General features: G+C 36.9%; 6 protein-coding genes, 1 long non-coding RNA gene and 2 pseudogenes across 10 annotated transcripts; 2 read left to right on the forward strand and 7 right to left on the reverse strand.

Moving 5' to 3' along the window:
- The first annotated feature begins 8,858 nt into the window (after positions 1-8,858).
- LOC121786534 lies at positions 8,859-13,855 on the forward strand. Of its 2 annotated transcripts, none has more exons than XM_042185177.1 (6): positions 8,859-9,138; positions 9,244-9,830; positions 9,920-10,644; positions 10,735-10,824; positions 12,329-13,120; positions 13,340-13,855. In XM_042185177.1, exons 2-6 carry the CDS (start codon positions 9,743-9,745, stop codon positions 13,472-13,474), a joined length of 1,830 nt encoding a protein of 609 aa, XP_042041111.1. In that variant the 5' UTR covers positions 8,859-9,138; positions 9,244-9,742; the 3' UTR covers positions 13,475-13,855. The 2 variants fall into 2 exon arrangements, with proteins under 2 accessions (XP_042041111.1, XP_042041118.1); XM_042185184.1 differs by having other exon boundaries at positions 8,860-9,830; positions 9,920-10,456; positions 10,586-10,644.
- Positions 13,856-17,369: 3,514 nt separating this feature from the next.
- On the reverse strand, positions 17,370-19,246 carry LOC121780746. The gene is made up of 3 exons (XR_006046086.1): positions 18,912-19,246; positions 18,673-18,729; positions 17,370-17,693 (listed from the first exon to the last, which is right to left on the reverse strand). It is a non-coding gene; the product is annotated as an uncharacterized LOC121780746 (long non-coding RNA).
- A 765-nt stretch (positions 19,247-20,011) lies between these two features.
- Positions 20,012-22,999, reverse strand: LOC121786558 (DNA-directed RNA polymerases II and IV subunit 5A-like). Of its 2 annotated transcripts, none has more exons than XM_042185204.1 (5): positions 22,853-22,999; positions 22,127-22,329; positions 21,123-21,302; positions 20,691-20,804; positions 20,012-20,416 (listed from the first exon to the last, which is right to left on the reverse strand). In XM_042185204.1, the coding sequence occupies exons 2-5, from the start codon at positions 22,322-22,324 to the stop codon at positions 20,291-20,293; spliced, it is 618 nt and encodes a 205-aa protein (XP_042041138.1). In that variant the 5' UTR covers positions 22,325-22,329; positions 22,853-22,999; the 3' UTR covers positions 20,012-20,290. The 2 variants fall into 2 exon arrangements, with proteins under 2 accessions (XP_042041138.1, XP_042041143.1); XM_042185209.1 differs by having other exon boundaries at positions 22,127-22,332; positions 22,853-22,990.
- Positions 23,000-23,604: 605 nt separating this feature from the next.
- On the forward strand, positions 23,605-28,733 carry LOC121786551 (annotated as a pseudogene).
- A 1,069-nt stretch (positions 28,734-29,802) lies between these two features.
- Positions 29,803-30,303, reverse strand: LOC121772461. The gene has a single exon (XM_042169581.1). It carries the CDS (start codon positions 30,301-30,303, stop codon positions 29,803-29,805), a length of 501 nt encoding a protein of 166 aa, XP_042025515.1.
- Positions 30,304-35,701: 5,398 nt separating this feature from the next.
- On the reverse strand, positions 35,702-39,955 carry LOC121760477 (vacuolar protein sorting-associated protein 9A-like). 2 transcript variants are annotated; one of them, XM_042156138.1, is made up of 5 exons: positions 39,775-39,955; positions 38,934-39,081; positions 38,194-38,364; positions 37,188-37,367; positions 35,702-36,778 (listed from the first exon to the last, which is right to left on the reverse strand). In XM_042156138.1, exons 1-5 carry the CDS (start codon positions 39,882-39,884, stop codon positions 35,954-35,956), a joined length of 1,434 nt encoding a protein of 477 aa, XP_042012072.1. In that variant the 5' UTR covers positions 39,885-39,955; the 3' UTR covers positions 35,702-35,953. The 2 variants fall into 2 exon arrangements, with proteins under 2 accessions (XP_042012072.1, XP_042012076.1); XM_042156142.1 differs by lacking the exon at positions 39,775-39,955 and having other exon boundaries at positions 38,939-39,074.
- Positions 39,956-40,994: 1,039 nt separating this feature from the next.
- Positions 40,995-43,869, reverse strand: LOC121786575 (annotated as a pseudogene).
- A 2,178-nt stretch (positions 43,870-46,047) lies between these two features.
- Positions 46,048-47,654, reverse strand: LOC121786585. The gene is made up of 2 exons (XM_042185224.1): positions 47,446-47,654; positions 46,048-46,467 (listed from the first exon to the last, which is right to left on the reverse strand). Exons 1-2 carry the CDS (start codon positions 47,591-47,593, stop codon positions 46,184-46,186), a joined length of 432 nt encoding a protein of 143 aa, XP_042041158.1. The 5' UTR covers positions 47,594-47,654; the 3' UTR covers positions 46,048-46,183.
- A 662-nt stretch (positions 47,655-48,316) lies between these two features.
- LOC121772473 (glucan endo-1,3-beta-glucosidase-like) lies at positions 48,317-58,661 on the reverse strand. Its single transcript, XM_042169592.1, has 3 exons — positions 58,532-58,661; positions 49,559-49,787; positions 48,317-48,884 (listed from the first exon to the last, which is right to left on the reverse strand). The coding sequence occupies exons 1-3, from the start codon at positions 58,659-58,661 to the stop codon at positions 48,317-48,319; spliced, it is 927 nt and encodes a 308-aa protein (XP_042025526.1).
- Positions 58,662-71,662: the final 13,001 nt, after the last annotated feature.

Consider the following 71,662-nt stretch of genomic DNA (forward strand, 5'->3'; position numbering starts at 1 on the left):
ACCTCCTCACATGATGTCGGGTCGGAATGTGGGGCCGCCAAAGTGACGGAATCATTTTTTTTGCTGCAATAAAATTAATATGTAATCAAGTATCAACAATTATTACAAATGACGTTGTTCATCCGTGCAGCTTAGAGCATCCGCAGCAGTGGACGTCCCGGAGGACGTCGAACCGGCGTGCCAGACGTTCGCCATTAGGCGAGCGACCGACAGACGCAGACGTCGCTTGCGGACACCGGAGTTCCGCGGATTTCCGACGGATGTCCCGATTTTTAATTAAAAAAAAACTCTATATATACGGCTCGTTGAACTTCATTTCATTCGCCAATGCGGGTTCCCGACGGACGTCCCGATTTTTAATTTTTTAAAAAAACTCTATATATACGGCTCGTTGAACTTCATTCGTTCGCACCACTTGTTTTAATGAGTTTCTCTCTCTCTACGTTTCTTTTAATATATACAAAATGGTTAGTGGTAGTGGTAGTGGTGCGGGTGGTAGTGGTGGGGGTGCTGATGACGTACGCCGGCGAATTAAAGAAGAGTTGCGGGCCGTTACGTCCAGAGAGATAAATCGCTTGATACAATCGCCTTGCAGCAGCAGCCAGCGGTACATCGACCCATCCATCGTCGAGCTATAGTACCCCGGGATCACATCGCTGCACATCGTTGGTTGTATGAGGACTACTTCGCTCCGGAGCTGTAGTTTGGGGAGAACATGTTCCAACGACGTTTTAGGATGCATCGTCCACTATTTCTGCATATCGTGGGCGCTTTAGAGCGTCGATATTCGTATTTCAGGATGAGGGAGGATGCGGTTGATAAACTCGGCCATACGCCCATACAGAAGTGCACTCTCGGAATCAGGCAACTGGCATATAGAGCTGCGGCCGACATATTCGATGAGTACCTCCACATCGGCGAGACGACTGCCCGCGAATGTCTGCAGTATTTTTGTAAGGGCGTTATGGAGATATTCGGGGATAGGTATCTTCGGAAGCGTACCCCCGAAGATTGCCAGGCTCTGATGGATAATCAGGAGAGTCAGCACGGGTTTCCGGGAATGTTGGGCAGCATAGATTGTGCATTGGGAGTGGAAGAACTCTCCTGCCGCCTGGAAAGGGGTGTACACTACCGGTTTCAAGGGCAAGAATCCTACGATGATCCTTGAAGCGGTAGCTGACTACCGGCTGTGGATTTGACATGCGTATTTTGGAGTAGCCGGGTCGAACAACGACATAAACGTCCTACAATCGTCGCCCCTTTTCAACGAGCAGTGCATGGGCATTGGTCCGGCCGTCAGTTTCGTCGCCAACGGCAACCAGCACAATATGGGCTATTATTTGGCGGATGAGATATACTCTATGTGGCCCGTCTTTGTGAAGACTATGAGATGCGCAACAGACGAAAAGAAGATCTATTTTGCGGGTCATCAGGAGGCAGTGAAGGGTCCATCACGGCTGTGGTATATTGACAGCATCGCTGATATCATGTACGCATGTATTATCATGCACAACATGATTGTCAAAGATGAAGGTCCAGCACTGATTGATTGGGCCAATGATGATGTTGATGCTGACGGTCCAAGCCACGACGTGGCCACCGCCATGTACATATGGGGATACCCCATGAACAGGCCGACCGAGTCCATGCATTTGCATACATGCGCCAACGACAAGCCCATATTCGACTCCAGGACGATATAATTGAAGAGCTGTGGACGCGGAGGGGTCGTCGTTGATATTTACAATGTAATTTGTTGAGTATTTTTTGTTAAAATGTACTTTTTATTTTTTTTATTTAATGAAATTATCATTGCATTTTCTCTGTATTCGTGTCGAAATTTTAATTCTGTAAATTATTTAATTCCGTAAATTGTTTAATTTGGTGATTTTGTGAATTTTTATTATTGTGGATGTTCGTCGGGATGTCCTTGGATATGTCCGCCATTGTGCAGTGGGATGTCCTTATGACCTGGCAGTGCAGTGGGAGGTCTTTATGACGTGACATGAGGTATTTTTGGGAAGTCCGCCGGGACATCCGTCCCACTGTTGATGCTCTTACGTAGATGTGAAATAGAGAAGAAAGTCACCATTTGAAATTTCATAGAGATGAAAAGTTGGTACTCCACGTAAGCATACGTTTTTTAATTAGTAGTACCTACATCCCCTTATTCTCCCTCATTCCCACTCAACATGCAAGTCTACATTTATGGATATAAGGCCATCCGCATCCCTGTCTCTTACCCGTCTCGTAACCATCACATCTCTTCACTATTTATGGGTCCCACTGTACTTTTCACCCCATCTCTTAACTAAGAGACAGCACTTGCATCCCTCCATCTCTTAACCGTCTCTTAACCATCTCATCCTTTAACTATTCATTCTATTTCATTTTTTAAATTTCCAACAAATTCAATTAATAAAAACACACTTCATTAAATAAAATAAAATTACAACTTAAAATTCTAAAAAAATAAAAAAAATTAAAAATACACAAATTAAAATCTTCCTCTCACTCTCTCTAAATTCAAAATCTCAAAACTCAAAGAAGCTGAAGAAAGAGTTGTCTAATGACGATCATGTGCGTCTACTGGGTGCCAAATTTTGCCCAAATGTGCTCCATTAGATCATCCTGGAGTTGGGCGTGGGCGGTAGAATCACGTGTCCTTGCCCGAACAGATAGCCGCTCTTGCAAAGACGGATGCACTCCACTGCGAGGCGGACTACTTGCGGTAGAGCTTCTCGGGGTTTTTAGGGTCGAACCAATTTCCAGCCTTAGGTCCTTCGTCAGCGACAATCATGTTGTGCAAGATTATGCACGTATACACGATGTTGACCATATTCTCCATAAACCACGTACGAGCCGGTGCTTTGATAATGTTGAATCGAGCTTGGAGAACCCCGAACGCTCTCTCCACATCCTTGCGAGTAGCCTCTTGCTTCTGCGCAAAAAGAGCCTGTTTTTCGTTCATCGGCTTGTTGAATGTCTTCACGAAGGTTGGCCACTTTGGATAGATGTCGTCGACAAGATAGTACCCCATTTTATACTGGAGGTTGTTAGCGATGAAGTTGACGGTCGACGCTTTACCATTCAAAATTTCGCTGAAGAAGTCGGATTGGTTGAGCACGTTGACGTCATTGTTCGATCCGGGGACCCCGAAATACGCATGCCAAATCCATAGCCGGTAGTCGGCAACGGACTCGAGTATAACGGTGGGGTGGGTGCCTTTGTGGCCGCTCGTGTATGACCCCCTCCACGCCACATGTCAATTCTTCCATTGCCAATGCATGCAATCAACGCTGCCAAGCATCCCGGGATTCCGTGCACTTGTTCGTGAAGTCGGAGCATAAACTGACAATCTGCGGTGCTTGGCTTCCGGAGAAATTCGTCGGTGAAGGCTGCCCGGACGCCTTTGCAGAAGTTCATCAAACACAGTCTCCCACTGTTTCCCCAATGTACAGGTATTCGTCGAACAAATCTGCCGTTTGTCTAGTAGCAAGCTGACGGATTGCTGCAGTACATTTCTGGAGCGTCGTGTGACTGGGACGGCCAACGGCGTCGAACCCTTCTTGGAAGTACTCTTCCCGGGCTGCCAATGTATTTGCGATATGCATAAATAGCGGTTTTCGCATGCGGAAACGGCGACGGAAGTAGGTCTCTTTCCATACAGGGTTCTCACAGAAGTAATCGCGTACCAACCTTGCGGTGGCTTCCTCCCGGTTACGATAGTTGTAAATCTGGGATTGCCTTTGAGGCGTTGCGGCTTCCTCCTCCCTACCTCGATCTTCTTCTAGTGATTCTTCCATTATTCGACGCATTTGCTCAAATGGATCCATGAATGGATTAAATTTGGGAGAAGAATAATGTTTTGAGATGAAGAATGTAGAGTGTTTGAGTGAGAATAGAGAGTTTTTTTATGGTGGATTAATTTGTGGGAATGATTTGATATTTATAGAAGTGATTGAGGGCTTAAAAAATACAAAAAAAATTAAAAAATTTGTAAAAAACGGCTATAAACGACTAGCATATTTTTAGGATTTTTTTTAAAATTTTTCGAATTTTTCCTAAATTTTAAAAAAACAAAAAAAACATTTTCAACGGTAATTAAAGACGCCCACTCGCGGGCCAGCGAGTGGGCGTCACGGACGAACCAACGCTCGCCGCGAGCTGTCTCGCGCGCTGCCTCTTCGCGGCGAGACAAGGGATGGGCTGGGGATGAGACGGAGCCCGCATCGCTGTCTCGATGCGGTTTCGTCTCTCTGAGACGAGATAGAGCTCGCATCGAGACGCGATGCAGTTGCTCTAACTAATGACAAAAAGTACTACTAGTTGGATTATTTTATTAAAGGTTGAGGAGATAAAGATTTATTTTCAAATATCAATTGTGAATGTCTTGAGTAATAATGATAATAATGATAAGTTAAAAATGATAAGTTAAGAATGAAAAGTGGACGGAGGATGGAGTAATAATTTTAGGATTTGAGAATTTTGTATGAATTTTAGGAGTATAATTCAATTTATATTCCTTTTGAAAATTATTAGTAACTATAAAATCTTGCTCACATATTTCATTGTATTTGACTAGTTTTTAAGGGATAATAGTCATTTAAATCATGAAGTTTGATCAAATTCTGATTTGTCATGTGAATTTTGAAATTATACCCCCTCCATCCCATATAAATATGGAGAATGTGTATGGCATGAGAATTAAGACAAAATTGATAAAGTAAAAAAGATGAGGTGAATGGTATGGTAAAGTAAGCGAGAAGCGAATAGTAGTTAAAGTAGAATTAATGGATAGTGAGATATTCATTATTTAATTAATAGTATAACTTTCTAAAAATGGAATGCACATATTTTTGTGAGACGAGCGAAAATGGAAAGTGCACACATTTTTATGGGACGGAGGGAGTAATATTTAGTCACGAAGTTTCAATTTTTCTTAATTGTCTCATTCATTCACAAAATGTCATCTCTTAACAAATATTCAAATCGACGTGTCTCATTAAAAAATGTTTTTTTATATTCCTTTTTTTTATCTTCGTATTTCATTGAAATAGTGTCATTTTTAACACCACCAAAAGACGTCAATTTTTGCATGAATAAGGCTAAGAAAAATTTAAAATTTCTGATTTAATATTTCAATTATAAAATTTATATGATAGATCAAAATTTGATGTATACCATAATTTAAATAGCTATTATCCTTTTTATCTAGAGGGAACATTTTTTTTGGTCCACGAACTTTACCAAAGTATCATTTTAGGTCCGTGAACTTTGAAAATATCATTTAAGGTCCACCAACTATGAGTTAATATCATTTGAAGTACTTTTTACTATTTCCAAGTTTTTTTAGACGAAAATACCCTCAATACCTTAAATGGTGTATATTTTTAATAAATTTATCATATACTCATTTTTTTTATAAATATCTTTACAATATATTTTTGACAAATTTTTTAAATATAATTTTACCTTCAATATTATCATTTAATTTTATGACATGCAAGAAAAGATCTTTATTCAATTTTTCATTATTAAAGAAAAGTTCTTTATTCAATTTTAAAAACATTAATATAAAAAATTGAAGAAGCAATTTTACTTGCATGTCACAAAATTAAGTGATAATATTTAAGGTCAAATTATATTTAGAAAATTTGTCAAAAATATATTGTAAAGATATTTATAAAAAAAATATGAGTATATGATAAATTTATTAAAAATATATACACTTTAAGGTATTGAGGGTATTTTCGTCCAAAAAAACTTGGAAATAGTAAAAAGTACTTCAAATGATATTAATCTATAGTTAGTGGACCTAAAATGATATTTTCAAAGTTCACGGACCTAAAATGATACTTTGGCAAATTTTGTGGACCAAAAAAGATGTTCCGTCTTTTATCTAATACCGTCGTTTGGAGTGAACCTAAGAGCATTCCCAACTAGGGGTGGGTCGATACGATATATCGTATCGAAAACGTCGTATCGTATATCGTATCGAAAATATCGATATGAAAGAATTTCATATCGTTATCGTATCGAAAGTTTCGATATATCGAACTTTCGATATGGAGGATATCTATATCGTTATCGTATCGATATTTCGATATATCGTACCGAAATTCGATATATCAAAAATATCGATATATATCGTATATTCGATATAAACGATATATCGTACCGAAATTCGATATATCGTACCGAAATTCGATATATCGAAAATATTGATATATATCGTATATTCGATATATATCGTATATTCGATATAAAACGATATATCGAAAATATCGATATATATCGTATATTCGATATAAAATGATATATCGCGATATAAGGAAATTCATATCGTTATCGTATCGAAAACTTACGATACGGTATCGTTTCGTATCGAAAATTACGATATATCGAAAATCCGATAATTTTTCGATATTTTTCAATACGATACGAGCGATATATCATTTTTTCGATATTTTTCCCCAGCCCTATTCCCAACGGTGGTGGGAGTGTGCTCGTCCGTCCGTGCCGCTGGCAAGGACGCGCTCCGCCGCCGCTGTGCTCTTGCCGCTGGCACGGACGTGCTCTTAGCTAAGAGCATGGCCGTGCCAGCGGCAAGAGCACAGGGCGGCGACGTGGCATGCTCTGATTGGCCCGTTGATTTATCATTTTTATTATTTTTTTAAAAAAAATCGAAAAATTCTGAAAAATTCAAAATTAATAAAAAAATATTTTCCCACTTTCTAATAAAACATATCCATTTTTTCCACACTTTTAATTTATTTTTTTCATTATTTTTACCCCAAAATTCATACTTTCATCTATAAATACTCTCATTTTAAACACAAAAAAATGACACTATACCAAACAACTCTCTCAATCTCAAATTTTAGGATTTTAATTATGTAATTTTAAATTTTTAGGAGTCTAATTATGTAATTTTTATTTTTTAGGAGTTTAATTATGTAATTTTTATTATTTTTATAATTTGTAATATTATTCGGCAACGAGTAGTGGTTTTTTTAATTTTTAGGATTTTAATTATGTAATTTTTAATTTTAGGCTTTTAATTATGTCTTTTTAAATTTATTTATAATTTGTAATGTTATTTCGGTTTTTTTAATGAATTTTCATATTATGGAAATGTTTTTGTTTAATTGAATTGTACTCGTCCTTGCGGAAGAGCACAGTTGTGGGTGTTGTGCTCTTGCCAGAGAGCAGGCAGAAAAAGTGGGACTGGGCCCACAACCGTGCCGCTGGCAAGAGCACGGTTGTGGATGCTCTAATGCCCGGCTTTATTGGGCCGTGGCTTTTGTTGTGCTTTCATTTACCATCCAATTTATATTTAGACTAGTAATATGCAGAGGAATAGAATAATTATTGAACGAGTATGATTAGTACTAATAGATTATAAATTAAATTACGCATAATTATAGAGTCAAATTGTAATGTATTATACTCATACGGTCTTACCTATGTCCCATTAAATAATACTACGTTCGGACCAACATAATTCGCTTGTTGATTCAGCATCTCATCCCTTAAGCATAAGATCAGAAGTTTGATCTCTTGAGTAAATTATTTGGTTAGTCCCCTCGATGGGATGAGAGTTAGTCCTTTAATTGTCGGCAGAAGAGAGACATTGGGAAACTAAAAAAAGTTAAATAATACTCCATGTCTCCATCCGTCTTAAATTATTTGCACCATATTCCGTCATTGTGACAAGGGTTATTCTCACTCCAATTTTACTCTCTCTCTTACATTCTTTATTTTTTTTCTTCCTCTATTCTTCTTTTATTTAATATTTAAATATTATCAATTTATTAAATGTCATGCCAAAAATTTACTTCAACTAGCCTGGAAAGAAAGAGTAAATACTAGTATATCATTTTGAAATGTCGTATGAATGAGTTTATGTTTTAACTTAATATTTTGAACACCTTTTTTTAACTAAATAAATGCACTACAACCGTGCCCGAAGATTTACTCCCTATATATTTGTTGAAAACGAGTAAAAAACTTTGGGATATATTTGAAAAAATAAATAAGACTTTTCAAACAAGCTATTGATAATATACATGAAATATAGGCCAGTTGGTGTATAATACTGTAGTAGTTTAATTATTTTGAGATGATAGAGAGAGATAGAATACAACTTTTCGGTGAAAGATAGATAGAATACAAATTTTTGGTACTCTTGCACATAGTAGGAAGATACATACATACATACTTATTTGGATAAACAAAATAATTAAGAATATTAATTACTACTACTCTTTTAAGAAAATTAATCATATACCCTTTTTAAGTAAATTATTTGTGTTTGGTGTATATTTATTATAAGCCACATTAAAATATGTGTTAGGTAGAAAATGGATACGTGTATACTTATTTGGATAAATAAAATTATAGAATAATTATATGGAGCACCTTTTTAAAGTAAATTATTTATGTTTGGGTATGTGTTAGGTCGAGAAAATGTTCTAATAATTGAATATTTATTATGTTTGGTTTATGAGATTGAATCCTATAATTTAATATTATATGATAATTAATTATAGATATTTTTTTTAATTAAAATAATTTATAACTTAATTCTAAATGGATAATTATATGACTTTATGACAATGAGTGAGTTATGATAATCGAAAGGCATATAGAGTACAAATGTAAGCCTAAAAATAAAAAAGTTAGAAGAAAATGAAAAATAAAAAAAATAAATTGAAATAGAACTATCAGATTGTACCATTGTACGGATAAAATCATTTGTATTTTACACCTTAATTTTTTTTCCTAAAAAAAGGAAAAATAAAAATCAAATTGAAGTCACAATTATGCCACAAATTTATGCCTAACCTAAGATTAGGCTCTCTACATTCATATTTAAATCCATCGTCGATGAAATATTATGTTAATTTCGCCACCTGCATTTTTCCTGCTTGCAAACCGTAAACTGCAAACACGCTGAACAACTGTGAATTCACAATCTTTCCGTTTTCTTCGTGCCAAAAATTTGACGCTTTTTCAGAGCAAAAGAAACGACGCTATAAACTGTTTTGTGGTGAAGTTTTACTGCTCGCAGTGTGCCGATTGTTGGAGGGGATAGGGTTTTGTACGATCCCTGTTTGGGGGATTTTTGATGAGGTAGGGTTACTCCTCTGTCTCTTGATATTTCATATTCGGATATTTGTGCGAATGGATTAGTTTTTATGTTCTGGGAAGTCTGATTCTGAGTATAATTATCTATAGGCAGAATACAGTTTTTTTGGGGGAATTTTTAAAATTCAGGTATTGTCTTCTCCGGTCCGGTGCATACCATATTCTGTTGCGCTGTCAGTTAATGGTTTTGTGACATTTGAAGCGAGAGAAGATTGTATATTGGGGATTTAATTGGGTATTTTGGAGTTGAATATTACAGAGAAATGAGGGGTTGTTAAGTGGGCTGAGAGGGAAAATTGTTAGGAATGGAGTAGGAAGAATTTCCCCAAGGCATTGTTGATTGAATATTACATTCTGCTAAGGATTGTGGGACAGTTAAGTAGGACGGTTGTATTCCTGGGGGTTGGGGAAAGTTTGGTTTCCAGGAGTTAATACACCTTGTAAAAGGCACTGTTGTTTCTTTAATGTTCTCGTTTTTCGTGGGTCTAAAGCACCTTACATTCAAAAGGAATTGTTGGGGATAATCAGGACTGTGTTGTGGCATTAGAATTTATTCTTTCTAAGAATAGCTAGATCATGTCTGGTGCTGATGGAGAGAACTGAGCCTGCATTAGTTCCAGAATGGTTGAGATGCACAAGAAATTTTTCCGGAGGTGGAGCCTCAGTCCATCTCTCAGGTAACGATACTTGGGTGCTCTCACATATTTTAATTGATAATTTGTTGCATAATCTGGTTTTGGTTCTTACTTTCCAATTTTCTTGTCAGATGCTTCTTCTTCTGTACACTCCACAAGAAGTAGGCCTTTTAGGAGCAACAGTGAGAAGGAAAGCTCACATTACCTTCAGAGAAGTTCTTCATCCAATTCTAGGCGTAGCTCAGGTATAAATGGCTCTACGAAGCATCCGTATAGTAGTTTCTCAAGGAGCCACTGGGACAGAAACCGTGACAGAGAGAAGGAGAAGTCTATATCTGATGACATCTGGGAGCATGACCCTTTGGAGAGCATTTTAAATAGTAGAGTTGAGAGAAATTCTTTGAGGCGTTCTCAATCATTGGTTTCAAGAAAGACTGGTGAACCTTCACCTCGAAGAGTAGATAAAAAGGACTCGCCTATTAGTGAGAATGGTGCCCTTTCGCGGGGGAGCAATCTAAACGTAATCCAGAAGTCTGTGTTTGAAAAGGATTTTCCATCACTTGGGACTGAAGATAAGCAAGGTGTAGCTGGAATTAGGAGAGCCTCATCTCCTGGTTTGAGTTCAGCTGTTCAAAGTTTACCCGTGGGCAGCTCAGGATTTCTTGGTGGTGAGAAATGGACTTCTGCTTTAGCAGAGGTGCCTGCTGCTGTTGCAAATAATGGCACAGGTCACTCTCATGCTCAACAGAATGTTTCTACATTTCCAAATTCATCTTCTGGGGTTTCTGTTATGGCAGGTCTTAATATGGCTGAGGCACTATCACAGCCTGCAGCTCGCAGTCATGCTAATCCCCAGGTAGTAATTGAATGTTACTTATATTTGGATGATTTATGTTTTTGCTAGTGAACAAATTTTAACTCCTAGTCTCTTCAATAAATATTGCAGCTACCTGATAAAGGTCAGAGACTTGAGGAGTTGGCCATCAAGCAATCGAGGCAATTAATTCCTGTGACACCTTCAATGCCTAAACCATTGGTAAAATGAGTAATTATACTCTGTATTTTCTATAATAAGATAAAAACATGCAAAATTCTCATTTTCCTTGAACTTTCGAAGAGTCTGTTATGGCCTTCTAGTTTTATGCCCTTACCTTTTTTCTTTTGTTTTCAAAATAAAAGCATGTTGTGCTACTTTATATGTAGCCAATAGAAAAGCATGCTTTATCAGATCCTAGTCATAGACAACTTCACAACAGGATATCAGGCTCTTCCCCTCTTTATCAATTTACATGTCTACCATGTGTCTGTTTTCAGCACAACTGTAACTGCTGTTGCGGACTATATCCATGGTAAACTGATGTAGGTACTCCTGTCTTGAGCATACAGCCTTACATTTCCGTCTGTCATATGAGAAAGTAAAGTGGCATGAGAGGTCTAAAAAAAAGTTGTTGAATGGCATTATTAGTATCTGAAAAGTTAATTGGCGTAAGCCTACTGTGGCAATTGAATTTCCTTTTTTTTCTTCTTCTGCGCTAATTCATTAACAACAAAAAGATGCTAAAACTCTTACCAGTTCTCACTGCAGTAGTATCCTCTCGTATCCCGTATGACTCATATTAAGATATATATTTATATGCTACAAACAAATGTTACCACCCTGCTCAGATTGTTTTATGCCATGTCTTTGTTGGTTCATCTCATCCAGTTCTCCATTGGTTTTCTGTGATGATCATCTTTCTCCCGCTTGCCTGATTATTAGAAGTTTGTTGTAGCTAGTACAACACAAGCAGGCCAATTCCTTTCTATTTAACCATTGAATTCTCTGCGTAGTTTATTAACATATATCAGCGTGTGCTGTGGAATCGGTGAACATGGTTTTTACCATATGCTGATGAATTGGTGGAGACTCACTCTTTTAGACTAGTTTGATCAAATTTGGGCAATTTGTTCGTTGAGATGCAATGTACCTATGAGGCTATATCGGCATTGCTATTTGCTATTATACTTTTCCTCTATTTTTCCATTTTCTCCCTGTCAAGGGAGGTTCCCATGGCCATAGCTTTCCTAGACCATCAGAATAAAAGAGTTTACCTCGTACATGCTGTATATAGTTTCTGGGATTTACTTACAATTTACAAACATTAGTTACTGGGCCATCTGAATTAGGTCATGCTTTGTATTTTCCCAATTAATGTTATTGATTTGATGCTGAACATCCCATAATCTTCTAAAGTTTTTGCAAATTTATACTTTTGTATTCATATATGCATCTAGTTCAAACTATTGGTTGATTGAATATGGAACTATATCACATGATGGTCAGAAGTTAATCTGTTCTATGTGACGAATGCACTATCATAATCATTTTTGTGTTTTGCCATATTTTCTCAATTCACAGTAAATGCAACCCATGCCAATGGTCATTATTTCACTTCTTGACTTTGTATGTGTGCTAAAATACAATGTGTTGGATGGCAAGACGTCTTGTCTTTTGACTGGTAGTATGAAGATTATGTGTTAAAATCAGCTATCCTTTTCAGGTTCCTGGTGCTGGAGATAAATTAAAACAGTCAAAAATCGCTCTGAGAACTAATGATATGACTGTGGCTCCCAAGGCTGTTCATTCACTGCCCCATTCTTCTCATTCTGCTAATCAATCTCGTGCTGGACAAAGCAGGTTTGATTCTGCCAACAACCCCCATGTTGGAAAGTTTCTGGTTCTTAAACCAGGTTGTGAAAGTATCCCTGTTGGGCAAAAGGATGTATGTTGTGCAACTGGTAATGCCAATGGAAAAGTAGTTAAAGATGGCCAGGTTGCTACGGGTTCATGTACTGCAGTTGCACCAATTAGTGCGAGCAATTCCATGGTTTCTGTACTTGAAAACAAGTCTGCTGCTCTATCACTAGGTTCAAGATCCTCTATGGAAAAGAAACCGACCCAATCTCTGGCACAAAGCAGAAGTGAATTCTTTAATCTCATGAGGAGGAAATCCTCAGTCCGTGCTCCTGCCGTTCACTCAGATTCAAGTTTGGATACTCTATCTCCCAGTGCAAAGACATCTGTAGAAAATTATAAAGAAGGCTATGCTGCTACTACCACTCCTTGTGTTTTAGAGAATGGCAACCAGATGGTGTGTAATGGTGATAGATATGATATTACGGAGAAGACCAGGGGATGTCTTCCGCATGTCGGAGACAGTAGCTTGTCTTGTCATGGATACATTTATCCAGATGCAGAAGAGGCTGCTTTCCTTCGTTCACTTGGCTGGGAGGAAAATAGCGGGGAAGACGAAGGATTGACTGAGGAAGAGATAAATTCTTTTTATCAGGAGGTGAGTTTGCGTAGCTTTCATTTGTTGTTAGTTGGATGATGTATCAGTATACATGATTTCTTATGGAACAGTTCATCTACCTTGAACTCTCTGACACAACCCAAATTAAAGAATTCAATATAACAAAATTGAAATGATCATCGTACCCTCTCTTCAATCCATGAAACACCTTGCCATTCATACATGTGAACAGCTCACAATGATTAGTTTTCTATGCAGTACATGAAGCAGAAGCCATCCTTGGAGGTGTGTCAAAGCTCGCAGCCCAAGTACCCTACAGCATCTAAACTTCCCAATCCCATTTCAGACGAAGTTGCTGACTCCAGCTCTCCTGAGTCTGAAGCTGAATCTTGATTCACGAGACCATGCTGGAAGTTATCTGGAGGATTCAATTTTGTTGGCAGAGTACTTTTTGGTGATTGCTTTTGTTCTAGAGGAGAGCTAAGGTTTTTGCTTGATAAGGATATTTGGCTGTGGATATTGGCAGAATTGAGGGATGGTATAATAAATAGTTGGCACCTGATATTGGCAGAAAAGGCATCTTGTTGAGCGGTCTACATCCGAAAGAAAGGATGATATAGGGGATGATGCAGTCTTGCATTTTGCATCGACAGTCGTTGGTAGGACTTCTTTTTGATATTTCCTCCTTTCTTTCTAGTGGTTGGGAAAAGAAGTTGCCCATGTTTGATTAATTTTACTCCATGAAAAAGGAAATGAAAATGGGTTACAGATTTATTCGTTTGTTTGTTGTAGTTTTGGGTTGTATTAGTGCTTCGCTTCCATTTTTCTTGCGCATTAATGGTGGGCATGAAATGAAATCTTAGGTTAGGTCGTTGAAAACGTCAAGAATGCATGATTCTTGTTTTGTCTTCGTTGTTAAGAAACACAAGCTCATGTTTTCTATCAATGAAAAATCCAAACATGGGACACATCCAAAATGACAGACAGTCAAGCAATACGAGTACATGCATATGGGACGCTTGGTCTAGTGTGTCTATTATCAGCTCTTTTTTCCAGTGTGCGTTAACAAGAAGGCACATCCTATTAATTTGAAAAGCAGAGGTATGTAGTAGTAACATATAGTAATAGACTTACTTTTTTCTATTTTTCAATCGTTTGCCCAAGTCAATCAAGTGCTTCATCTGATCTTTGGATAATTTCACTGTAACCATCAGTGCAATCTTTGATGGAGGTTGTTGCAGATTCTTAACTAACTTCGGATTCGTAAAATGCCAGATTAAACCAAACACAATCTCTCTACTTTAAGCAATTTTTTAGAAAACAGATAATCAAACACAAGACAAGAATACTAATTGTGATTGCCACCAACAATTTTGTCTTATAAATATTTTAAATTCTAGATTTTAGATCAATTTTACAGCCTCTAATTTCATGATTCAAGCTACTAATTCTGGGGGACTGAAATGCGGCTTCATTTTCTCCCTTTATTTATTTCTTTTAGAGAGACAAATAATTTATTAGTTCAGAACTTCAGATACATCGTCACTTGACAAATGACGTGGCTAATCAATTATAATTACAAAAGGAGACTTCAAAAAATGAAGGAATTTATTAGTTCAGACTTCAGATATATCGTCACCACGATGAGTTATTGAAAAATAGCTTCTTGTTTTTAGATCAATTTTGTAGCCTCTAATTTCAAGATTTAAGCTACTCCACTAACTGATTATTAAGGTTGAAAATACCATTTTCATACGCTTCGTTTTAGTATTACTAAATGCTAATTAGAGCGTATCATAGTAATACTAATTGTGCGGTATAAATGCTTGGACTGATATTATATTATTGAACAGTTAACCAAAAATGGACTTAGTAGTTAGTACGCGCGCATATATATATATATATATATATATATATAGGGTAGTGTTAAACTCATTTTCTCCCCTTAGATTTAAGTTCCTTCTTAATCTGGACCGTTAGATCTCATTCATCAATGGTCCAGATGATCTGCATTATTACACTATAATGGTGCATTATTAGTCGGTGTGCATTATTCAACTGAACATCTGCATTATTACACTATAACGGTGCATTATTAGTCGGTGTGCATTATTTAACTGAAAATCTGCATTATTAAATGACACGTGGCATCAATCTAACCGTCGGATGACAAAATCATGGGGTTGAGATCAAGAAGGAAATAGGAGAAAATATGACAAAAGGATTTGAATACAATCCTCTATATATATATATATATATATATATATATATATAGGATTGTATTCAAATCCTTTTCCTATAATTAATCCAATCTCCTTCTTAATCTCGGCCATTCATTATAAGGATCTAACCGCCCAAATTAATCGCAGATTATATTAAATTAAATCATTAGAAAATTCGAAAAGGGTAAACTAGGGATACACAAATGTGTTTGTTATGGTAACTTCCTTGATTTTCTCTTCCACATATCTCAGCGGTTATTCTCAAAGATTACAAGCTGCAATCTGTCTTCTCTCCCTAAAATTTCAGCGTCTATTCTCCATTGAACACATTAAGGTCCTAAATTCGTTTTTTTTTGCAAAATCGAAGAAAATCGTCTATTTATTCCAGAAAAGTGAGTGATTTTCATTTTTTTGCTCGTTGAAGATGAAATCTGCGTTTTATTATGAAGATTTGTGATTTATGAATTTTATTCCAGTTCTTCACGTTGCTAATCTATTCAATGAAATCGTTTTTTATTTCCTGGCGTTTTCTACAATAATTTTTTGATATACATTGGTGATATTTTTTCCTTTTTATCAGATACGAGTTGTTGGAGAAGTTCTTCAACAGCTTGGGATTCATCAATTAGAGTGCTTCAGTTGAAGAGATCTGCAACAACATTTAGTAATATTAGCCCCCAAATTGGATTGGCACAGTTGTTGGAAGTCTTGGATAAAGGGTTTAATAGAATTGATGTTGAGGAACTCGAATTTGGTGGTTGTCTTTTTTATAGTTTGGTGGTTGTTGTGCTGAACCATGGAATGAAGATCTATACATAATGTACATATTGCATAGTATAATGCGTAGTTTAGGTTTTGTAATGCATTCTTTGTGATATGTAATGAACATTTATCCTGACCCTTTTAATTTAAGTTGTGTCGTGTGTCGTTATTTGGCGAACGTTTCTTGTTTTCCCTAAGGGTTTGACAAGCCTAGGGGCTAGGGTGTAGTATGTTCTAAGGCTAAAAAACGTTGTCCAAATACACGAGCTGGAGTAATTCGTCTGGGTTTCCACATGCATATCGCATAGGTATATTTTAAAACAGATATACATAATGTACATATTGTGTAGTGTAATGCGTAGTTTTAGTTCCTGTAATGCATTATTTGTGATATGTAATGAACATTTATCCTGACCCGTTTAATTTAATTTGTGCCGTGTTTCGATGTTTGGCGTACGTTTCTTGTTTTCCCTAAGGGTTTAACAAGCCTAGGGGCTAGGGTGTAGTATGTACAACAGCAACCAAGTGATGCATAAAACAGGATACATAATGCATTCAAATAGGCAAATAATGTACATAATCACTCAAGTAATGAACATACAAATATTCCATTCTTTGTAATGTAATATTTTGTTTAGTATAATGCGTAGTTTAGGTTTTGTAATGCATTCTTTGTGATATGTAATGAATATTTATCCTGACCCTTTTAATTTAAGTTGTGTCGTGTGTCGTTGTTTGGCGAACGTTTCTTGTTTTCCCTAAGGGTTTGACAAGCCTAGGGGCTAGGGTGTAGTATGTTCTAAGTCTAAAAAACGTTGTCCAAATACACGAGCTGGAGTAATTCGTCTGGGTTTCCACATGCATATCGCATAGGTATATTTTAAAACAGATATACATAATGTACATATTGTGTAGTGTAATGCGTAGTTTTAGTTTCTATAATGCATTATTTGTGATATGTAATGAACATGTATCCTGACCCGTTTAATTAAATTTGTGCCGTGTTTCGATGTTTGGCGTACGTTTATTGTTTTCCCTAAGGGTTTATCAAGCCTAGGGGCTAGGGTGTAGTATGTACAACAACAACCACGTGATGCATAAAACAGGATAAATAATGCATTCAAATAGGCAAATAATGTACAAAATCACTCAAGTAATGAACATATAAATATTGCATCCATTCTTAGACTCATGTACAACATCAGTCTAATGATGCATAAAACATGATAAATAATGCATAAAAATAGCTAAATAATGTACAAATATTGCATTAACTCTTAGACTCATGTACAAGTTCCGTAAGGCTTCCTTCTGCCGCGGAGTTAAACTCTTTATACAATTCAGAAACTCTGTAGGGGTTCGTCGACAATACAGATGGTCGACGTGCCTACCCCTTGGTTTCCTATCCTCTGTCTCTTCCGGAGTTGTACTAGTCACGAAAGAACTCAGCAGGCGTACGTCGACAGTACAAATAATCGTCGTTTCTACCTCTATGTTTTTTGTCCTCAAATTCAGTTTGAGCAGAACTAGCTGTTGCTTCTATCATCGTTCACGGAATTTCTGTGCGATTCCCACAGGCAGGATATCATCTACTGCGTCTTTGATGTCTATCCTGAGCTGCTTCACCCCTGTCCAACAGCAGCAGCATGCACCATGAACCGTGCAATATAATGAATACCAAATAGATATATACTGTACAGATACTTGTAAATGAACATTAAACTTACATTCATAATGTATTCATATAGATAAATACTGCAGTGATATATACATATAATGCAAAGATTATAAAAAGTAATGCACATAAACATATTCCATTTACTCTTTGACACTATAAAACAGAAGTTTACATAATGCATGCACATAGGTAAATAATGCAATCATATATTCAAATAATGCAGATATTATATCAGATAATGTACAAAAAAAATATTCCATGTACTGTTTGACAATATAAAACAGAAGTGATCATAATACATGCACATAGTCAAATAATACAATCATATATGCAAATAATGCAGAGATTATATCAGGTAATGAACAAACAAATATTCGATGTATTACTTGACAATGTAAAACAACATTGACATGATGCATGAAACATGATATATAATGAATAAAAATAGACAAATAATGAACAGCCTCATTCAATTAATGAGCATAAAACTTTTGCAATCGATATTTCAACTATGACCAACTGCAGTTGCTTGAAGGTTCTACCATTGACTATAATGTGTTCATATAGGCATATAATGCATATATTATGACCAGTAATGCACATACACATATTCCATTTAATCTTCGACAATTAAAAACACCAGATATATGATTCATGATACATGATTTTGTGATGCATATAAATACTAATATAATGTGCAGATCCATTACAGTAATGAACACACTAACATTGCATTCACTCATAGAATAATGACCAGCAGCAGACAGATAATGGCTACATAAGTTTAATTAATGCACACACTTTGGAAAATAATGTACAAACGCGATTAAACAATGTGGGAATGAAATTTGATAAAACCCAAATATATCAATCACAGAATCAGTCCAACAGTCCAGGTATTCAAAATGCAAATGAAATTGATTCCTCACCCTCTTTCTGCGATTGTTGTGAAACTGACGGACGTCCTCTTTTAGACATTTTGAAATCTGCGCAAGACACCAAACAAACATAACCCTATACGATTTCATCAACAAATTCACGCACTACAACTTTATGGTGATAATCGGGTGAATCGTTGTGTGGGTGGTGTGTTACGTGCGAAAATCGGGGAAAACGCTAGATGAAACTCAGAAAGTAAACTAGTAAATAAACATTCGGCAAACCATACCTCCTCTTTGACCGCAGACGAATCTTGCACAAAACCGGAAGGGTTGTTGGTCACTAAAGCAGACACCAATTGAAGTTCCAAGAAATCGGGTTGGAGACGAAGCGGGTATAGAGGGCGGTTAGGGTTTTGAAAGGGGTTCAAAATTGGGGAGACGAAGCAGGTAGCGAGATTTTGAGTTAATACGTTTGGAGATGAATGATGTGTAGAATAGAGAGAAAGTAGTGGGTATACTCCCCTTAAATTTTGCACATGCCGTTTCTGGAGTTTTTTGAGTATAGAAATTTACCAATTCACCCCCATGATGCACGAAATGCCCCAAATAATGAACTACGGGATCAAATCTATGCTTGTCATCCGGATCGTCCATCCGCCTGATCCAACGCTCCAAATTGAGAAGAAACTTAAATCTAAGGGGAGAAAAGGAGATTAACACTACCCTATATATATATATATATATATATATATATATATATATATATATATATATATAGGGTTTTGATCCATGCAAAACCATTCTTAATACAAAAATGCAGAACCAAGCATACAAAAGTCATTTTTAGGTCATGGTAAGCTTATTTTTACGTCATTATAGTAAGGATGACATGAAATGATCTTAACACGACCTCAAATCCAAAGTTTATAATATGACCTAAAACTGCTTTACAATGACCCTCCGTGTTTTTGTTTAATTATTGACCATTGGATTGTCAAATCTCATGGTCAGGATTTGGTCTGGATTTTGTATTGAGATCAAGTTTTGTATTGATCATTTTCCTATATATATATATATATATATATATATATAGGGGTGTGTTAAGGTCCTTCGCAGCTTTTCAGTCCAATGTTCTTTTTAATCACAGCCCTTGGATCCTTGAATTGGATGGTTGTGATGATCTGCATTATTTGACGAAAAATTTACATTATTAGTCAGTGTACATTATTCAACTGAAAATCTACATTATTACACTATAATGGTGCATTATTAGTCGGTGTGCATTATTCAACTGAAATCTGCATTATTAAATGACATGTGACATCAATCTAACCGTCGGATGACAAAATCGTGGGGCTAAAATTAAAAAGAACAATAGAACAAAAGATACAAAAAGGAAATGAATACATCCCTATTATATATATATCCTCATAGAACCCACAAATGATCAGATCATAGTACTTGACACAAAATTGTCTTCACAATCACAAAATCAAACTAAGCTATGAAGTCTCAAATAATTAAAGTTACACTCACAAGATGTTAATAAACAGTTCAATGACACCACCACAATGCCTATATTGCTCTCGTTGGAAGCTGTGGTGCAGCCTTGTGTTTGCTGCTCTTATCGTACAACAAGATCAGCAAGTACAGAGCTTCCAAGGTTTCAAACAACGTATCTGTAGGTGACATAACGTCCAGCAGTTTCACTTGGTCGTATGATCTTTACAACCTGCCCTCGCTTGAGCCCGTAGTATCTTGCAATCGGGTCAGTTATCTGGATACGAGGGAGCTGCCAAACAAAGTAGCAACAAACAGCTTAAAATTAAGTGAGCATACATTCTTTAGGTCCGTTCGACATGACATAATATTTAGAGTGACCGCATAAAAACAGCTCAGAGCTAAGTGAAGGGCGGTCAGTCTTCATACAAACTAACATGACTTAGAGTCTCGGGACATATAACAACCCCAAATGCAGCATACGTTATAGACTTAATGCACTGTAAACATTGTATTCAATGCTGCACAAGTCACTACATTTTGCATACTTATATTTGAAAACTAACCTGTGTTTCTTTCACGGTGTACCTTTCTAGCAATGTCTTCTTTTCCTCAGCCGTAAGTAGCTGATGCTCGGGAACTAGAACATGTTCTTTTATGTTAACTAACAACTCAGCTTCCTGCACTATTTTAGCAAGTAAACACGAGTTCCATCAATATCATACTGTAAATCAGCGGACTTGTATGTAACTTTCAAATACATATCTCAGAAGCATAAATTACCAAACATCAATAAATAAAAGATCGTGAAAGTGGCGTCTCGTAAAATTTAAGAGTTATTGAGACCGAGTCTTAGAAGAAAAAGTGAGTTATTGAGTTTGAGCAATATGGCATGTACGTTGAAAATGTATCGTACAGTCAAAAAGGGCATCTATGCCTAAGCATTTAGTATTGAAGAAATATAGGAAACGAACTGAAACGAGATCCTCAACAATAACCTGGAAAACTTCTAAGTGGAATTTAGTTGATATTTCACTAACGCAGGTACGAGCAAATGGTGTTAAATTTTGCTGGACCACTAAGATTGCCCGGTGGACGCCTTCTTCTTTCATGCGATTAGTGTAGGTCTTCATTGTCTTAACACCAACCTTCTGTTCCTCGGGAAAAAACACGTATAACTGGAAATAAGCAGACAAGAAAAACTGGTTAATGGCACAGCATCGAGGATTTTCAACAAAAAATGTCATTCGATCTGTTTCACAACAATATTCTGTATGGCAATTTTAAAAAACAATGCATGCAGAAAGAACTCAACTATGTATTGTAAAGAACACATTCTAAAAGCGTTAAGAACTACTCGTACTACATATTTAGGAACAGAATACAGACCTCTAACTGACAGTCAACTACATATAAGGAAATGCATCGAGAATTTCTAATGGAAATCAGAGGAAGATAAAATTGATCAGAAAATGTGATGTCAGTTACACAAATCAGTAGTACTTTTTACCATGGGACAAACAATTTTAAAATGTAAATCTAACAGTGCATTCTATTAAAAGGATTGAGGTTGCAACCTAGAGTACATCGTAAAAAAACAAGATTTAAGCATACGAACCAATAAAATCCAGTTTTAGGACCCATCAATACGAATTGAAAGCGGTGCTTAACATCATCATTTATTGCATTAAAAAATCAGCATCAATTATAACATAGGTTCTCCTACTTGAAATCCAGGGTCTTCCATGATATCTCACTTACAACATGCATTAATTCATCACCTCTATGGCATTATTTCTTTTCCAACATTTACCCCACCAACACACAACCAGCTCCACAATCATGCATCTTGTATGCAGACAAAAAAGATCAACTCTTCTTCATAATTTCAGACAACATTTTCATTTTCAAGGCCACACGTTGCAAAATCCATTGAAAAAACACTAGCAACAATCTCCTAGAATGAAAAACACAAAAAGGGAAGAATCTTGACGAAGCACACCTGTTCAGAGCTGTTACGGAAGCCTTTGTTAATAACAAGGTCCTCTCTCTTCATATACTCACCGTATTTCTCAATGAACTGATACTTTGTCATTTCAATCTCGAAATCTCCCACCATGTAACCTCTATCCTTCAGCATCTGCATCACTGTCTTCCGTATTCTGAAAAGCCGGGTAATTTCCTCCTCCGACAAAACCATATTGTCTACTTCAGCCAAATAATAAGTAAAAAAAAACGAATCAAAACAAAAACGAGACAATATAAGAGATTAAGACAATTACTTGCTAAACCCTACACATTATATTCAGTTGAATCCTAAAAATACAATCTTGCAACCAGCTAACAGTTGCACCCACTGTCAATAGCTACAAAAAAAGGGAAAGGAACGAACACTAAATGAATTAAATACTAAAACTTCAGTTTAATTAGGTGATTCTATTTTTCCAATCAAGGGCTTAGCAGCTACACATTGAACATCAAAGAATAACATCATCAAGAAAATTATTTACCAAATTCTGATTTTTTTAATTCCTATCCCTTCTGAAGCATAAATTTTACGAACACAACCATTGAATTCATCCTTTACCCCGCCTAAATGTCAATCCCATTTACCAATTTCAGCTAAGACCAAGAAATAACCTCAGCGTATAAGCAGAAAAGGCGATCTTTCAATTGGATAATAAGATATATAAACAGACATATCACTTGAGCTTAACGGCTTTCTTACCTGCGCCTTTTCTTCTTTTTTTAAAAAAAAATAAAAAAAATTCTTGATTCCCTTGTTGGCTTGTTATGAGCGTGCGCAGGCAGGAGAGCAGGAGCCGTGGACGAGGGTTGAGAGAAGCTGAATATAAGCGCACCCACAATTCTTTATTTCATAAAACGGACCTATTAGTATGTAATATTACAACAGGACCCCGGAATTTTGACTCACTTTTTCCCATTGAGCAGATGTTGTTTACCTTACATACAAAAATACCATAAAAAAATGTAATATTGCAATTGTAAAGAAATAATAATTGCCACACCTTCCACTAAATCAATTAATGTAATGATATTTATAAAACTAATAAATTTCATATAATAAATTATAGTACTTCAATATTTATTCAAAAAAATAGAGGTTCAAAAATTATACTTTGTATATATGAATTTATTAATCCTAATAGTCTATTTCTATGACATCAAATGCTAAAGAATAATTACATACCTTAATCAAGAATAATGAATTTTTTTTTGATACTCCATGAGATTTAAGAAATTACTACTAGTATTTAAAGGTTAAATATAGAGAGAATAACTGAATAAGGTAGATAAGTTTTGCCAAAAAAAATACTCCAGAAAAAACTAAATAAGTGATCAAAAATATTTGGGCCTGATCACAATTTTCTCCATAATTGGGCCCAATATTGAAGCCCATTAACTATTAAAATGATGGGAGAGACACAAAACTCCCTGCAATTTTTGGGTACCGGCAAAATGGGATGATAACACAAATTCCGCCACCGCCAAAGCAGCCATGGCTGATGTGTCCGCCGCTTCTCTGGCGCCGGAATCCAACGGTTCTCAATCGGAGTTCGACGCTTATCGGAGGAGGAAATCATCGATTCTGCCCTTGGAGGTCGGTACGCGCGTCAATTGCCGGTGGCGCGACGGCAAGTGTCACCCTGTGAAGGTTATAGAGCGCCGGAAGCTTTTCTCCTGTGGAGCCCACTATTATGAGTACTATGTTCACTACACTGAATGTAAGAAATATATTTACACATGTTTTAAAAAAATCTTAGCTATGTTAAGAATTGAAATTAATTAGTTAATTTTTAATCAGGAAGGTTGTGTTCTGCTATATGTAGTTTGTTGTTGAGTTATTGTGGCATTTTCTAGTGGTTAGTTGTAAACACAGTGTTGAATTACTGAAATTGGGCTTGATGAACAATTTATGAAATTCGCGACTGAAGTATGTTTAATTCCAATTCCTGTCAATTTGGGCACATTCAGTTCTTTTTCAGGCATTTGCATTCCTTGTAGCTCGTGGATTTGGATAAGAGAATACTTGTTTGTTGCTAGAGCTTCAGTAGAAACGTGTATGTTTGTGTAATTCTGTCTGGTTTATGCCGTGCACTTTTTATTTTCTTGGGCAGTCAACCGCAGGCTTGATGAATGGGTCGACCTTGATCAACTTGATCTTGGCTCTGTAGAAACTGATGTGGATGACAAGGTTGAGGACAAGGTAATATACAGCTCATACCTTTGCTTTCGGGTTCTTGACCCGTAGTTTGCACTTAAGATGATTATATTTAAATGAATAATCTCAAGCTTAACTTCACATTTGGATTCATACTTCATAGAGATTAGAACTATCTCCTTTTAAGGAGCTTGTTGTACTTGCTTATTCAATGACACTGAAATTTCTCCATCGAGAATCTGCTTATGTGAAAATATCTCAGGTAACAGGCTTGAAAATGACGCGTCATCAGAAGCGTAAGATTGATGAAACGCACATAGAGGTATCGTCGATTTCTTTTTGTTAATCACCATTACATGAGGTTTTGTGAGCATTATTATGTTTTCCATGTCTAATGTCATTCTTCATAGAACTATTGATTTCTTAACATGGAACCATTGTTGTATATGCATTGTTTGAACATGTATGCCTTGACTAATAGCTATGTACAATCAGTGTGGGTTCGGATGATGCTCGTATAGAATTACGGGTATCAGGTCTTGTTGTGATTCTGGTTGGTTTCCTCTTTTCTTTAGTATGGAAGCATTTCAGAAAGCTAAGTACTACTATATCATTTCTCATTGGTGTCCTAGGAAAGGGCTGGAAATGATATTCCAATCAAGTTTACGTCAACTAACTTGTTTGGTGTATGTTGGGACAAGTACAAGTTTACTCTTACGAAGGAGTTAAAATATCATCTCTTCTAATAGATTGAAGCTTTTCACACTCTGTACTTGAGTTACCTCATTTTATTTGTTTTGAATGCTAAGAATAGCTTTTGGTTAAATTTATATAGGGCCACGAGGAGCTTGATGCTGCTAGCTTGAGAGAACATGAAGAGTTTACCAAAGTTAAAAATATTGCAACGATTGAACTTGGAAAATATGAAATTGAGACTTGGTACTTTTCACCCGAATACAATGGCTGCACAAAGCTGTTCTTTTGTGAATTTTGCCTGAATTTCATGAAACGTAAAGAACAGCTTCAAAGGCACATGGTAAGCTTTCTTTTCTCAGCGGTCAGCTGTTCATTTATCCTCATTCACTTGTGTGTTTTGGTTTGAATTAACTCTCCAGTGGTCCAGTAGGAAGTTCTTGTTACATATCTTCTACATCCAGTCAGCTACTTAGAGCATTTGATTTATGATTTTGATAAATATTCTAAACACTGACCCATGCTGAGGAGATACTTTTATTACTATTTTTTAAGTCAAGCCGGTTCTGTAGTTACAATATTTATATTTGTATTTGCAGAAAAAATGTGATCTTAAGCATCCTCCTGGTGATGAAATATATCGACATAAGACTTGGTCAATGTTTGAGGTAAATATTGCGTTACTTTGGAACTTAACTTGAAAGAAACAATTATGAACAACTAAAACCCCTGTTATTTAAGTGCAGAATTTTTTTTGGCATGACATTACCAATAAAAACCCATGTGTTTTGCTTCCCTTAAGGAATAATAGCTCTTAAATTCAGTGAATCAGTACCTTTAAAAACTCTCCCGCTATTGCTTCCCATCATTATGTTAGGACTTTCTATCCAACAAGATGAAACATCCTATAAATAATTTTCCCCTTAAAAAGATGAATCTCACTCAGAGAGCTTGAAACAAATTGGATGCTCTTATTAACATTTAAAGAATTCTTATTCCAAAAGTTCCTCTAAGTATTTCTTATCTAAGGTTCTTTTTTAGAAGTAAGGGTCTTATCTGGAAGTCAAACGGGCATTTCCTCATTCCTTTATTTTTGATAGTGGTTTTCATGGAAATTTTATATTTCAACGTTATGCGTGGCTTACATCATTCTCATTGATGTTAGCACATGATGTGTCTCAGTTTTATGTTATTTTTTATCTTGTCTTCAATGCATGCCAAATGCCCGAATCCCTAAGTTGACACAATTTTAATAAGAACCAGAATCTGAATTTAAATTGTTATAACAGGTTGATGGCAAAAAGAACAAAATTTATGGGCAAAACCTTTGTTATCTGGCCAAGTTGTTTCTTGATCACAAGACCCTGTACTATGATGTAGACCTGTTTTTATTTTATGTGCTATGTGAATGTGATGACCGGGGATGCCACATGGTGGGCTACTTCTCTAAGGTAACTTTTCCCTTTCGAAAGTTAATCTCTATTTTTTACTGCCACTTGTATCATCCGTAATCATTGTTTATGAGAGATGAGTTCTTATTGAGTAAAGGGATAGACAATAAAATAGAGAATTTGGGAATGACACGGGTTTTAATGTGAAATTGGATAATGTGTAAAGTAGGAAAGAGATAGAAAGAAAAGTGATTGGAGTATTGTTAATGGAGAATGAGGCCCACCTCATTCGAAAGAAAATCTTATTAAAAATGGAGGTGAACTAATTTGGAGGACGATCTAAAATGGCAAAAGTGGAGTATTTTTTGGGTACGGAGGGAGTATCATAATATTGAAATAACATAACAAGTCTACCAGTGTAATGCTAATTATAGGTGAGGGCCTGCCCAAGAAGGCTGAATTTCTAATGAGATCCTTCCTTGCTAGGTGACTTCTACTCCATCCCTTAGTTTGATAAATCCTAACTCTAGGCTGTGGACATAGACCACCACATAATCGGCCTGTTCCTTGATTCTTGATAAATATCTAAGGAATATAAGGAAAGGAATAACTATCTAAACAATAATGAAAGGTTATTTGAATCAATTAACTTTGCTAACAAAATAAAAATTTCATAAGATATCATCTTATCGAGAAATCAGTCTCTACCTAGTTCATTCACTTGTGTCGTCATATGCTGTTTTCACTTGCCATCAAGGATCACCATCTTCGACACGTAATAACGTTCCTGTAAATTGACTTCTTAATTTACTTTAATGTTAAATTGTTAATGTACCTAATGGATTATTCCATAGCAGAAAGGATAAGATTTTTGACATTTTTGTCTGAAGTTATATTCAACTTCTATATAGTACAGTAATATTTTCATTGCTTGATGTACAGGAGAAACAATCTGGAGTCTTACAACTTTGCTTGTATCCTCACTCTTCCTCCTTATCAAAGAAAGGGCTATGGGAAGTTCTTGATTGCATTTTGTAAGCTCATCATTAATCATTGTGCTTATTTTCTGACTTCATATAAATGGAAACGAATGTACACATCTCTATAGTGTTAATGAGAGTGAGTAAAGGGGTACAAATACAATATCTGATGATAGACACGAAACTTTTACTGAATCAGAGAACAAAAAAGTAATGAACTGATGATGGCATTTAATCTTTCTATGTACCTCAAGGTCCTTACAAAAAAAGAAAAACTTCTTTACGGGTAAATACAAATACTTATATGAAAACTCGTTTTTTTATGCTGCCAAGCTCTTAACATATTCTGCTTTCTTGACCCCTTATCAGCGCTCTAACATGCTGATCACTCACAGTGTCACATTGTGAATATTTCTTTCTTATAAACTTCTGATAGATAATATTTCCCTTTTGTGTTTTCTTGATTAAGTTGGTGAGAAAGATTATTGTGCTAATAAGGAGTTCTATTGGATCTTATAAATGAAAATAATGTAAGAGTGAATCTGCTTGAATATCTTTTTGTATATTCAGAAAGATATAAATGCCTCCTGGAAGTTTAGAATTCACTGGTAACGTTTTTGTTTGAGATGAAAAGTTGTTGAGGAGGGCATTTTGTTTACTTTCTCTAACTTATCCTGATTGAATTCATCGGCACCAATTTCTCAACCAACTGCAACATTCTGGTGCAGCTTATGAACTTTCGAAGAAGAAAGCCAAAGTTGGAACACCAGAAAGACCGCTCTCAGACCTGGGCCTATTGAGCTGCCGGGGATATTGGACGCGAGTTCTTCTAGATATACTGAAAAAACACAAAGGAAATATCTCCATTAAGGTTAGTATCAGTTGGCTGCATCCATTTAAGCTATCAATTCTTCCCTCTGTCCTTACTTCCTACTTCCCGTTGCTTTCCCAGGAGCTCAGTGACATGACGGCCATCAAGGCAGAGGATATCCTGGCTACCCTTCAGAGCTTAGAGTTGATCCAATACCGGAAGGGACAGCATGTGATCTGTGCGGACCCAAAGGTCCTAGATCGTCATCTCAAAGCTGCAGGCGGAGGCGGTCTTGTTATCGAAGTCGGTAAGTTAATTTGGACTCCTTACAAAGACCAGAAGTGATCTTTAAATGGGAAGGAATCTCCATTTCCCCCCATTGCTCACTACTGTTCAAACTGTATAGAAAAACACCCCTGTTAACGTGCGAGCATTTTCTTAGAAGAGTGTATGTATCTAATCACTACTCTAATGACTAATTAATTGTGTTTAATTACTAGTATAAACTTAGATGGTGATATGTTTGTCTCCTAATTCATGCCTAGAGCTGGCATCTGTGTGTTGTCATTGTGTCTTTTGCTAAATCGGTTTCATTTTTTTTTCCTGCCATGTTCGTTGTGTTTGACATATACACATCATGTTTCGTGCTTTATGGTCGTCTGTTTCATCTATCCGTGCGAGTTGTATTATAATGGGTCTTGTTCTTTCTGTTTCCTCTTTATTCTCTCATACTTCATACACTCTATTTTAAACTTAAAACAACTACTATCATTTTCAGGAAAATTCAGAACAAATCTAATCTAATTTACACTGAATGTCGTCAGGACACAGAATACAACTTTACCCTAATTTGAAATTTAATTTCAAATGACTATTTTTATGTGTCGCACATTTCCAACACATGAAGTCGTTGATGTTTGGTAGATTATAATTCAATTGTTGGTTTGAAAAACATTACGCCGCGTGATGATTATGGATTATGCTAGGTAAAGAGTGAATTTTGACCTAACTTTATCCCTATCATTTAACTTACTTTTATTTATTTATTTATTTATTTTAATCTTGGCTCAGGAGTCAGGACTTTCTTCGAACATACCTATAAGCAAAGTTATCATTGCAGAAATAATCCAGTGCCTTCTCGTTCAAAATTTGAAAGAATCTAAAAATCAAAATCTTTTGAGCTCACTTTACAACTGTTACACTATTTTATTGCTTATACAAAGATAAGTAATCTCTACCACCAACAATTTTCTAATTCAAAATTTTCCACGACGAACTATACAAACATTATTATTATTATTTAGAAATAAATTAGTAAAACAATGGGATATACACGAAAAAGAGAATAAAGTCCACAATATTGTACAAAATGTGGGACAACCTTAATATGAACCCAAACATCAAACCCCGACCATCACTGTCAAAAACCGCTCTGTTAAAAAAAGAAAAAGAAAATCTAGTAGTATTATGAAGTTATTTACATGAAAATCTCCAAACTAAATTATTCGATCCATTATACATTGATCAATTGTATAAGGAGTATATTCTAAATTAAAATTATAGTAGTATATATTAAAAGACTGAAATGAGAATCTGTGAATATTGTGAGTGTGAACATATTCATACTGTGATCGGCGGCGGCGGTTGAAATTTCTTGGGCGGCAAATGAATGGGTTGAATATGCATGCTTTTCACCCCATCAAATCTCCTCTTCCACAAATTCACCTCCGCCGCCGCCGCCTCCGTCTTCACCACCGGCAGCGGCGGATCCATCTTGCTAATATCCAACTCCGCCTTAACACCGCATACTTCTCCTCTCGAATCTCTCCCGCAGCTTCTGCTCCCACTTTTCCGGCCGGCGGCAGGGAGATGTGTTTTGGTGGAGAAGTGTGTGTTTTTTCTGGGCCTGGGGTGTTTGATGGCGGCGGAGGGGTAGCCGGTGACGCGGCTGTTGCGCTTGACTTGGCCAATGCAGCTGACTCTGGGGGAGGTGGGCTCGGCGGCGGCGGAGATGGGAATTGTGTTGAGTTTGACGTCTTTGATGGATAAGCGGCAAAACATGGGCAAGAAAATGCTTTTTTGTTCGTGAATGCTTACTTCATTATTATTCCCAATTCCCATTTATTCTTCTTGCCTTGGTCTTGGTGGTGATCAACAATTCGACACAGACACAGAGAATTATGAGAAGAGAGATCTGTGTAGCTAAATATGTATATGTAGTATGGTCACACAAATATTTAGTAGCTGAAATATATATAAATGTAACTGAAACATACTTTACTATATTTAAAGGCTCAGGTGTTGGAAGAGAAACTGTTGTGGTTTATATGCATTTATTAATTACTCCTACAAACCAGATGGAACACTCTCTTAAAATTATTTTGTGTTTCTATTTTAAAATAAATTTTTTAATGTAAACTAGCATTTAGTACTATGACATAAGATAACATCTTAAAGCATCATCATATACCATAGATTTTAGTAACATTTTGTTAGCTAAAAAATAGTACAGTTTAAATAAAAAATAATTATAATGAATTTATAAAGTTTAATTAACAATATTTAAATTTTACTAAAATATAAAAATTAAAGTAGAAGAAAAATGTATTAAAAACTAGTACTAGTAAAAAATGAAAGTGGAAGTCATAGTGAGACACATAGGATCTCAGGTGATTAATTAATTGTTTAATACTCTGTAAATGATAACAAGTGAAATTTGGTTATAACACCACAATATTACTGGTTTCTGGTTTAACATTAATTTGACATTTTTGCTGTCTGTATGTGTTGAAAATTAAGTTAGAAAATCACTAGTGCCTTTGAAATTCTTCCACTCCATTAATTTACCTAAATCACTAGCTAACTTATAGTATAATAATTTGTTCGAATGTGAGAATTATTTTTTTATCTGAAAACTGAATTGGAGTCTTACATATTTATATAAGTATTATCATATGTCGAAATCATATGTATTAACTTGATCTTTAGTTTGTGTAGTAGAGTATATACTTCACAAATTTTTTTATAAAGTAAGGGCATGCTATTATTTAATCTACCTGAGTATGCGTATCCCCACCTATATATTATTACTTTCTAAAGTAAGTAGTTTACTTTAACATTTTTTGAGATTAATATAATAGATTACTTAAAACTATTATGCAATTCTCAGAATCAATTAAATAGAGAAAACCTAGTTTACTTTAACAATTTTTTTGTGTACGCATTATTAAAACCAAGTCTTCATGTCGTTGGATTTTCTATGGTTCTAATTTAGTGAAACGAAATACATATAAGACATAATTAATTACTTAGGGTGTTTGTAGTAGTAGTAGTAGTAGTAGTAGTAGTAGTAGTAGTAGTAGTAGGATAAATAAAATAAGAAAGCAACTTATAACCATCTTTGAAGAAAATAAAATGATGAGTCGAAGAATGTGAGAGTTGGATAATGGTGAAGCGTGTTAATATTTCTTTTGTCTCAAAGGTAGCTTTAAGACCAAATGACTTCATAAATTGCTCAACTATGATGGCATGTAATCAAATAGTTACAGCAGGAGGCTATACCCCTATATTATTAGCCTATTTTCACATAATTACAAGCAATATTATATGTATACATATATATAAATCTTATGCTACAAGTATAATTAATTCGTGAGCTAGCACTGTTCTCGTTTATTTTACGTTTGCATTATTAAGTTAAATGGAAAAATCTACTCCAAGGGTTATTAATGACGATTGATTTGAGCACCTTAACTATTACTTATTTCATAAAAAAATGCAAGAAGTACATAGCTCCATTTCAATTGCTCAACGAAATAAAATTAATTCCAATTCTCTCTTAGTTATAGCTTTATAAATATTTTATTGTGAATTTTTAGGGTTTCTTTATTGAGCAGGAAGTACATTGTTCCATTCCAATTCCAATTGATATTAAATTACACATAATGGTTTTTAGACATTATCTATGTGCGTTTTTCTAATCAATAGCGTTTTTGGTTATGACAAAATTAATATGTCATTAAAAAGAAGATAAGAAGATGAATTAACCAAATTAATCCAATCACTTTTGGTGAAATACTTAAAACCAAATTAATCAAATCCATCTATTAGAGAGTAGACAAAGAGATAACTTGTAGCAATTAAATCATTCTTATCCCAACAAAGTAATTAATCAAGATCCATACTGATATCGAATTTGTAATTGGCAATTGATGATCTTTCTCTTTATATATCCACATCATGAGAAAAAAAGGTATGGAAAACTCTTGAGTACTGAGCAATGTGAAAAAAGTTGGACAGTCTACATAATAGTGTCTTTAGTCATGCAATAAAATATTATAAGTATGGAGCAATGTTGAAAGTGATATAGACATTACATGAACTTCCAAATGAAAAAAGAAAATGAGTGTTGTTAATGGCCTCTCATTTCTCGTGGGCAACATTGTTTTGTATTTGTAGCGGACCTATTATATCTACCTTATTTATTTATTTATTATTATTATTATTATCATCTTTAATTTGGGCAAAGGAAAATGTTCTAAACCCCTCACGCATTCACCATTCCATCTTTGCATAATATCATGTGACGAGTCAAGATTCTTATATGTATCATATATGCAGATAGTATATTTATAATTACTAATATCGATTAAAGTATAATTAATTATGTTTCAAAAATATAAATAATAATTGAAACTTATAAACATAAATTGATTCAAACAAGGGCATGCATGCAGTCGCTCAAATATACACAATAATAGTAATACCTTTTTGATTATTTTGATTCTTTGATTTGTCGAGTGCATGCATCATGCATGTGATGAATAGAATTTCCTCATTTATTTAGAAATAAATAATTAAGAATCACTCTCATTAGAGTTTTCAATATTGTTGAGATATTTCTATACATTTGACCAAAAAGTTAAAATTAAAAAAATAAACGTAATATTCAGAAAATGATGTAATATTCAGAAAATGATGTAATTAGATGTGATTGAAAGTCAAAGCGTTTGGCTGGTGAAAACACAGTTAGGACTTAGTAGCGTAGGATTGTATAATAATTTTGTACACTTAATACTTCCCCATAATTTAATGATAAATTCAAAATCTTGGACCAAAATTTCTTTGTTCATAAATAGCTTTCTAATCTAATAATTTAATTATGATATACTAATTAGACCAGTTAGATGATTAGATTTATTGATTACGTATGCAATAGGGGTTTTGGGCACACAAAAAATTGAATTGCGATTTTTGGGAGAGATCTAGGTAATGAGGAAATTAAATTCAATTTTGATTATTTACATAATAATAATCATTAAATGGGACGTCGTTTCATTTGCCGAGTCAGTTTCAATTTGAGGAAAAATTTATTTCGATATAACCTACAAACAGTTAAAAGATCATGTTTTCCGTAAACATTATTTTTTTAATTAAAAATCAGAATTCGTTCAAAGTTGGCTTATTTGCACGCCATTTAATCATTTATAACCCTATTATTTAGGCTGAATTGAGAAAATTGAAGGCGGGTTAGGTAAAAAACTGTAATTAGTTTCCTTTATAGGCTGCTTGGTAATTTATTGTTAAAATTAATATACTCATCTTAAATTAGTACTTAAGTACATTCATGTAATACTCATTTGTTTATTATTTTTCGGTCAGAAATTTTTTTATCACAGTAGTAATAGATCTAAATAATAAATCCGATTTATGCAATATGGTGGAGTAAATGTATTTTTCTATATATTTATCTGTTTTTTTTGGGGGGAAATAGTAGTTGGAATTTGGAACTAAAAACGTCAAGACAAAGGGAAACACCTCTGATCCAACTAACGTTTTTGTCAACATATGGATGGCACGTGATAAAGTATGCATATGGACCCTTTCATCATTGCACAAAATGTGACGAAATTAAAATTTTAATTCGTACATATAAAGATACATGTTATGCAAATGCAACATAGATTATGTGACTCTCTATGTAACCACAAACAACCAACCTCGTTTAGTTCGCATTTACCACTCAAATAGATATATAACTCCTATTATAAAATCTTAAATAGCTAATACAACCATAGTATGGCAAATAGCTAGCCCCCATCCCAACTAAATAAATAAATGTACTAACTAAATAGAAAAAATAAATGTGAAATAGTAAACTACTGTAACTTTTGTTGACTTAATGTATAATTAATTGTGCTAATTAATGGTATATATTAGATTACTGCTATTTTGTCTTAGCACAGGGAGCAAAAAAGTAGCCTAAACTTTTGTAAACTTTGGTGACTCATCTCCTTGCTTTGCTTAAACACATCATGCTCCAAATAACCCCATAAAGATGATCACATATATCTCAAAGTGAATATTGGAATATAGTATCAAACATAATCATTAAAATGTAATAAAATTAATAACCCTCATAAAGTATAAGTGTATAACTTATAAGAAATGCTTTAATTAATTGGTGGACACTTGGCTTGTAAGTAACCTTGGTTAGTGCTAACACAGTTATAAATTTGTATCAGCCTAAAATCGGTGAAAATCATTACTTCATCACTTTTTTTCTAATCATCCTAAACTTGGGGCTGAAATTAGGCAAAATTATGTGTAAACTCTCAAGAAAAGGAAGAAATTCAACTCTTTTGAGAAAATAACAATTATTTTAATTTCCAGTTATTTAAATTATTTTAATAGTTTTTATTATTTTATTTGATTTAATTGTTGAACTCATGGGAACCACAGTTTTTCAATCTATCCTCAATTGAAGTAATCATATTGCACAACAGTCACTTCTCATAAATAAATAAAATAAAGATTCTTGTTGAACCCTTTTTATGGAGAGCATTAAATCTCAAATCTATGTGACATTAATATAAATAGTAGAATGGTGGTCGTGCACATGGTACTAAAATAGAAGAAAAATCATGAATGATTAAAAGAACAAAATGCACTAACATATGATATTCTGCCAGATTTTGGTCTTGGAATAATTTAGAAGAACACCATATTATTTCCTTGGAACATGCACTGCATCCATGCACACACCATATAAATAATCTAAACTTTTGAAATTATAAAAAGCCAACAAAATAATAATTGCAAAAAATTGTTGCAGTGGTTGAGAAAACAATATTTAGCTTATCTGGTAGCTGGAAGATGAAATAAAGTTCATGTCCAGATTGTAGAAAAAGCTGTGTTTGCTAGTTGTCTTTGCTTAACTTATTCCACTCTACATATTGTTCTTTCTTACTCTCTTAGACTAATAAACAGGGAAAATGTTTTCTTTTTCCATTTATTTATCATTATCTAACAATTATCCAATCAACATCAAGACAAACAAACATGAAGCAGATTATTAATTATTAATAAGAACAGTGACAGGGAAAAATATTACTCTAATTTTCTTTTTCTCATTTTAAACCTCAGCAAATGAAATAAGATTATCCATGAAGCTTGAAAATAAGATGAGAAAACTATCCATTTTGTTTTTAATTTTCAAAAGCACAGTTAAATAGAGGCATACTCACCATAGGCTGTGTTTCTTTTATAACAATGGTCCATATTCCTGTAAGTACAAGCAAGTTCTAAACAAATTGTACAAATAATCACAGCTATAGCATATCTTAATTTACGTAAAAATATTAGTAAAAAAAGAACTGGAAGAAGAGTAGCTCCTTTGAATAAAAGTTGGAACCAACTGCAGAATACATAATTGATCAGACCTGCATAATTGTCATCATTGAGGATTCTGATTTTCATTTCCTTCCTCAGCTTAAGGTGTAGGAGCTGTTTCTTCCAGCATCTTCGGCTCGGTATTTTCCAGCCCAACATCCAACGATTTGGGCGACTCACTGGCTACACTAGGAGGGTCATTTTTGGTATTATCAGTTGCATGGTCTGATATGTTTTCTGGTTCCTTTGCAGCTTCAGGCTGCTCTAAGTTATGGTGTTGAGAATTTGGTAATGAAGGACTAGGAGATGGGTTGGTTACACCTAATCCTTTAGCAAGGCTAACATACTTGAACACTAGTTGCTTATAGTTGCCTAGCAGATCTTCGACATCACCAACTGTCAAATCACCAGCCTGGGAATACAAGAAAGGGAAATCTTGAAAGACACGGCTTACCTCGTCTTCCTTCAACAACATGGCAGCTCCTCTATTTTCGAGGTCTGAGATTGATGGGATCTTATTCAGCAACGATGATGTATCACTTCCATCTTGCTCATCGATCCTTGATTTGGTTTTGGATGACTCGACATGATCCCGTATAGTATTAGCAGGACCTTGATGTCGCCTAGAACTCAAAACTGGTTTTGGCTCCATGGATTCTTCCCTCTGAAGAGGTTCAAAATTCTGATCTGCTTGACTGTGTGCATCTGAGTTCTCAGAGAGGCCAAACAGCAGCTGTTTTGCTGATTCCATGTTGTTTTCGAATTCAGATTCGTCCATTGAAAGAGATTTAGCATCCATGTTCATGATAAAAGACTCCACAGAAAGCATGTTTGTGAAGAAGTAAGCTGATTCTGCTACCAAGCGCGTTTGTCGTCTGAACCGTTGTATGTATGATAAGTTGGAGTGCAACTGAGGTGGGTTTGCCTGAGCAAGAAAGTCATTACTCAATGGATAGGAAGACAGTTCATATGCAAATTATGCATCTACTGAAAAACACCATTAATATATCTTTAAAGCATGAGTTCAGTCCATTGTCTTGTTAAAATGTGCAAGCGAAGCAACCCTAAAATTCACTCTATCAGAAATATAAAGTTCAGCATCTAAAGTTAAAATAAAACAGAATAGTGTCTGAGAATCCAAGTAGCTACATAAAATGAGGATTTCCCGTGCCTTAATAAAATGTTTTAACAGTAATGGCATGATGTGAGTAGTTTTCACATTACATTTTCATATGTCACACGGATTGAAGAAGTTGATTGATTTTTAGCAATCACCATCAACCACACAGCAATCTTAAGAATGAAAAATGGAAGGGTATAGAAACAAATATTACCTTTATGGTGACATAAATGAGAACTGGGAGAAACTCATCGGCTCCTGGATGATCTCCTTTAGATGCAAGGGAGGCATTGACCAAGAGGTTGCTGATAACTTTGCAGCAATTGAGAATGCAAACAAGCTTGTCCCTCGGCGCCTTGTACATGTTAATCTTTTGCAGCTCTTTCTGGGCAAGCTGTCAGAATAGTATAATAACTGGATTCAGACTTTTCGTAAGAATATAAATGAGTAAAGTTTGTCATTCTAGTTAAACTGTGGTACATCACAACATCTCAAGTTAAAAGCAAGGAGATGCATAAAACTCTTTTTCTATCACATGAGACTTTAATTTCCCCACAAAGTATTTTTCATAACTATTGCACGATCATTTTGTCGACAGAAGCAGACAAGGGTTCAATCTCTTGCAACCTCTCAACGACTTTGATCGTTCAGCAATCTGTTCATAAGGTGTAAATGGATCAACATGAAGAATCATTTATTCCAATTGATTGACTAATAATCAATTAAGGTAAATTAATTATGACATGATATCAATGAAGGGAAAAACAAAATAAACCAAATCTGGTAGAGAAGTTAGATATAAAAGAAAGTCTAACAGTTCAGATCACCATGTTCTACATTCTGGTTTCAATTGTCAAGCCAAAAAAACCCATATTGCAGATTTTTGCTGAGAGATAAAATGCAATGCCCCTAAAAAAAATAAAAGTTTTCTACATATATCATCCCAGTAATCACTAATAGTGTCATGGTAGGTATACAGATTCAGTAATCACTAGTTCATCGACGCCAAGTTATTCTCCTCCATTCTGTTTCAGCTAATTTCTCGGACATTCAACAGTCAATCCCCAAGAGCACACTAGAATTTTTTATTAGATAACTAAGTAATGCAAGTAAACTCAATTTATGGTTGCTATACAAAAAATGCACTTAAAAAGTGTGCAAAAATACCCACACACAAATAATACACAAAAAAGAGAAAAAGTATTTGTCGATTCACTCACCAGCCAAGAAGTTTCATTCTGATATGTTGGCTTGATATCCAGATGTTCTGGCCGAATAAATTGTTGAACCAAAGCCATCTTCTCATGAAGCTGCTCATCTGCTTTTACATCTTCAGGAATTGAAGCAAACACACGAGTGAATAGCTTTGTCATAACATACTTCTCCAGCCCCTGCAATCAAAAAACAATTTACGAAGATTAAGATCTTGTTCTGTCGAGTGATAACATCTGAAAAGTTTAGAAGAGGTAGAAACAAGCAAGTCAATTCTATTTAGACCAGCTTTCTGACAAAATTACACATGCATATGAACAAAAAGCTGATGAAGAAAGAATGGTAACACAAAAATTAAAAAGATTTTTAAAAACTTTATGTCTAAAGCAGTTCACTGAAATTTCTCATTTTTTTGTTACAAATAAATAATGTGAGAAACAACATAAAATTTAGGTGATATGATGACAGAAGAAAAAAGGTAAACAAAAAATATTTTCCACCAGTCCAGAAACAATACTCCAATACTAACTTGTACATGTGATTACTTCAATATGGAAACTAACTCATGTATGTAAGGTTAAGGAACAGAGCTAACTGCAGAATATGTTACAACCCTAACTTGCCCCGGCCTCACAAAATCAAACAACAAACAAATCTTGAAACAATCAACACAATCATAGAAAATCCATGTGACAAGCAACCTAATACTAAATATGAATTGAGTATTATTGTCACAAACGATACTCACTTTACCTGCACTCTCCAACTCCTCCTCTGAAGATCCAGCCCAAAGGGAGTGAGCCCTGAAGGCTACTTCCATATTGCCAAGGAAATCCTGCACAGCTACACTGTCTCTCTCCTCATCCGGGGCGTTGTTCAAAAACGAGACTATAAAACTGCAGTCAGTGACAGGAAAATAATTAAAGAATTAGATCCTCGAGATAATTTAATAGACGTCTTCTAGCTTCTTTTATTTATGCTTGTTTATATACCCAACAGTTAAATAATTTCGAAGAGAAAGGACAATTACGAATTCAGCTATTGCATTTTCTATGGAGATAAACTAGCAACTAAATCACACATCTAAACAGCAAAGCCTCAGATAAATATAATACAAATCAGTATCAGCTTAAAGTAAACATAAGATGTTGATTACACATAAAGAACTGAAAAGTGCAAAAAACAAAGGCAATATACAGAATAAACATTTTTAGAGCAATAAATATGAGGCAGCAAACTGAAGCACAACAAAATCCAAATACAAAAATGATAAGGCAATAAAATCCAAGCTGAGATTAAAAATCAGTTACAGTTTCCATTAAGCTGCAAACTATCAATAACTCAATCTGACTGAAAATTAAAACTGAAACAGATAGAAAATCCAACTTGCAATATAAGAACTCAACTAACTTGCACTAAATTAAAAACAAAATTACTGAAACAGAACACACTCATCAATAATTGTGTTCAATCACCGAATATGCACAAGCTAAAGATCCAGCTAACAATAATTAACACGAAAGAATGCCATTCCCCTAAATTCGAAGTTCCTCAAATTCAACAATCAATCAGTGTGTGCGTGACAACACCTTTTGATGGCTTTGACAAATTCGGCGGCGGAGGGATGGCGCATACGCTCGAGGAAATCGTGCCACGTAAGTGGTGCCGTCGATGAGCCGAACACGTCGGAATTCTCCATCGCCGATCGAATGGATCGACGGCTGCGATTAAACGTAGTTGGGTATCAACGAATCAATAATGAAAACTAATCACCTGGAATTGTGGGCCGGGCCTGCTCTCATTTTATTTGCTATTTTGTTCAAACGGATTTATTTTCGGGCCGGATAATGGGTCAAGCTCGGGCCCCACTCCATTTTTTGTTTTGAATATGTATTAAGTAATTCTTGCAATATTTTTTTTTACAATTTGCCAATTAGGTCTGAATGTGGTCTCTTAAACTAAAATTAGACTGCTAATCCGATTCATGATTATCATAATCTTATATATCCAATTCAATCAAACATGGTTAGCTTTTGTACCATCAAATCATCATCCATAATTCATAACAATTAGGGGTGGCACGGTACGGTATACCGCACTCAAAATGTCATACCGCATACCGTATCGTAAATTGCGGTATGAGAAAATATCATACCTATACCTTACCGAATTTTTCGGTATACCTCATTGCGGTATACCGCAAAATTCGGTATGATTATTTTCGATACCGTTACCATACCCTTTATGCGGTATACCATACCGTATTGCGGTATACCGTACTTTTACATTATACCGAAATAAGGTATGACATACCGAGTACGATATACCAAAATAAGGTATGACATACCGTAATACTTGTGTTTCATACCCAAAAAATTCTATTATAGCCAAATATTTAAAATAAAATTTCACTTATTTAAATAATATCCAAAAGATTAAAACTACACCATAATCAAATCTATACAGTGGACTTGATTTGCATCTTTGCATATGTGTGTTTGAGGTTGGGGGCGGTTGAACTAAAATATGAAAGTAGGGTTAGGAATTTTAGCATATTAACTATTTTTTATATAAATTTTAAATACAACATATATATCAAATTTTTGGCAAATAGTGTAAATGCGGTATATTGCGGTATACCGCGGTATAGGAAAATCTATACCTTTACCGTACCGAAATCTATCGGTACGGTATCATACCGTACCGCAACTTGCGGTATAGCAAATTAGATATTTTCGGTATTTTTTCGGTACGATAAATGCGGTATTTCGGTATTACGGTATATTTTGCCAGCCCTAATAACAATCAATTACCAAAACTACATTCTATAAATTACTTTTATCAAAAAAATAAATATAAAAACAAACCTACAAAATGTAAAAAAGAAAGAGAGAAAAAAAAACACAAGCCTTGTTACATTTCTCTTTTCTTAATCATATTAACAGCAGCCAAATGATTTCAACCTAATAAACATTAATAATCTCTGGTCAATCTCAATGCTGCTTTCATAGTTTCATGTGCTTTTATGTTAATCAGCAGCTGTGTTACTGTATAATTGTAGGCTGTAGCTTAAAACAGAGCATTCCAGAGAGCCTCCTCTCCCTCTCCACATTGCTCGTGTACCGCTTTCAACTTCTCGACTGATTTGCAGATCCCGCTGCAGCTCCAGTCGAACGAGGCAGCGCACACATTCCCTGCCTGCGCCTTCCACTCGCAATCTGCTCGCAATGAAATGGATTAAGCATTTCAACTTTCAAGTTTGGTTGCACAAGTCCATTTCAGTAATGGGCTAATACGGAAAGCGGTACCTGGCGGAGTACCACAGCACATGCTGCGCTCGTCAATGTGCTCGACTTCAAGACCGGTGAACCAAGCACCGAGGGACACATCTTCGTTCGCGTACTTGTGCAAAATGGGCCTAAGTATTTAAATCACAAAAATTAAGCCATGATTGATGCATTTGCATACACCAAAGAGAAGGGTTTTGGACCAACTAATACACATCATTCATTTGTCAAGAAACATTCATCATTCCATAAATAAATTTGCTCAAGTTTTTGTTTATTAACAATAATATTGAAGGGGAAATGGTGTGCAATTATCATGTCTTAACCAAGAGCTAGAAATCTTACTGGTTGATGGAAATGTAGGTGGCTAAATCCTTTGAAATAGCATAGATCTGCCCCGTTGCATGCCGGAAATATTTATTCCCTTCCTCTCCGAATTTCCAGTACTCCGGCTCGTGGTACTTGACATTACTTTTGGGCTAGAACTGGTCCCGACTTCATGCACCCGATGTAAGCTCTTGGTTTTGAGAGGTGGTGAGCAAGAGTCGCAGCTAACGTACCTGAGGTGCAACACCATTGATGAATTCCTTTCCATCGCGATTATATCTCTAAAAAGGCAAAACACACGAATTATTCATACCTAAATTAACATGGACGTCGTCATCAACCTTGACATAAAAATCAGCATCCCACTTTGCAACAGCAGAGGCGAAGAATGTCTTTGTTTTGGCTGAGAGCTCGTGATACCCTTCAACACGATCCTGAAAGATTAACATCGTTGCATTATATATCTCTGACAAATTTTCTACCAAAAAACACAAGGGTTGCTAAACTTCTACCAGCCGGAGAAAGTCCTTGTGTTGAGATTCTTCAGAGTCGAGGGCTCTATCCAATATACTGTTCGATGTGGCACTACATCAACCAAAATGCCTGTATTATAAGTTTAAAGATCGATAAATATAACAAGGTATGATATGTTACGCTTCAATAATATGAAAAGGCCTCAAAACTGCATTAGCCAAAATGTACAGAAGCACAGTAAGGCCATCAAAATCAAAGTATTATAAATGGAAACGGAACAGAAGACGACTAAATCCTTACTGCAATGCATCAATGCAGAAAGTTGAAGTTCATTTAGCAATTAGTGTTGACTGTCAATGATCTCTGGCAGAGAGTGCCTCACCTTTCCTTCTAAATGAAACTTAATAATCTATACATTTTCAAAACTTAAGATCTTTCACAATGCCAGTTATCTAGCGTCATATATTACAAACCATTGACATCTCAAGAAATCAATGTAGGATTGTGAAAGGGAGGCCTAATGCTTCTGCTACTACATACATTGCGCAGAAATTATCATGCAAACAAACAAAACAAAGTCAAAACGCGAACTCTACCTATGTCCGATCATGAACCTCACAACGATCTCCTTCTCTTGCTCCAATTTGCGATGCTTCTCGCCTGATCAACCCATACCACACAAATGATCAACCACATAAATACAAAGAGCAAAAGTCTACTAAAAAACTGCAATAAACCTTGAGGCATCCAAGTCTCTCTGACAGAATCACACCTCTTTCGACTACTAAAGGCTGTGTTTATACCAATCACCACAAAGGCCTTCTTCCTCCATTCGGTAGCTCCCCTCACCTCACCTCTCCTTGATTCAGACAATTCCATCTGTAGCATTGAAATCGACTTGTCCAATGACCTAAATTGAATCCCCAATTATATTTCATAACTCAATTAATCTCAATTCTCACAGCATAGCATTTCATGAAGCACAATATACAAAAAAAATGAAAAAATGGAATAGATTTGAAGGAATTTTGAGACTCACAAAACTGCTTCATGGGTTTTGTACACCTCATTCATGACATTCATGCCCTGATATCCTCCTTTCTATTGAAACAAGAATCAGATGCTAAAAATTGAGAATTTTAAGCGTCAATTGGTAAAGATTGGACCTTTTTTCTAGTATTGCAGTCCTCGGACACGATCTGCAGCTCTTGGTCTCTTCTTTTCTGAGTTATTAACTGGTTGTTGGAATCCAGCGGAACCCAGAATCTAGATTGATTTTTGCAGTGGGGTTAGAATCCAACAAAGTCGAGAATTCAAGAAAGCTGGAATATTTGCAATAAATGAACATACTTGTTTGTGAAGCTGATTCCGAGGAGGAAGAAGGAAATGGAGAAGATGGGAGGGAATCTTTACACTGGTTTTGCTTTTCGTCATGGCTCTGCAATTCTGTGTTTTTGTTTACTGCGTTTGCGAGTCTGAGAAAATGGGGTGAGACATATTTTTGCTGAATCATGTATGTGTATATATGTTACTATATTGTGTGTGTGAGGGAAAGAGAGAAGGAGAGAGGGCGGTGATGGAGCTCGAAAATGGAGAATGTCGATGGAATCTTGGAGTGCACTGTGTCAGTGTCAGCGAATTTTTTATTTTAAATTAATAAATTTAAAATTTAATTATCATGTTTTAAGAATTTTGAATTTGGCACAAAACGAGCCTTTTTCCATTTATTTATTTATTTAAAATAAAATCAGGAGCTATGTTGTAAATGTAATTACAATTGTTTATACCTATATATTAATGAACTGTTTGATTTACAAAACTATGGAGTATATTGTAAAAACTTGTTTGATTCATGAAAGTGAATTTCACAATTTAATCTTAAATGAATAATTATGTGTAATTAGTTATATTCATTATTTTTAATAAAATAATCTTATAATTTAATCTTAAATAAATTATCTCATAATAATTAATCATGACAATCGAACGGCACAATTACTAATCTACAGACAAAAAACTACAAAACAAAACGAATAAAAGTGATATAACAACATTTGAAAAGATAGTTAAGATATGTAGTATTTTATAACAATATTTTGATTTCAAACCTTGCACTGTTGGGGAACTGATGGGATTTATCTAAGTAGTTCTGTACAACTACTTTCTGTGAGTAAGATTATATGAATGTTATTAATTGCAGATTTGAAGAGGTTAAATCAATGTATTCGTTCAATTAAATGAGTTAGGTATTTAATTAGTGAAATCAAAATACATGGGATATTAAAAGAAAAAAAAATATCAACAAATTACTACATATTTGCGTCAAACAAAACATTTTTGATAAAGTGAAACTTGAGGGATTATCAAATTTTAAAAATTACTACCATTTCTGGAAAAATAAAAATAAATATATCTGACTAATCGACTCAAATTATATTGATGTGCTTAAAACTCAATAATAACAAATTTGGAGGCTTGAAGGTAGAAGCTTTGTTATGGAAATTTAGAGGAGTATAATTTGACATTGCTATTGGAAGCTTTTATTATGTTCAAGTTTTTATAGAAAAGGGTTTTTGCTACATGGTCTACATACATAAAATTGAATAGGGTACTATAAAAATTCCAACAAATACAGATTTTTTCTAAATAATACGTACTCTATATATTTATATTGAAATAAACCATTGTAACACAATCAGCAAAATACTGCATTTAATTGCACCTCATAAATTTTGTTCGAAGATAAGTGATGTAATCTTTCTGTAATAAGATGCACAAATTATAGATCAGTTTTTGTAATTGAAGAATTTAAAAAGGTTCTCCAATAAAACAAGACAACAATTGCTCTAACATTTATTAAATTTGTTGGTATCTACTCGGATAATGAAATAGTGACAAATTAGGGCAGTCATTACATGTTATTTGAAATTTTATAAACTTTACAACCTTAAAGCCGTTTCTTGTATTCACCCAACTATAAATTATTTGTACCTATTATAGAGTACTTGATTAATAATTATTTGTGACACCTTTATAGAGATTCCAAACATTACACTCCTATATATGAGATGTTGGGCTTCTATTCTATTTCTAAATTTAGCTGGATTTATTGGTACAAATATTGGACTCCAAAAATAAAAGCCTCACTATATCAGTAACTCCATGATACTCCTCATTTTTTAGGAGTAAAGGTCTAACTAAAGCTAATTAAATCGGCCCAATTCAATTTATATGGAAAAAAATATTACTTGAGTTTTGACGAGAATATGGCATCAAAATTCATAAAATTGTTTTTCTCCATGTAACTTTAAATTAATTACGAAATCCAAAAAATAAAATAAAATAAAATTAGACCTAATAATGAACAAGTCATGCCTTCAAATTATTCAATCATTTCATTTATTTAATGGGATTTATCATTTTATGCCGTTATTTTGCTTTTCCACAAAATAAGTAGAGATCCCATATCCTTCTTTCACTTGGTTGATAAAGTTTCTAGTTTAATAGCTAATGTTTCGTTAATTTTTTTAACATATTACATTTATAAATGGAGCATATTGTTAGTTTAAATTGAATCTAAATATACAATTTTTTGTCTGAACATTTTATTAGTTGGGTTTATCCTTTCTTTCTGTACCCTGCCCTTAGGTTTGTGTCTCAGCCATTTTGAAGTTCAAAATCTTGTCACATATTTGCTAAACTATACAAAGTTTTTTTGTGTTAATTTCTTGTAGCAAGATAAATGCTAGTATTATTGATCCATAGAAGCAGAACTCAGAAAATTGGCAGCTCTCAGTAAAACAGTGATCAAAATTCAAACATACTTGGCATGTGGTTACATATATCTATATTAATTATATTCCCATACATATACAACTCCACCTCATCTTTCTTGCATAATGCCCCATTCCTAAATGCAGTACACAGGAGCTTTGACAGGGCGATAAACGAAAGGTCTCACAGCATGAGAATAGCCAGAGGGGTGTTCGTAGCTGAACTTGACACCCGTACTTCCATCTCCCAGATGCGTGCAGTGGTTGTGGAAGCTGCTGATCGGCCTCGCTAGACAGGCATCCCAACGCGCACTCTCTGGCATCGTCTCAGCTACTGTGTATATCCCATTTGAATCCGTGAAAGCCTGGTAGTTTAGGACTTCCCCTGACTTTGTTACGCAGAGCACTGCCACCTCAGCACCTGCGCAAGAATCGGAAAACCAAGGATATCATGAACTAAGTAAAAAGAAGCAATGCATTTTATTATCCAGCTATACCAGGTTGCAGATTGAACTTGGGGTAAGCAATTGAAACAAAATGAAAACATGCGTGCTAATTGAAATAAATCGTGCATATCAGCAAAGACAAAATAAAAACTCTCTGTTCTTATAGACCAAGTTCATCTAGGATCTTTCATACAGTTAAAATCCTTTGACAGAAGATGTGGGATGGTGTGAAGAAGTGTTGGCTGCAGAAGGTGCTGGATTGAAGCTAAGAGGAGAGTCTACTCGCTTAGGTCTGTTGATGAGCTGATCCATGCTTTGGTGGTGACACAGGGGCACGAGCTTGATACTGAGGAGCATGGTGAGAAACTAGCAGTGGTGTTTGGTTTGACTAATTGAAGTAGAGGAGTGAGCATAAGGATATAAGCAAGAAGGGCGGACAAAATGAGATTCGTGAAGTTATCAGGACAATCCAACATTGCAGGTTCAGTCTATGCATCCAATCTGAACAAAAGCAGTTCCATCAATATTCTCAAAGAATCACATTGGAAGGGGGTAAGATAGCTGAATCAATCATTAAGTCATGAACTACTAATATAGTACATGATTCACCCCCAATTACTAGATTAGTCCTCAAAACAGTCACTAACAAAGGGATTTCAATTTCAACAACTATGCATCCGAACCATCAACAAACCATTCTCTACACAGCCAAACGAGTTTACATTAAAAAAACTAACCATATAATTTTATCTCACACCAAAACTAGATCATAGAGAATCACAGTTACAAGATTTATAATTGAACATAACCCCTAAATTTTCTTATAAAATCAACTAACAACACTAGCTCGGTGACAAATTCACAAGATCAAAACAAGAAAAATAAATGAGATTTCCAGCTAAAACGCATTACAAGTCAATACCCAATGAGAAAGGGCGGGTGGTGGGTCTTGCCTGCTAAAACGTGATCTTCGGGGCCGATGGAGGAGTCGGCGCACACGTCGCACACCACCCTGCCGTGGATTTCACCGGTCCATGAAGTCACTCCTTCTGCCATCAAAATCGCCATTAAAACCACCACAGTCAAAAGCTTGGACTCCATTTGGGAAATTTCAGGGGCAAGAGCCCGTTGCCGACAAAAACAACAGTAATCTATCTGATTTCGCTGCCTATATATAGCAAAAAATGATCCAGTCAAATAAATTAAGCACGCCTAATTTAGTATACGAATGATTGGATTTGGGTAATGAAAATTTATCAAACCAGACCCAAGTTATTGTTTTTAGGGTTAAATGGGCCTAGCTACTTGAGTTGAAATGAACGATAACCATCGGCCCAACGTTAATGTTATAGCTTGAAAATCATTTTACTCAAGTCATAAGAAATACTCGTACTACTATAAAAACATAAACAATACTATTACCAACGGGGACAATATTACAACTTAGAGACAACAACTAAACTAATTGTTGAAACGCACCCACATAGATAGAGAGTAATTGTAAATTGTAATTGGCTGGACATGACAATGTGGCCAAACTAGTAAATTTTTACTCCACAAAGATGAGCATATATTTAACTAGTCAAAGCAAAGCGGGTATTTGGGCCTGGTATCGGGCCGAAAGATCCCAAAATGCCTCTCATCTCATATTCGGGGCCAGGCTTCTCGTCCTCGTCGAACATAGCAAATAATATATACGTCTCTATAGGAACGCCGGGCTTTTTCGGCGTCCCTTTCTTCACTGCTCGCATCAAATTAGTATTGTAAATCCTTGCATTCTCAACAGTGCTCAGATCTCCATCTCCCCCGACACGTTCTAGTTTCCTATCCGACGATGAATGCCCAGTCTCCGACACCCGTCACGCCCGGCGTCGACGTGGATTGCAACTCCGCTGATATTGGTGACGACGACGTGGCAAGGATTTTCTCCATGGCTGCATACACGGCGTCGACTGTGGCATAGAAGAGGTTGTCGTAGTAGACGCCGCCGAGGTCGAGGCCGCAGCCGGGCTGGAGAAGCGCGAAGCAGAGTTTGATGTTTACCATGTCATTCATGTAGGAGAAGTAGGGATAGACGTTGGCAAGCAGAGGGGCATTTGTGTCCCTCAGAAATTCCACGATGGGCTTTATGTACCACGTCACATTCTGCAGAAACTCCCCATGGCTCGGCGGCGACGAATTTCCGAGAAGAGTTAGTTTGATGGAGGTTGAGACGGTGATCTGCTTTTCAAGGCCGGCCTCACAGAGAGCGTTGTGGATGTGCTGCATAGCCGGGAGGATCAGAGGTCCGTACTCTGATGAAGGCTCCACTTCGTTTCCGACCACGATGTATCCGAACTTCACGTCCGGATAGCTCGCTATATTGGCCCAGTGACACGTTACGATAAACCCTCTTCAGGACAAAGAAAATTTATTGAAGCTTAAACATAATAGTACTGTATTCCCTTACTTTGTCATTTTATGTTACACTAGTCATTTTGGAATGTCTGTCTCCCAGTTGAATTTTATTACACTACATTCTTCGTCTCCCATTATTTGTCCTACTTTGATTCGGCATATATAATTTAAGAATACTATACTTATAAAGGAAAGTGCATGTGAGTGGAAAAATTAAATGGAATGTGAAAACTAATTTATATAAAATATTAGTTTTATAATAAAATGCTTATGAAATGACTAATGCGTTAGTAAAATGTTAGGTCTCTTTATCAAAAGTGGTCAACTAAAATAAGACATTTAATAGGGGCGTCATTTAGGAAATAGTAATAGTTATTTTGCTATTCAAGGATATACACAATTAAAAGTCTTAGTTACTTTTTACATTTTTGGTAAGGAGACCATATGATATGCCACTAAATTATTATAGTCACAATTTATTACCGTAAAACTAATTAATACTTCATATAATAGTGAGAATAACATTCCATTCATTTTCTTCACTTTTTAAAATTATATAGTACAAAGTTAAAATAAGACTTTAAACTGTGGATGTAGAGAGTAATGTGAAAATGAGCTAAAGTAATCTACTTGGAAAAGGAATTAAACTAAACTACCTAGTTGTTCCACATCACCTGGACCCAATCGTCGCACTGGCATTGGGCTAGGTCGGGGAGATAGGCATCTGGGATTCCGACCATGAGCTCGATGCTGGAGCCTCCTAGAGATTGCAGAGTGGCGGAGTCTGGGTGGTAGATTTGCATTTTTTTGATGCCGTTCTGCTTGTATAGAGCTACCACATCTTCTGGACAAGGCAGATTGGATCCTAGCCGTCCGTAGCAGACACCTACCTCAGCAACTGCAAAATAACGTTAGAAATCAATCACTTCATGTGTAGTAGAGATATGAGATATAGTATGTGTATGGATGAAGCAAATAAATGAAGCTGTGGAGTGAAGAGAGAGCAGCCCCACCATGAGAATTGCAGAGATGAAGTCTTTTAGTGAAGTAGCCATGGAGAAGGAAGGAAAATCAGTTAGCTACAAACTACTACTACTACTATTAGCCTAAGTTTTATAGACGTATGGTGATCACATATATAATGGAACTTAATTAGTGTGAATTTATAATTTTTTTGCCAACTTATTTGATGTAGTGAAATTGTTATTTATTGTTTTTTGGATTTTAAAATTTTTTTTTATTTCATTTTGAGTTTCAAAAATTTAATAATCATTCATAAATAGTGACTTTCATAGTTTTTAGTCAATTTAAATCATTATTAATATACTTCGAAGTCAATTTGGATCATTATTAATATATTTGCGGTATGTTTGCATGAATGGGTATCACAACCCATCTTGATTATCAACGGTTGAACGTGGACGTGGCGGGGGTCATGGTGGCGGTCATTGTATGGGACATGGAAAGGATTCTTAAACAAAGATGTTGCACGATAATGAGATCTATGTGACGTCAAGAGCGACGATCTTAGACAACAGGTTTGGGTACTCCACCACAGCCGCCTTGCTCGTTTGGAGACCTCAACAGATGCAAATTTGGATTCAAATTTATCCAGTCATGATGATGTTGACGACGCAAACCCTGTTTCTTGTGAGGAAGAGCGTAGGAACGATACTATATGGTTGAACCATGTGGAATATCAGCGTGAGCATTGAGATTCTGGAATTTGATGGTAGGGCACTAGGGCTCTTCCTGATGAGGTAGACAAATCAGGCTTGAGGTCGAATCTTTTTCAAGAAGAGGAATATAAAGTCGTTCCAGAAGACGACGCCGTAAACCCCAAATGACTTGACGTTAGCAAGTTTAAGTTGCGAAAATCGTTATTTTATAATAATCATAATTTCATTTTATTTCCTTTTAATTCTATTGGAGTTTCTAAACCACTTATAAATAGTACATTTCGTTGTTTTTATGCAATTTTAATTAGGGTTGTTGGCGTGCAATATCACGCAACTTTAGAAAATTTTAACTTTTGTCTAGCAACTTCAAACTTAACAAATAATATACTAATGAACTTTGACCAAGGTGTTAATTTGTCACCGATGCTAGATTCTAGCTTTAAAAATAACATGGAAGACTGAGTTGACATTTAATTGATGATATGTAATATCACTTAATATTTGTTAAAAAAGCACATGTCAACTTGTCAATATTCACCTCACTCTTTGTATTCTCTTTTCTGTTCAACATAGTTCTTCATAGTCCGCGTCAATTTCCCGACTACCTCTGACAAGACACCAACGCAAAAATTTTGCCACGTTAACTCCCTGGTGGAAAATTGACACATCGGTCAATGTTCGTGATTTCATTTATTAAGTTTAAAATTGATGGGAAAAAATCAAAATTTAGAAAATATCGTAATATTAGGCACCAATGACCCTTTTAATTATTACTTTTGAATTTAAACGACTAGTTTCTGTGTTTTATCCATCAATTTGTCATTTTTGTGGCACGTGTGCATTATTTTCTTTTAAAAACAAAGATAAATCCGTAACTATAGTGGGTTAGTACCTAGTACTGATGTTATATGGAGTATATAGTTATTGGTCTTACATGCGAAAATAAGTTAATCTAATTTGGTCACATCGATTCGATACCATCCGTGAGTAAATTGATACTACAATATTTGTATAGATATATATCTATTGTGATTGATGGTAAAAGTTGTACTATTGCTTTTTTGACAGTAAGCAAATAATCTGTTCCATAATAATAAAGTCATTTTGTCATTTTGGTACGTTCCATAGCAATAGACTCATTTTCTTTTTTAGTAAAAGTCAACACATTTCCCCACACATACTTTACTCTCTCTTACTTTATTCTCTCTTCATCTCTCTAACTTTTTCATTTTCCACTTTATTCTCCATTTACTTAACTCACCTAACACAATTTTCTTAATCTCCGTGCCGAAAAGAAACGCTTCCATTACTATGGAGTAGTAAAAAGGAATAAAAATACTCTATTCGTCCTCAAAGAATATGCACTTTGGGTTCGGCACGAGTTTTAATGTAAAATTAGTAAAGTAAGAAAGAGATAGAGAGAAAAAATAAATAAATAATTGTTAGTGGAGAATGAGTCTCACCCCATTGAGAAAAAAAGACTTTCCAAAATTAGAAAGTGCATATTCATGTGGGACGAACTAAAAAGTTAATAGTGTATATTTTTGTTGGAGAGAGGAAGTATGATAGGTCTACACTTTGTATTTTTTCCCTTATCACCTTATTTGTGATGTGGGCTTGAGTTATAGCACATGCGTCGGCCCGGCCCACCATAGGACAAACTAAGTGGGAAATGCTGAATAGTACTTTGTACCCTACTCGAGCCCATCAAACCTCTATTCTAATAAAAAGTAGCATGTGAAAAGACCTTGATACCCTTTTTTGGATGGAAAATGTGAGCTGACTGTAATTTTTTTTTCTTTTAGAGCATCAGCAATGGCGGACGTCCACGCGGAATTCCCACCGGCATGCGGGAATTCTGTGGCAGACGTCCGCCATTGCGCGTCCCAGGCACAGATACGGAATTCCGTGCGGACGTCCGCCATTGCGTTGACGCCCGCGGAATTCCGCTTTTTTTCATTAAATATTTTTTTTTCGGTTCCTACTTCCTATATATACATCACGTTGAACTTCATTTCATTTGCACCACTTGTATTAACAAGTTTCTCTCCCTCTCTCTAAAAATACCTTTCTTTCGAATCAACAATGGAGCACCACGACAGCGATTCCCCCGCCTCGAGCGAGTCACCGGCGCCCCAATTTCCCATCGGCGGGAGTACGCCGATATCCGCTGCGATGCCTCAAATGCCGGGGATGATGCCCAGTCTCAAATGCCACCGAGAATGATGCCCGGGTACTACAACATGTACTCGTAGTGGTATGGGATGATGCCTCAGATGCCCGGGCGAGGCGGGGGATGATGCCCCAGATGCATGGGTCGCCTGTCGCTGCGGGGGGAGTAGGCAGGGGGTCCCCCAATCGCCGGTGGACAACGTCTATCGGCCCTTTATGGATTTACTGTCGACGGACAACCCGCCGAGCTCTCCTCTCGAGACTCAGTTCGCTGGCGTCGACACATTCTCGTTTGAGGAGTTGGGGCTTTCTCCGGTCAGGGATACTCCCGCCAGCGCACCACCGACGACGGGGAGGGCAAGGAGGACCGGGCGAATGAGGGGCAGGGGACGGGGCGTCCCAATGTACGGAGGCGAGGTGGGGGAGGGATCCAGCGGGAACAAGAGGACCGTCTGGAGCATGGGCGCGTGCGTCGCGCTGGCGAAGGCGTGGATCAGTGTAGTGGAGGATCCATACGTCGGGACGAACCAGCACATCGACCGGATGTGGTGGCGCATTAGCCAAAGCTACCTCCAGTTCAAACCGCAAGGGGGGAAGCCGCACAACGGGGAGCAATGCCGGAAACAGTGGGAACGGTTGAAGAGGCAGCTCAGCCGATTTGCCGGCATTTACACAAATAACCTCCGATCGGCAACCAGCGGCACGTGTGCCGAGGATGTGAAGCAGCTGGCTCATCAGCAGTTCCCCGACGCTGAGAAGGGCTTCGGGGAATTCAAGTATTGGCCGGTGTTTCTTGTGGTGCAGTCTTCGCCCAAGTTCACTGCTAGTGTTGAATTTGGCTGGCCGAAGCGGACGAAGATCAACGCCTCCGGAGAGTACAGTAGCAGTGCTGGTTCAGCGGAACTCCCCCCGCCGAGGCAGAGTTCCCCATACCCACATCGTCGGCCAGCCGCCATTGCTCGGTTGGGCAAAAGTCCGCGGCGCAGATGTCGAGGGGAAGCACCAGCGGATCCGCCGAGGCTCAATCGGCAGCACCCCCCAAAACGATACCCGAGAACCCCTCATTCGCCCGCATCGCCGCACATGAAACCTTGTTACGTGCGATGGTTGAATGGCGCCAAGCGACCGACCCCCATTACAAGCGAAAGCTTAAGCCCCTCCTCGACAGTTTGCGTCGTGATTTGGGGTTCGACGGGATGTCGGATGATGACGGCGAGGGGGCGGCGGCGCCGACAGCGAGAGGACTGGCGACGAGGAATCCGAGGAGTGAGCTGCCGATTTTTATTTTATAATAATGTACTTTTTTTAGTAATTATGTATTTTTTTAATGAAGTATGTTTTTTTTAAAAATAAAGTGGTTGCATTTTCTCCGTATTCGCGTCGAAATTTTAATTCCGTAAATTGTTTAATTCCGGAAATTGTCTAATTTGTGAATTTGTGAATTTTTTTAATGTGGGAATTTCGTCGGGAATTCCGCAGGGAATTCCGCTACTGTGTAGTGGGAATTTCGTATGACGTGGTAGGAGGTGTTTTTGGGAATTCCGCGGGAATTCCGTTGGGAATTCCACTCTATTGTTGATGCTCTTACAAAATTGTGATACTCTTCTCGAAACTGCAAAATTGATTTGACAAATAATGGTCCAATGTACAGAAAGCTTCTCAAGGAAATTACAAATAATAAAACACTATTACTTGTGCTTACTATCAATGAGAGGGGTGAGAAGAAGAAAAAGAATAGGAAGGAAGAAGAGAGAAGTCCGACGGCGACGATTGCATCTGTGCAGACCCACCACCTCCATCTCCCTATTATGGCATTTCCGGCCGCCGCTTCGCCCATCTCCAGATTCATCCAATGATTGTATCATCGCCGACGTGGAAGCGGATGGCAGCAGCGGCTGTGGCGTAAGAAAAGAGAGAGATGAAAGAGGAAGAAGAGAGGAAAGAGATAGTGAGAAGAGTCATCGCCGCTCGCCGGCGACGCGGCTGTGCAACGCGAGGGGTGAGGAAGGCGGGGCGACGAGGGAGAGAGAGACAGCGAGCGAGAGATAGATGAATTTGGTTCATTTGGAGGCCGAGAGGCACGACTGCGGTATTGTGCCTTGCGGCGGCGGGGAGACTGATGTTTGGTGGGTCGGCGGTCAAAAGGAGGTGTCCGGCGGCGGCGGGAAGCTGGTGTTCAGCCGTTCCGCCGATTAGAGGGATGAAATGAGGGAATCGCCGGCTGAGCAGGCATGACAGCTGGTGGGAGGAAGAAGGAACCCGCTAAACACCATATTAATTTAGGGTTTGAGGAATATTGGTTTATGTATGCTATTTAGGCTATTGTTTGAGCTTATGGTATGGATTCTGTAATTAAGATTTTAGTTTATAATTTTGTAGATTTGATATTCTTTTCAGTTGAATAGAGTTTAATTTGAGTGTTGGATTTTATTATTTATATTATAAAATTATAATTTAGGAGTAATAATTTATTGGTTTATGATATTACTGTATTATTCTATTTTGATGAATGAATGTTTTGAACATTATTTATAAATTGTCATTATTTATTATAAATATTTATTTTTTAATTAGTTTCGTGAATTTTTTAATAATTATGTATTTGAAATGTGGTTGATTTTTCATTATTTGGAAGTACTTTAATCTATTTTATCAAAGAATTATTGATTTATGAACTCCGTTTAGTTTTATTATTCTATTCATTTTATTAGTTGATAATCTCAAAGTACACTGTAAAATTTCATTATAGATTATTTATGTCAAAGGTCAATTATAGTAGTATGTTGTATTTTCAAAAGTTACGAGATTTTAGTCTACAATGAAGATAATGAAGAGGTTGATGTTAAATTTGATTCTATTACAATGTTGTTTATGAAGAAGTTTTATGTAATATAGGATATAATTATTAGTTAATTATATTATTATTCTATCCAGATTTTTTTATGTTATGTTTAATTCTTATATAATTTTTTTTGTCATTAATGATTAGTAGTTACATCTTATTAATAATGTCATAAAATAACAAAAGATTACGTAAGAATTCTTGAATATTTAAAAGTAATTATTAATCATTTTTTATAATTGATTTTTAAAAGCTTCAAAGCTTGGGCACATCGATTTTGTATATGAAATCGTTAATCATAAAAAATACTCATAAGAATAATTACCAAAGATAAACATATACAAAAATTCTACTACACAATTTAGTATTTAATAGAATAAAAAAGTGTTTAAAAATATGGATAAAGAAATAAAAATATGAAAGAACACTATTAATCATCAATCTTTTAAAAATGATTAGTAAGAAAATTGTTACTTACACAAATGTCTATTATTAATTACTAAAACAGTACACTACAAAAGTCCAAAAAAAAAAATTAAATGTAGATTAAAAAAAGGAAAAAAGGAAGTAATGAAAAAGAGGAAAATTACACTATAACTGCTGCGTTTAATTCACTAACTTTTGCTTCTTGGAAATAACACCGTATTCTATTATTCCATTTATGTTTTAAATATCTATACATAGGAGAGTATTCCAGAAACTTACATAAATGCCATATAAATGCCATTGTAATTAATTTAAATTTATATAGTAGTACTAACTTTAGATCTTTTTTTTCACACATTTTTTTGTTTGACCACGGGTGTTTCGAACCCACCTTCGGCGGAATCGGATTAATCCTGCTCGACCGGGCTTGCGAATTAATGTCGAAAGTCTCCCAGTGGGTGGTGGAGTTTGAACCCGTGACCTCAAGGTTATCACAGCTTCACACTGCCAACTACGCTTATTCTAAATAACGCATACTCTTTGATCATTAATCACACATTTTCTTTTTGTCATTATCTTTATTATTTTTACCCGACTTAAATCATAAATTAAAATTGTATAAAATCGTTTGATGAATTTAAAATGTTTCATTTATTAGGGAGTGGTAAATTAATCATTTAGAATGAGACTTATCACATTTTTTTGTTTTTGTAAATCTTTACATTGCTTTGAATTCTTATTTTCTATATATTCATTATATTTTATAGGCTGGAACTCAGATCCGGTCTAAATTCAGGCAAATCTGCCCGCTGCTGCTGGAAATTGGTGGCGCAGACCGCCCCCGTCTGCACACCTCCGATGGGAAATTGGAGGCCGACCTTGCTGGTCCAAGAGGACAGCACCGCATTCACAAGAACGAGATAATTGGCAAAAAAATTACTCCACAAATCTGTCCAATTTCTACAAGTTAGAATTTGACTAAAATTTTTCTAGCAATTTACCCTTAAATAATAAAGTTTCTTCTATTGATTTTTAATATGGTCCCCTCTATTTTTTATTATTTAATAAATAAAAGTTTAAAGGTTGCATCACAGTGTATTCGTATCCGAAACCTTGGGCTTCAAACTTTAGTTACACTACTAGGCAAACACACTCATACATATGTAGTCTCCTTTTTTATCGATTGATAAATGAAAATAAATTTAAAAGTCATGTTATGGTAGATTCGAATTTCAAACTTTTGACACCAGACACTACCACTCTATCTAGGAATGCGCACACACATATTGTCGCCTCTATTAATTTAAAATCAAATGATGAAAAAGAAAAAAAGAAAACCTTCCAAATTTATAAAATTGGGTAACTTTTATTACTATATTGACAGTTAACCTCTTCTAAAAAGAAGAAGAAAAAGAACCCAAATTTGGAATTTTGCATGTATAAATAATAAGTACTACTAGTAATTACTAAAAGTTACTCACTCCGTCCCACAATAATTGTCACTCTTTTTCATTTCGGTCCATCTTACAATAATTGCCACACTTCATTTTTATCATAAATGGTAAGCGGGTCTCACATTTCACTAACTTACTTCACTCACATTTTATTATAAAACCATTATAAAAAAATGGGTCTCACATTCCACTAACTTTTCCAATCAACTTTTCTTTACATTTCTTAAATCCACAATAAGAGTGATAATTATTGTGGGACGGATGGAGTATTAATAAGCAAAATGCTGCCTCAGTTTAAGCTAACAATATTATATAAATATTATAACGTCGTAAAATGGCATATTTCTCATAAAAAGTGATTAGCTGGGAAACATTTTTTAATGATGAAAGAATTTCAATTTAATAGTATAATATTGACAAATTTCGAATGCGCTAGCTGGTTGTAAATCCATTCATTCTGTTTCTTTCTAGGTGACAGAACACTAACTTTGATCATTTTTAGAGTTTCTCCAAACTCAAATTAAGCCCAAATATTAAATGAATTGATAACGAAATTTAAATATTGATGCACAAAAGTCTAGTACATGATGCTCACAAATTTGATATTCATTCCCATTTCACTTTTAAGCTTCATCATTTGTCAACAATCAACATCCATATAGCTATTTTTAATATAATACATATATACCTTCTTCGTACTACAAAATAGTCACATGTTGTCATTTCAATTCGTCTCACAAAATTAACAATATTTTAATTTGTCTCACAAAATTAATCTTCCGAAATATTCACCATTCATTAATAATACGAGGCTCACTATTCACTAATACTGTTTCTACAAATTTTTTTCAGTGTCTCTACTCCATGGTCTTTATTTTTAAGGGACTATATATCTCCACTTCTTGTTTCTAATTCACCATCCTCATTGATATCAAAATTACATACTAACATGGAGACCAATTTGCTTTTCATTATTTTAACCATCTTCTTCAGCCTCAGCTCTGCAGATTAATTACACCACTGATCAAGATGCTCTAGTGGCTTTCAAAAAGTCCATCACAAATGGTGCCTTGAGCAACAAATGGCTCCCCAACACCTCCATCTGCGATTGGGCCGGCGTCTCGTGCGGTAGCAAACACCGCAGGGTCACATCCCTCAACCTCACCAGCTTCGGACTCGAGGGAAACCTCACTCCACATCTCGGAAATCTAACGTTCCTCCAGTACTAGGATATCAGCTCCAACAGTTTGACTGACGTCTTACCAACTGCAGTTTGGACAGGAAATAAATGCGGCTTCCAACAACCTGAGTGAAGAGATTCTCACAAACATGTCAGTGTTGGTGGGGATTCATCTGAGCAATAATAAGCTGTCGATATATGTACTAATACTCCCAAACTCAACACATTACTCCTCACAAATAATCAAATTTATGGGAATATCCCAAAGAGTATATATAAACAAGTGCAGAGAAATGAAGGAGCTGAGATTGTCGAAGAATCAGTTCAATGGCAACATACCAACTGAAATTGGGAATTTGAGCATGCTTACACTTTTATCTATGCATGCAAACGATCTCCTAGGTAATAATTAATTTATGTATAAATCAAATTTCGCATTAATTTAAGCATTTGGCTAAACTTATTTTCCAAATTTTGACAGGAAATATTCCGGCTTCAATCTTCAACATTTCCTCATTGGAAGTGATGATGTACCTCTTCAGCAATAATCTGTGTGGAATGCTTCTCGACTAAAACAGTTTAGCAGGTGCGCGTTTAATAAAGGAGTAATTTTTCAGTAAATAAATATTACCACTAGTATTTCCAAAAAAGTGACTAATTTCAGAATTCCGCAGTAAATTGTTGTTATGGTACCTGTCATTTTACCTTCATTATTATTAGTACGTTGGTTGTTGTGTTTTGACGGCAAAATATATTTATAAGGTCATCTATTTCCACATCGTTTCAAAAGTTCATTGTTTCATAATTGATCCATTGATGGATTTCAGATAACTTTTTATTGACTCCTTGTTGCTTAGAGAAGCTCCAACCATTACACTAAACTCAAACTCATTTTAGTGTAAATGTCACACTAAATATTAATTTTCATTTACACTAAACTTAAACCTAAAAAATTATTCTCCACTCACTAACTTTTTATACTTTTCAATCACACCTATATATTTTGTCTAAATTACACACTAACACTATAACACAATGTCAATAACTTAAATTAAATTAAATTAAATAATATAATAAAATTTACAGGATTATTATTAGATAAATTTTTATTAATTGTTGTAATTTTAATTATTAGTCTTCTATTTTTATATTATGTATTTGGCTTATATGTTTCTATTATAAAAATTTCCATATTATATATCGTTTTAATTATTAATGTTTAACCATTATTTGTTATATTTGATCATATTTAGTTTGATATTAGGTATTAAGGAGTATTAATTTAAAGTAAACAATCAAAATATATAACTTACCCAATTATGTACGTGACGTTTTCCAATTATGTATATGTAGTATTATAAATAATACTCCTATTATTTTAATTACTCAATAAAAATATGTATTATATTAATATGGGTCGGCCCACTAATTACTACTCCTAATAACTAACCGAATATTAATACAAAAATAAATTAGGTTAACTAATAGATTCATCTTCTTCTCCACGTTCTTCTCCGCCTCTCCGCTTCTGTAAGTTTTTCTCTCTATATTTTAAACTCTATTCCTGATGGGGTACGAACTAAACCCTAATGGCAAGCCCAATAACAGTGACGGCCCATCAGCCCAGAGCCCAAGAAAGAGTATCTGTTCGGCACCAAAGAGTTCGGCACGACCAAAGAGTTCGGACTCAGCCTACAGCTCGGTAAAAGCCGACCAGTCAAGCTCTCCTCTCAGATCGGCAAGAGCTGATCGGTAAAGTCCAGCAGTTCGGTCTCAGCATTCGACCGAACTAGGAGTTAGTGGACTCATGAAAGGCCTCCACGACCTCCGCTATACCCACGATCTATTTAGTGGTACGAAGCAGTTATTGAGCAGTTATTGCTCACCCACGATCTTGTTAGTGGGGCTGCAAACCACGACCTTAGTTCAATGTATAAATAGAACTTAGATCAGATAGAAAAGGGTTAAGCTCTCTAGAGATAAAATCATATAGCAAGTCTGTGTGTAAGCTGTAATCCCAGATCAAGCAATACAATCTTGCCCTCCCTTCTTCCCGTGGACGTAGATTTACCTCAGTAAATCGAACCACGTAAATTCTGTGTCATAATCTTCATTCTCTACCAGCATTTATTAACATCAATAATTCGCGGATTCATCACTGGCGCCGTCTGTGGGAAACAGAGAACAAAATTTGTGATAAAGCGAATTTTTGATCCATTTTTTCCACCCAAAAAATGCATACCAGATCGCAGAGTACCCGTATTCCTGCCCGTGAGAACCAGGAGGAAGCCAATCCATCCCACAGGTCTGGAAAACAGCCTAGGGATAAATCCACCACCAGTTCTCATGGCGAAGGAACAAGCCGCTCCAAAAATCGTCCCACTGAGTCTTCCCAGCAGCCCGATTTGAATGAGGCTGTCAAGCAGTTTTTGGAGGCGAAGCAGGAGGAATTCTTAACCTTCCTGCGAAGAAGCCAAAAGCAGCCGGAGACGAAAACGACGGATTCTCCTTCCCCCTCCGCACAAGAAAGTCACTACCGCAGTAGTGTCGCATCTCCCAGGAGAAAGAATCCCCGTCCCCCACATATTCCAGCTCCTCCTCGGTACCGGAATCACAGGAGAACTCAATCTCCTCCATACCGACGAGATATCGGATTCGCCGTGTACGGAGCACTGAAGACTCCGTTCTCGGACGACATCACCCGAACTCCCCTACCACAGAACTACCGAACTCCGTCGATGACTTACGACGGGCTCGTGGACCCTCACGATTTCTTGGGGCGCTATCAATATAACATGGCGAACCAGGGTCTCAACGAGGTCCACATGTGCAAGCTGTTTCCCGAGCTGCTCATCGGGAACGCGAGAAGGTGGTTCGATAGCCTCCCCCAGGGCAGCATCAGATCTTACCGAGATCTAATGGATGCCTTCCACAGGAGGTTCTTTCAGAAAGCGGAAGCCCGAATCACTTCGGCTCAGCTGCTTTCCATTCGTCAAGGTCGCGACGAAAAAATTAGCGACTTTATGACAAGATTCCACAAGGAATGCCTGCAAGTAGACGATCTCAACGATCTGCTTGTCATCTCGGCATTCCAAAATGGAATCCTGCCCGGAGCTCTCTACAGGAAGCTCGTTGAGTGCGGTCCGCAGACAGCTCAGGAAATGTGGGACATTGCGGACCAGTACTCCCGGGCCGATGAGGCAGACCGTCGCAAACGGTCGTTAGACAGCTCATCGTCCCGAGGAGACAGAAGGAAGCCCGATCATAGCGATCAGGGGCATCCTCGCCGGACTCCATTTGAAAGAATTCAAAGGGCTCCGGTGCAAGACAGATTGGGACCTCGTCTCAATCCCGAGAAGCCGCCCGCTCAGTTCGTACCGCTGAACAAGCCGAGAGCGGAAATTTTCGAACTGCACTCTGACCTGTTCGAAAAGCCAAAGCGGATGACGAAATCAGCCGCGCGCCGACCCCAGGATAACTACTGCTCCTACCATCAAGACCACGGTCACGATACCGAGGAGTGCAGAAACTTGGCTGCAGGTATCGATGTTCTTGTGAGGGCAGGGACATTGAAAAAATACCAAAGCAAGCAGTCAAAGAAGAATAAAAAGCAGAGTGGTGCGAACTGCGCTCCTCAGGATCCGAAAAGGCAGCCGGATCCCGAAGACGATGACGAGCCGCAATATGATGGAGTAATCCAGACTATTGATGCGCTTCCTGCCGGGAAGACCAAGTCGTCCCTAAAGTCAGAACGCAGAGGCTCCAATCGAGAGGAGCCAACGCATAAAAGGCTGAAGCAGGACGAAGTGATTACGTTCTCGGCTGCTGATCCCGTCCCGGCCATCTCTCCTCACCAAGACGCCATTGTCATCCAAGCCGGAGTGGCAAACAAACTGATCCACAGGGTGTTTGTGGATACAGGAGCGTCGGTTAGCATTCTTTTTAAAGAGTGCTTCGACAAACTAGAAGTGGACCCAGCTCGGTTCAGTCCGGCTCCGCTTCCCCTGAAGAGCTTCACCCAGGAGGACACCCGCCCTGAAGGTATTATCAGCCTTCCGATCACGGTGGGGAAAGCGCCTACTAGCTCCAGTACGATGATTGAGTTTTTCGTGGTGAAAGCTCGGTCCCCGTACAACGTCATCCTGGGAAGAGACTGGCTCAACACAGTTCGGGCCGTTTGCTCCACCTATCACCTCACCATCAAGATCCCTACTAAAGGAGGGATAGCGGTCATCCGAGGTGACCAAAAGAGAGCAAAGGAATGTCTGCAAATTGCGCTTAGAAGTGCCGAGCAGTCAGATCGGCACCACCAAGCATAGCAATCACAGCAGCCGGAGTCAGAGGCGATGACCGAAGTCATACCGGAGCCGAACTCGATGACAGTTCAGCTGTACGAAGACGATCCATCCAGAACGGTTAAGATCGGTTTCGCGGGAACGCCCCTACTTCGGGAAAAAACCATCCAGCTCCTCAAGGAGTATAAAGACGTCTTTGCATGGTCTCCGTTGGACATGACCGGAGTGCCCCCCGAGGTAATCACTCATCGGTTAAATATTGATCCTTCAGTCCGGCCGATAAAACAGAAGCAAAGACTCTTTGCGGCAGAACGAAGTCAAGTCATCCATGACGAAGTCTGTCAATTATTGAAGGCGGATGTGTTATTCGAAGTGAAGTATCCTTCGTGGGTGGCTAATCCTGTCATGATCAAGAAAAAGGAAGGAGGATGGCGGATGTGCATAGATTTCACCGATCTAAATAAGCACTGTCCCAAAGATTGCTATCCCCTTCCGAACATAGATAAAAAAGTAGAAGCTTTGATAGGCTTTGAAATTTTTTGTTTTCTTGATCTGTACAAAGGATACCATCAAGTTTTAATGGATGAGATTGACGCTTCAAAAACGGCCTTCATTACTGATTTCGGCATTTTCGCTTATAAAAAGATGCCATTCGGTTTAAAGAATGCCGGAGCCACTTATCAAAGGATGGTAGACAAGCTTTTTCGGCACCTGATTGGAAAGGAGGTCGAAGTGTATGTTGACGATATAGTCGTCAAAAGCAAAAGCACTTCGGAGTACGAGCACAACCTCAAGTCCACTCTCAACGTGCTCAAGAAAGCCAACCTCAAACTTAATCCCCAAAAGTGTACCTTTTTGGTAGATTCGGGAAAGTTTCTGGGTTGTTGGGTTTCAAAGGACGGACTCAAGGCAAACCCCTCAAAAGTTCAAGTTGTTCAAAACATGGCAATGCCGAAGTCCATACATGACGTGCAAAGGCTAACCGGATGTCTAGCCGCACTGAATCGATTCCTTTCTCAAGCAGCCGAAAAGCAACTGCCGTTCTTCACGGTGTTGAAAAAGGCACCAAAGTTCGAGTGGGGAGCCGAGCAGAAAAAGGCCTTTGACGAGCTCAAAAGTTATCTAGCCGAGCTTCCTATGCTCTCTGCTCCAGCCGAAGCCGAAGTAATATTCTTATACTTAGCGGCATCGGATCAAACCATCAGCGCGGTGCTTGTACGAGAAGAAGGCCTAAAGCAGCTTCCCATCTACTTTACAAGCCGAGCATTAAGAGGTCCAGAAACAAGGTATCAACCACTGGAAAAGATTGCTCTGGCATTAGTAAATGCAGCAAGGAGACTGCGGCCATACTTCTATGCTCACAAGGTATGCGTCTTAACTGATCTGCCACTTCGGCAAGTGTTGACCAAACCAGAAGCATCAGGCAGAATCGCCAAGTGGGCTATAGAGTTGGGAGAGCACACAATTGAATATCTACCTCGGAAAGCCATCAAGGGACAAGCCTTGGCAGATTTTCTTGCAGAAGCAAAGTTCGATCAAGCAATTCCTGTTATTGCCGAACAGAAGAATTCTGCCAATGCCGAGCTAGCACAGCCCTTGGAATCCGAAGTAGAGCCGCCGGACTGCTGGAGCGGATTCGTAGATGGAGCTTCAAACAAGATGGGAAGTGGAGCTGGTATTTTACTTGTCGCTCCCGACGGACACGAGGTAACCTACTCACTTCGGTTCCTATTCCCCACTACTAATAATGAAGCCGAGTACGAAGCCCTCCTGGCCGGACTCCAGTTAGCGCAAAGTCTGCTCGTCAAATCTCTCAAAGTCCATTGTGATTCACAAGTCATAGTAAATCACATGTTGGGTGCAAGTGAAGCTCGTGACGAGAGAATGAAGAAGTATTTGGACAAAGCGCAAAGCATCAGCCGAAGTTTCTCCTATTTTCGGATAATCCGCATTCCCAGAGCGGAAAATAGCCGAGCAGATACCTTAAGTAAGTTGGCCTCAGATCCGAACTCAAAGGCGGAAGAATTAATGCATCGAAGCATTGATGAAGCCGAGGTACATTCAGTATCCAGCTCGCCGAACTGGATGACGCCGATCTTGCAGTATCTGGATCAAGGACAATTGCCCGAGGATAAGAGAGAAGCTCGGAAGATCACATGCCGAGCACTTCGGTACGAACTTCATGAAGGAGTCCTCTTTAGAAAGTCTTACCTCCAGCCGTTATTGCGGTGCGTAGGACCAGAAGAGACGGACTACATCCTCAGAGAAGTTCATGAAGGATCGTGCGGTAGCCACATCGGAGCCAGAGCTTTAGCTAAAAAAGTTCTGAGATGGGGATATTATTGGCCAACCATGGTACAAGAGACAGTGCAGCTCGTCAAGAAGTGTACGAAGTGCCAAATTCATGCAAATGTCCCAAGGATGCCGCAGACCGATCTATATACTATGCAAAGCCCTTGGCCTTTCATGCAATGGGGCATAGACATAGTGGGACCACTTCCTCAAGCTCCTCGGCAAATGAAATTCCTTATCGTTGCCGTGGACTACTTCACGAAGTGGGTGGAGGCGGAACCATTAGCTACGATAACGAGCTCAAAGGCATTGGACTTCGTCTGGAAGAACATAGTGTGCCGATTTGGCATACCCCACATCCTCATCTCGGATAATGGGACTCAGTTCACCGACAAGACGTTCAAGAATTGGTGCCAAGAGCTGAACATTCAACAGCGGTTCACTTCGGTCTCCCATCCCCAAGCAAACGGACAAACGGAAGTAACGAACCGGATTCTGGTGAAAGGGTTAAAAGCTCGGTTAGAACAAGCCAAAGGACAATGGGTAGAAAATCTCCCTCAAGTCCTATGGTCCTATCGAACTACACCCAAAACCTCCAACGGTGAAACTCCGTATAGTCTGGTGTACGGCACTGAGGCCGTAATTCCGGTGGAGATCGGCGTACCCAGTCCCCGAACTCTAAATTTCTCCTCAGAAATGAATGACGACGGACTGAGAGCAGAACTAGATCTCGCCGAAGAAAGAAGAGAATTGGCGTGCATAAAAGCAGCCAAGTATAAGGAGCAAGTAGCCCGGTATTATAACCAAAGGGTGAAAAAGCTTCAATTTCAAGTGGGAGATCTCGTCTTGAGAAACAACGAAGTAAGCCGAGCAGAAAAGCTGGGCAAACTCGAACCCACATGGGAGGGTCCGTATCGGGTGTCAGAAGTCCTCGGCAAAGGGTCTTATAAATTGACTCACATGTCAGGAGAACAAGTACCCCGAACATGGCACGTCTCCAACCTCAAGAAGTTCCACTTGTAAGAGACAAAGTCCGGTCAGTCTGTCTTGTGTCTAGTTCGGTCATAGGGGTACATGTTTTTATTTGTTTGTTTTTACTTGTACCTTTTACTTGTCGTTTTATAAAAAGTTTAAAGTTTTTTTTCTTTCGTCTTTTTCATTTTTTCCCTATGTGTTTTGTCTCTATGTGCTTGTCGTCTCTTACAAATGGTACCAAGGTATATCGTTCTTTAAAGACTGATCCCCTTTTTAGATCGATTATTAAAGACTATTGTGAGTCCAAGCTTCTAAGGAGGATATAAGACCACAAGTCAGCTTAACAAGCAGTCCGTCTGAAACGAACTGCAATAAGCCAACGATTGTGAGTCCAAGCTTCCAAGGAGGATACAAGACCGCAATTCAGCTTAACAAGCACTTCGTCTGAAACGAACTGCAATAAGGGAAAGTCCGATCCACGCGATAAACCTCGCCGAATTAGGACGACCAAGTTCAGTCAAAGAAGTTTACCTCATAAGACCGGGGACGACCATGTCTAGTCAAAGAGGTTTACTGCATAAGACCACTTCGGTTAACTGGGAAAGTCCGATCCACGCGATAAAACTCGCCGAATTAGGACAAGGGAAAGTTCGATCCCGGCGACAAAAATCGCCAAATTAGAACACAAACCAAGTCCGGTCAAAGATGTTTATTTCATCAGACCAAAGACGAGTCCGGTCAAACATGTTTATTTCATCAGACCAAAGACGAGTCCGGTCAAAGATGTTTATTTCATCAGACCAAAGACGAGTCCGGTCTAAGATGTTTATTTCATCAGGCCAAAGACGAGTCCGGTCAAAGATGTTTATTTCATCAGACCAAGGACCAAGTCCGGTCAAAGAAGTTTACTTCATAAGACCGAGGACGAGTACGATGAAATTTTTTCGCTAAGCTGTAAATACAGTGTTAGAAGCGAAAACAAAATTTCATTTTTCAAATCTTGTTCGGCATACAACTCAGCTACCCTACAAAATGGCGTTACGCTATTACAAAGGACCATTCTACTGTCCAGGGTTGCTGAAGTTAAGCCACCTATCTGCAAAATCCTCTGGAAGCCGAGTTCGGTTGTTCCGAGCAGATGAAGAATAAGCAGGTCGACGAGATGCTATCCTCGACCCAACGCCTCTTCCCCGAGCCCGAGAAGTCCTAACACCTCGGCGATGAAGAGTCTCTGCACTAATCATCTGCTGATCTTGCTCGCTCATAGTCACAACTCCTCGGCGAATTTCAGTCCGTCCCTGTCTTGACGATTCCGGTTGTTCCTGAGCCCGTTCTCGTCTTGACGTTTCCGGTTGTTCCGGAGTTCGTTGTTGACTGGAAGTAGGATTTTGAACAAGGGAACCAGAGGCTTGATCTGGAGTGCGAGCATCTGTTGGCACGATATGCCGAAGGAATCTTTCTATGGAGGGGCGCCGAGAAAGAACAATGTCGTACCGAGAAGCCCAGCGCCGTAATGATTTCACAACCTGTTGGCAAGCCGAGCTCTCCAGCGCATTGTTCCTCCGGAGTACATGATATTCCTCCCACAGTTCGTCAACTCGACTCTGAACATCTGATATGGTCAAGCCCCCGCGCACACGGATGTAATCCTCGTACGCAGTCCTCTCAGCAATGGTCGTATTCAGCTCGGCCTCCAGACCCTTCTTATCGGACTCTAAGTCCTTATTATCGGCCTCCAGCTTCACTAAACGAGCCAGAAGCTCGTCATTCTTCGTCTGATCGGCTATAGCTCTTTTCTCAGCTTCGTCTAAAGCCGAAGAGTACAGCCGTTTCCAGTGAAGTAACTCCATCTCCTTGAGTACAAAGCAGCTATGTTAGTTCGGCAGCTGTACCGAGCAGATAGTAAAATACAACAGGAATAAAGGCGAGTACGAAAAGCTATACGAAGACAAGTGTAGAGAATTTTTCATTCACAAGGAAAATTTTTTACACTAGGAGGGCTTCAAGGCCATTTTACAAGGAAGAAACTAGACTAAGAGAAGGGAGACGAAATCATACTCCGCCAGCTTCGTCTCCGGCTCCTTGGTCTGGTTCAGCTTCTTTCTCCTGAGCTACCTCAGCCTCGGCCTCGCCTCCTGCCGGCCTCGCCTCCGCCTCCTGATCAGCGTTTTAATTATTAGTCTTCTATTTTTATATTATGTATTTGGCTTATATGTTTCTATTATAAAAATTTCCATATTATATATCGTTTTAATTATTAATGTTTAACCATTATTTGTTATATTTGATCATATTTAGTTTGATATTAGGTATTAAGGAGTATTAATTTAAAGTAAACAATCAAAATATATAACTTACCCAATTATGTACGTGACGTTTTCCAATTATGTATATGTAGTATTATAAATAATACTCCTATTATTTTAATTACTCAATAAAAATATGTATTATATTAATATGGGTCGGCCCACTAATTACTACTCCTAATAACTAACCGAATATTAATACAAAAATAAATTAGGTTAACTAATAGATTCATCTTCTTCTCCACGTTCTTCTCCGCCTCTCCGCTTCTGTAAGTTTTTCTCTCTATATTTTAAACTCTATTCCTTCCCTTTATCTTTCTATTTTGATAAATATAAATGATTTGGACTTGAATGCAATAATCAAAATCTGAAAAGTGTTTTTGGTATAGTTTTAGTGTAAAGCTAAAGATAGGTATTTTTTCTTCAAAAACCAATAATAGGATTGATTTTGCAGTATCATTGCAAGTATTTTTCTACTGCATTTTAAGTTTTGCAGTACTGTTGGAAATGGTCTTACCAAATAATATCTCACAAACAACCTATCATCTCTTCCACAACTACAGACTGATGATGAATCAATAAAATTGATTAATTAAAAATTGATTTTTTTATCGTCCAGACTTACCATCCGAACCCATGCAATGGCAGGATGATAAAAAAAAACTATTTTTAATTATAAAAAAATCTATTTTTAGTTATTAAAAATCAATTTTCACTATTGAAAATTGATTTTTATTTTAAAAAGTAATTTTTAAATTAAAAATAAAAAACTATAATTTCACACCGCCCCATACTTAAACGACGGATCCATGAATTAGTGAAAGATTATATTTTGTAGAATATAATCCTTCACACTAGATGGATAAGTTTTTCATTGCTTGGGTAAATCTTTTATAGATATGTTTTCAACTCCAACTTTCATTGTGATTTCGGTGTGAGATAAATGGTCGTTTTATGGATAGGTTTTTCTCATAGTTTCTTTGTGATTTCGATGTGAGACAATTAGTTTTACACTTAGAAGAGAGTTATTATTGTTTTATGTAAAAGTTTGTTTGATTTCAATACAAAATGTATGTCTATTCGTAAATGTGTCTTGAAAAGTCACAAAGGTTGTGGGTTACTCAATATTTTGTTTTTAATTTTGACTTTGATTATACTTTCTAATTTATTCTTTTTGTTTATACTTTTATCCTATAAGCATGCAGTTTATACTTTTATGATAATGTAAATTTAATTTAAGAAATGTAAGTGTTTTTTTAATTAATGTAATTGTTTTTTTTTTAAAAAATTTGTTGTGTTTTATATATTAGTATATATTATATTTTACTTCCTCCGTCCCCTAAAGAATATGTACTTTAGGTTTGACACGAGTTTTAATGCAAAATTAGTAAAGTAAGAGAGGTACAGAGAAAAAATAAATAAAGTATTGTTAGTGGAGAAATGTAGTTAAAGTAGTGTTAGTGGATATTGGGATCCACATTATTATTATTATTATTATTATTATTATTATTATTATTATTATTATTATTGTTGTTGTTGTTGTTTAATGAGTTGTAATGGTGGGCTATAGTGGTATAAATTTTAAATAAATTGGTGTATATGAGTAATGAATTGGGGATAACTTTCCAAAAATGAAAATGCCCATATTTTTAAGGAACTTACGAAAAGTGCACATATTTTTATGAGATGGAGAAAGTATCAAATCAGAGGTATTTTTAGGATTCTAATAAGAGCCTAAATGTATATGTTTTGAAGATAAAATTTGATAATTTTATTTGTTTTTTCAATATTTTTGACTTTCAGACTCATGTCAAGACAGTACATGAATGTTACTCATATGTATGTTCAATGTCAGTCAAATTTAGTTGACAAATTCAACTACTCAAGGCATTTAGTTGATATCGCGAGAATAACTCGGGGGCCACATGTTCAATAAATGTTACTATTTGGCTTTGACGTCGCAAGAATAACAAAAACAGACATGTATAAAGAAGGACGAAACGACCCTTTTTGAATTAATTAATATAAAATAAATTTTCATGTGGCACCACTAGATACCACTATTACATTTAGATCTTATTGCTAGGAATTAGTAGTAGTTAACAAATAGTTAGAAATTGATCACATCCCAAGGTCCACATTCCATTACTCCATCCGTCCCACTGAAGATGACTCATTTTCCTTTTTAATTTGTCTCATATAGATTATTACTAAAAATAGAAATTCTTTTATTCTACTTTATTTCCCCTCTATTATTTTATTCTCTCCATATAACACACAAAATAAAATTGAATTAAATCCCGTAGAGCCTAAAAAGGGGTCATTTTTATTGGAGTGGATGGAGTAACTCATTCTCCATTTTTTTTCACAAAATTACACAATTTTTTTAAAATTTTGAAGAGGCAAAATGAGATTATAGATGACAGAAAGATGGAGGACAACTCTATACCCCTAAGGGTGTCCACTATGGTTAGGCGCGGCGGTAGCCGCGCGGCGCGGCGGTGGGGCGGCGGATTATAGTGGAGAAGGTAGATAGCCGCGGGCTGGACGCGGCGAGGGGTGGGAGACGCGGCGGACGCGCGATCGCCGTGTGCGGGGCGATGTCGCGCCGAGGGGTGTATAGCCGCGCCTATAGGCGCGGCGGCTATAGTGCAATGAACCGCCGCGGCGATTTCGCCGGCAACGAGGAGAGAAGGAGGAGAAGGAGGAGAAGGAGGAGAAGGAGAAGAAGACGACGACGAGGAAGCCGACTCCGACACCGAGTAGGCGGTGGCGGAATTTTTAGTTGTATTTTATTTTACATATTCGTTGTAACATTTTACCGGTTTGAAATACAACGAATATTCGGCCCTAATAATTACCTAGTTTTCTATTTATTTATAATGCGATTATTTTATTTATAAAATTTTGGGGCTATTGGAGGTGTCCACTATAGTGGCGGAAATAGAATTTTGGGGCTATGGACAACAAAACTGGGGCTATAGACAAAAACTGGGGCGGGGCTATTGGGCGTGTCCACCTTATAGTGGACACTCTAAGCTATTTTAATTAATTGCACATTGTTGTCATCCTAAATACAAACTGACAGGTGACAATATACCAAAAGAGATTGGATATCTAACATCCTTGATTGATTTGTCGATTCATAGTTT

This window comes from Salvia splendens, chromosome 2, assembly GCF_004379255.2.
Source record: "Salvia splendens isolate huo1 chromosome 2, SspV2, whole genome shotgun sequence".
In the NCBI taxonomy this organism is placed as follows: domain Eukaryota; kingdom Viridiplantae; phylum Streptophyta; class Magnoliopsida; order Lamiales; family Lamiaceae; genus Salvia; species Salvia splendens.

Coding starts and splice junctions, on each gene's coding strand:
- LOC121786534 (XM_042185177.1), top strand. CDS start 9,743: ATGGAGAGAACTGAGCCTGCATTAGTTCCAGAATGGTTGAGATGCACA. Junction 9,831..9,919: donor AGCCTCAGTCCATCTCTCAG/GTAACGATACTT, acceptor TTTTCTTGTCAG/ATGCTTCTTCTTCTGTACAC. Junction 10,645..10,734: donor GCAGTCATGCTAATCCCCAG/GTAGTAATTGAA, acceptor TAAATATTGCAG/CTACCTGATAAAGGTCAGAG.
- LOC121786558 (XM_042185204.1), bottom strand. CDS start 22,324: ATGGTTTTGTCGGAGGAGGAAATTACCCGGCTTTTCAGAATACGGAAG. Junction 21,303..22,126: donor TCCGTAACAGCTCTGAACAG/GTGTGCTTCGTC, acceptor GCTTATTTCCAG/TTATACGTGTTTTTTCCCGA. Junction 20,805..21,122: donor TCCACTTAGAAGTTTTCCAG/GTTATTGTTGAG, acceptor AAAATAGTGCAG/GAAGCTGAGTTGTTAGTTAA.
- LOC121772473 (XM_042169592.1), bottom strand. CDS start 58,661: ATGTGGAGTGAGGTTTCCCTCGAGTCCGAAGCTGGTGAGGTTGAGGGA. Junction 49,788..58,531: donor GGAGCCATTTGTTGCTCAAG/GCACCATTTGTG, acceptor GTTATTTTGCAG/TTGCTGAGGTAGGTGTCTGC. Junction 48,885..49,558: donor GACGATTGGGTCCAGGTGAT/GTGGAACAACTA, acceptor TTTGTCCTGAAG/AGGGTTTATCGTAACGTGTC.
- LOC121760477 (XM_042156138.1), bottom strand. CDS start 39,884: ATGGAGAATTCCGACGTGTTCGGCTCATCGACGGCACCACTTACGTGG. Junction 39,082..39,774: donor TTTGTCAAAGCCATCAAAAG/GTGTTGTCACGC, acceptor CACTGACTGCAG/TTTTATAGTCTCGTTTTTGA. Junction 38,365..38,933: donor AGTTGGAGAGTGCAGGTAAA/GTGAGTATCGTT, acceptor TTTTGATTGCAG/GGGCTGGAGAAGTATGTTAT.
- LOC121772461 (XM_042169581.1), bottom strand. CDS start 30,303: ATGGGAATTGGGAATAATAATGAAGTAAGCATTCACGAACAAAAAAGC.
- LOC121786585 (XM_042185224.1), bottom strand. CDS start 47,593: ATGGAGTCCAAGCTTTTGACTGTGGTGGTTTTAATGGCGATTTTGATG. Junction 46,468..47,445: donor CGAAGATCACGTTTTAGCAG/GCAAGACCCACC, acceptor ATTCTTGCGCAG/GTGCTGAGGTGGCAGTGCTC.